General features: G+C 36.9%; 1 protein-coding gene across 1 annotated transcript; it reads left to right on the forward strand.

Moving 5' to 3' along the window:
* The first annotated feature begins 28,942 nt into the window (after nt 1-28,942).
* LOC131857042 (chaperone protein dnaJ 20, chloroplastic-like) lies at nt 28,943-59,416 on the forward strand. Its single transcript, XM_059209041.1, has 3 exons — nt 28,943-29,029; nt 58,831-58,919; nt 59,098-59,416. Exons 1-3 carry the CDS (start codon nt 28,943-28,945, stop codon nt 59,414-59,416), a joined length of 495 nt encoding a protein of 164 aa, XP_059065024.1.
* Nucleotides 59,417-72,089: the final 12,673 nt, after the last annotated feature.

Below are 72,089 nucleotides of genomic sequence, written 5' to 3' on the forward strand. Positions count from 1 at the left end.
ATAAGTGTCATCATGGGCAAATTCCAGGCTCATGGTACAAAGTTCCTGGACATGATCACATGGATCGCTCTTCCCATCATATTTGTTGAATTTGGGAATGTATGAATTTGGGGGAAAAGGTACCATGTTTAACCTTCTGTCAAAAGGATAAGGACAAATTTCATTCAAGGAATACCATGCTGTTGATCCTTGTTGCATGTCTTGCATTTTTTTCTGCAACATTTGCATTTGTTGTGTAAGAGAAACCAAGGGTGCATTTGTTTGCCGAGGAAAGAGTTCTTCCCTCTCATTATTTTTAGTTTGGAATGGCGTGTGTAGTGGTATGTTTTGCTCAGGGATATTTTGCTCGGGTATGTTTTTCTCAGGTATGTTTTTCTCAGGGTCACATGTGTCCTCTTCTCATTGTTGTTCTTGATAAGTATAGAGTTGAGACCTTATTCTGAAAGTGTTTATATCAAAGTCTTCAGGAATTTTAACTCCTTTGTTTGCAAGCATGAGTAGGTATTTTTCTTTGTCAGCCTCTATGAGTCTTTCCATAAGTCTTTGAAATGAGGCACTTTCTTGGCATTCTTGAAGGAGTTCTTTAGTGATCTCCGTGTCTTCTAGATTTGGATAGTCGAAGGGATTTGATAATCTTCACCCCATACTGGACTCTGGTTGTGTTTCGCTTTATTTGTTTCATTGAGAGAGAGTGATAGTGGGCATATAATAGAAAATTTATGTGATGAAGGTAATGAATTCCTCTTTTGTGTTTTGTTTAGGAGTTGGCGGCTCTACTCAAGGTACGTTGTAAGTAATGCAAACATCTGGGAAGAAAGCTAGATTGATTTTTCCTCAACGATTCAATCTTTGGTTGAATGCCACTTTTTGACAGAATGCTCTACTCCTCAATGGTTCCTCGTCAAATTCATTTGTTTTGTCTTGAAGAGACAAGCACATATGATGGAGGAATGTTTGATAAGATTTGAAGAGTTGGCAATTGATGTATAAAAACCTATTCCGTTAAGCAAGTTTTTGAGAACTAGGTTGTTGTTTCCTTAAGTTGGTGTTATGATAAATACTCTTTCTTCTCAGAATATGAGGAGTAGTCATGCATAGGTGATCAATGGTTTCCTTTGATTTGTTTTGGATTCAAGATATCTTGTTTGGAAACTTAAGTCTACTTTTATCAAATGAAGGTTTAGATGCCCTCTCATGACACAGTGCGTCAAATGTTATGGAATAAGAGCTTTCTCGATATGGAAACTCAATTCGACAACTTTGAGTTTGAAACAATTATGTTTTTGGAATAAAATCCATTTGATTGGAGGACCTTTTGATACATGTGATGGTGTTAACTAATTCTGATAGGAAAGATGTGTTAATCCTTTGACTAGTTTTTGGCTTTTGACAACTTTGTTCTAAGGAAATCTTGCTTTTGGAGTAGTTTTGATACTCTGATTTTGAATTTCAGTTTGATGGAGTCCAAGTGAGGAAAAATGGTTTCCTAAACTATTTTTAGAATTTTCAAAAAAAGTTTTTGTTTTGCTCTCTGTTTTCTCAGTTTTGGCTATGCGCTAAGCTAGAAACCCAATGTGCTAGAGAATGATCTTAACGTGCTACGCTGTCCTTTTTACGCGCTAACTCAGATTTTTTGCTTTTGATTTATTTTTGAAAGCTATGCACTAATATGTCCTACCAATGCACTATCTTTTGACCTCAACGCGCTAATGTTTGATCTCAACGCACTAAGCTATTGCTCCAATGTGCTAGGCTATTTTCAGCAAGTGCTAAGGTTTGAACTATTGAATGTTGGGATTGATTATGCGCTAGAATTCAGAACTGATGTGCTATGTTGAAGCTTGTACGTGCTAAAAGATAGTTTCAAAGCACTAAGATGTTTCTCTTACATGCTAAACTGCCCTGGTTGTTTTGTCTTGGTGGTTTTTCTATGATTTTTAATATTTTCTCAATTGTGATGGATGATTTTCTAAAGTATAACATGAAAACACAACATAAAAGAGATAACCATTCTTCTTAGTCTAAAAAAGAGTGTATATTATATGAGGATGTGTTTAAATCCCTAGTGTTTTAACATGTTTTGATACATATAATACAATTTAGTCAGACTCAATTTAGTCAGACTCTTTATTCAAGGGTCATCGACAATACCATATCCCACTAGTCTCGATACTAAGTCAGCTCAAATAGCCTTGTCACCCCCTAGGGGGCGCCTGTTTTTTTGTCTTTTGCCAGAAATTAACTCAAAGTGAATTGCTACACAATTGAGTAGTTATCTTGGGAGATATATGGTGAGTGATCTTGGGGGTGGATTCTTCCCCACCCTTGCACTATGATATTGCAAATGTCTGGATACTGACTCAGCTCAAAGTTTCTAATCCTAAGTTTCATAATCAGGCTTCCTGTTCGGCCATCAGTGATAAAGTCCCTTAGGAGGCTTCCCAACCTTTAGAATAAAGGCTTTATGTATTGTAAAGATACTGGGGGAAGGCTAATCACTGCACGCAACCGTTGAAAAGGACTTTCGTCACCTTCCACTTTTGATTATAGTGGGTTGGAACACCTGCCGTCAAAGTCGTTCCCCACTTAGGTCGTTACCCTCACATTGGCCAAAAAAACGGCTTTAAGAGTTGTTAACTCCTCGGGAGGGCAAGCTGGCCATAAGATTTAAATGATTTTAAAACACTAAAATTGTAAGAGTGGTTTAGCTTTTTGATCACCCAGTTAAGGGGAGAGCATATACCTTCCACTTTCAAAGAAAGGCACACAAGTGTTCTTTTTACCCTTTTATCGCAATGATTTGTTAAATTCTACATGGAGATATTGCTCCACAAAAGCATGGTGTTTATTTTATTGCCCTAAATCAGTGATTGTCTAATCTAGTGAAAAGAAACCTGGTCAACAAAGCAAAGATTTCGACATGGTCAACAAAATAAATCGACAAAGGGGAAGAATTTCCCTCTTTTACTTTGCAAAATTAAAATTGATCCTTTTAAACACCAAAGGACGGTTAGGTTCTTTTTAAAGCTCTTTGCAAAAATAAAATTTTGTTGGTTCTTTATAGATGCCCAAAATGAAGATTTTCTCCTAAGAAAGCAAGAAATATTCTTTGTTGTTGTTCTTTTTAGGTATCCAAAGTAAAAGGTGAGTTCAGTTTTAGTTAAACAAGAAATGAAATAAATTTTAATTTTTAATTAACTTAGCAAAGTTAGTAATAGTAAAAAAAATGAAACTACTTCAATCCTTAAGTAAAAATAAACCCCCCAACTTGCAATCAAATGATTAGTCACCTGCAGAAAACTAGTTAATCAGTTTGCAAAAAAGATGGTTTCGTGGACTTCCACAAGACTAATTTGAGGTTTGTGTTACAAATTATTTTGTGCTTTCTATCTGTGATGCGCTACAAAATGCATTGGATGCACTGCAGAAAACCTGCGATGTGCTATCAAAAAGACCCAACGCGTTGAACTATTTTCCAAGTGTGCTGGGCTTAAATTCATGCGCTGAAAGCTACAAGAAATATTTAAAAATGCTATGCGCTAAAGATGGGTTCCTACGCGCTAAGAGATGAGTCCAATGTGCTAAACAATAGACCAAATGAGCTGAAGTATTAACCAGATGTGCTAAGAGATGTTCCCTATGTGTTGATTCTCGTTTCCCGCGTACCTGCAAAGTTGGTCATATTCAAAAACTGATTTGATTAATGGGGTTATGCCCCATGGTGGGTACTAGAAATGTATGCGGGAAAAGCGGTTCAATGAAACTAAAATTATGAAAATTATTCAAAGACTTGCCCACACACCAATGGGACTCTTGGTGCAAGTTATGGAGCTATGAGGAATAGCTCAACTTCCCAAGGGGTGTTCCATTGTTCTCTATCTCATAAGATCCCTCAAGCCAATGCCTTTGCTCTCAGATCACTGATAAAAGTGACTTAGGGATGACAAATGTAAGAATGAGGGATATTTTAGATCAAATTTAGTATGAATACATCCTATCTATGAATGATTCTAACAAATGAACTAAACTAGATGATAAGATGACAAGATTAGTAAAAAAATACTATCCTAATATGATATACTAGTTATATGATTTAACTAAGATGATAGAAATGCTTCTAAAATGATTATTAGATTTATTTCTATTGCAAAGAGAGGCTAGGTGCTTGCTAAAATTGAGTATAAGTATGATGCTAAAGACTTGGATCATAAAATGGAAGGATGAGGGATCTATTTATAGGAGAAACAGGGCAATGGATGGTCAGGATTGGAGGATCTTATCAAGGGTCAGGATTGAAAGTTATCAATCCATGTTTATAATTATCACTAATGAAATGGTGACAATTGTCAACATAAGACTGCTTGAGAGGAGATGTAAGAAGCATTAAATGCTTTAGAAGACCTCATGGTTACCTTAGGAGGTAAGGGTTAAGGTTAGGTTAGGGTTATCCATTGGATAAAGCTTTTACCCAAGGGGTAAACTCTTGTGGAAGGGTTAAGGAGATAGCCATGGTCAAAGCAATGAATGCTTAATGAGACCCCTGGGTTAGATGAGGGTTGAGTGGCAAAAAGTCTCTAATGATGCTATAAAGGGTTAGTTAACCATTAATGGTTTAAAAGACTTTGGGGACAAATTTGTAAGAGTCCTTCCAAATTTGGGGCTATTCAACAAGTTAGCTTGTTGAAGGCATAAAGGCTTTAATGCCTTTGCAAGACTTTACTCCAAATTTGAGAAGTGACATCTTCAAATTTAGGGAAACAAGATAATTGAAGGATTTAGGCTAATTGATTAGGATTTGATGGGTTCTAAAAGAATTTAGGAAGGGGGTTTAGCAGGCAAGTGGGAGATGTAGGAAAATTCAAGTGGGTGAGGGATAATATTGATAGATTTGATACTTAATGTTAAGTATAGATGCCAAGATAATAAGATGAGAGGGGGGGAGGGGTGAATCATACAACCTTAATCTTCCAAAAAAATAACAGATTCAACCTCGATAACATATACTTCAGTAATATAACCAAAACTGCTAAACATGCAAACTCAAAAACATATAAACATCATAAAACTCATAACACTAGATTTAACGTGGAAACCTAAATAGGGAAAAACCACTGTGATATTTTAGACCCACTAAGAAATATACTCTTCTAGAGTATGCTCGGTTAAAAGAAAATCCTGTTAAAGATTACAAACACATTGCTAGATGTGACCCGGTTAAGGGATTTCCCTCATATCTGTTAGGATCTTCACCTTGTTAGAAGTGACCTTGTTAAAGGATTTCAAACAGTCAATCAGAATGTCACCTTGCTAGAGGGTTTTACAAATAAGACTGTTAGGTCCACTCAGTTAAGAGATTTTTTGTCACTTCACAAAATAACAGTAATAAAAATCTATCTGCAACTTCACATCTAAAATGCTAAAGTAGATTCCTATTTGCTCAATACAATCTATACATAGAACTTTATCTTATCCATCTGCTGGGCTCTATACTCTATTATTCAAATAGGTCTTCAAGCTTCTATGCTCGGTAATCACTATGTAGCATCCCTGTGCATACACTTGCCTGCATACATTGTTTATCAACAGTTCCTTATTTATAAACAATTTGCCAACTGCTTAATCTCCTTGATCACATTTCTCATGATCAATCATAGCCATCAGATCTTCAATCTTGGAACTTGCATACATTCCTTGGAACTTGTGCTAGGTTATTGCGGTTCAATCTAAGCTATAGATCTTCCTGCCGATTTTCCTTTACCATAGATTCTTTAACAAAATTCATCCACGACATACCAATCATTTAATCAGTTCCAGCTCATCAGCTTCCTTCATTAAATAATGCTTTTATTCATTCAATGCATTCTGTTACTACTCGGTTGCAACTCAGTAAATACTAAACTTCACTCGGTAGACATTCTGCCTTCATTAACCAATAGTGATAAACTTAGGGTTTACCGACTAGGTTCCTTAGGGTTTACCAACTAGGTTCTTTGCTCGATAACATAGTATAGTATTAACCTTACAATTAACAACATATGTAGGATATGTTAGGGTTTCAAGCAGATCCGAAGCAAATATGAACTAACAATTATATGCAAATTTAAATACAAAAGATAAAGAAATAAAACAGGACACAGATAACACAGAGATTTAACGTGGTTCACCCAGAATGGGTTACGTCCACCATACATAGCCGTCCAATCTTTCTTATTATCCAACAAAAATAGTACATCAACCTTACAATGCCTTAAGTATCCCAGTGCCCAAACCCTTGCTCGGGGCCCAGCCTGGCCCCGGACCTCAGTGAGGATACGTGCTAAGTGTACAATACTTTGTTGATCAGTCACCACATTTCAACAATCTCCCACTTGGAGACTGATCAGGCTCCACACCGAACAATCTCCTACTTGGAGACTGATACTACATGACACCACTGTACATGCAACATCCGCTGGATAAAACACTAGGACTTGACTGGTATAAATTCCACAATTATTAATCAAGAAGACCAATAGAAACTGATGAAGAAATCAGCTTCTCCTGTGGAACTTCCTTTGTGAACATATTGGCAGGATTCTCACTTGTGTGAATCTTCTCAAGCCGTAACTGACCCTCCTCCAAAACAGTCCGGATGAAGTGGTACCTGAGCTGAATGTGCTTTGTCCTTGAATGAAAAGCAGAATTCTTCGCAAGATGAATGGCACTCTGGCTATCAGTATACAATGGGCTATCCTCTTGTGTCTGACCCAATTCCTTCAGAAAACATTGCAACCAAATCATCTCCTTGCTGGCTTCTATAGCAGCAACATACTCAACTTCAGTGGTTGAAAGTGCAACAACCTTTTGCAGCCTAGAAATCCAATTGATTGCAGTTCCCCCTATAGTAAAAACATACCTTGTAGTACTCCTCCGTGAATCAATATCACCCACTAGATCAGAGTCAACAAATCCACTCAGAGCAGCATTAGATCCTTTGAAACATAATGCCTTCGTAGTAGTTCCTTTCAAACACCGAAGAATCCATTTCATAGCATTCCAATGTTCCATACTTGGATTACTCATAAACCTACTCACAACTCCCACTGCATGTGCAATATCTGGCCTTGTGCATACCATTTCATACATCAGACTGCCAACAGTTGATGAATACAGGATGTTAGACATTTTATTAACCTCTTCCTGTGCCTTTGGGCACATCTCCTTAGTCAATTTGAAATGACTAGCCAAAAGTGTACTAACTGCTTTTACATCTTGCATGTTAAATCTTTTCAACACCTTCTTTATATATTCACTTTGGGACAAATTCAAGGTTCTATTTTTCCTATCTCGTGTAATCCTCATACCGAGAATTTGCTTAGCTGCACCCAAATCCTTCATAGCAAATGACCTGGCTAATTTTTGTTTAAGATCATTTATGCGTTCCATGTTAGAACCAGCAACAAGCATGTCATCAACATAAAGCAACAGGATAATATAACTACCATTATCCAATCTCTTAAAATATACACAATGATTAGAATGACATCTATGATAACCGTGTTTAGCCATGAAACTATCAAATTTTAAATACCATTGTCGGGGTGCTTGCTTTAGGCCATACATACTTTTCTTCAACCTGCACACCAAGTTCTCCTTTCCTTTGACCTCATATCCCTGTGGTTGCAACATGTAAATTTCCTCCTCCAAATCTCCATGGAGAAAAGCTGTTTTGACATCTAATTGTTCAAGATGTAAATCATCTGCAGCCACAAGACTAAGTACAGTTCTAATTGAAGTCATTTTTACAACTAGAGAAAATATTTCATCATAATCTATACCCTTTTTCTATGCAAAACCTTTTACCACAAGTCTGGCCTTATATCTTTTCTGACCTCCTTCCTCCTCCTTCAGCTGATAAACCCATTTGTTAGGCAAGGCCCTTTTTTCTGCAGGTAAAGGGACTAAATCCCAAGTCTTATTTTTCATCAAGGAGTCCATCTCCTCTTTCATGCCTAGCTCCCACTGTTGTTTGGCATCTACCTGCATTTCTTTTTCATATTCTTCTGGTTCACCAGAATCCATTAATAAAATAGAATATAAAGAAAGAGAAAATCTTTCAGGGGGTTTACTTGTCCTTATAGAATGTCTAACACTTGCAGGAGTTTGTGGGACAATCTTTTGTTACTGAGCATCAGGTACCTGTGGCATTTCATTTTCAGGAATCTCATCCAACACCACATATTCTTGTTTGTCCTGTTCATGCTTCTTTTCCCACATCTGTTCTTTATACATAACCTTCTCATTGAATATAACATCTCTACTTCTAATTATTTTTTTATTTTCAAAATCCCATAACCGATAGCCATATTCATCTATCCCATATCCAATGAAGGTACATTTCTAAGATTTAGCATCAAGCTTGGTTCTATTTTCTTTATCAACATGGACAAAAGCTTCGCAACCAAAAGTCTTTAGAAAAGAATAATTTACCTTTCTACCAGTCCATGCCTCCTCTGGAATACCACCATTCAAAGGGGTTGAAGGTCCTCTATTTATCAAATAGACAGCAGTATGTACAACATCTGCCCAAAAATGTAAGGGCAATCCAACATGCAATCTCATGCTTCTCGCGTGTTCCATGATAGTCCTATTCATTCTCTTTGACACACCATTTTCCTGTGGAGTTCCTAGAACTGTCTTCTACTTTTGAATCCCATTTAAGGAGTAGTAATCTTCAAATGCTTTGCTGCAATACTCACTTCCATTATTCGATCTGAAACACTTCAACCTTTTTCCTATCTCATTCTCAACCAAAGCTTTCCATTTCTTAAAAGTTTCAAAAACATTTGATTTTTGCTTTAGAAAATATACCCATGTTTTTCTAGTTGAGTCATCAATAAAAATAACATAATAACAAGAGCCACCAAGAGATGATACCTGAGCCGGTCCCCATACATCTGAATGTACAAGCTCTAACTTCTCACTCTTCTTCTCTTTCCCAACCTTGAGAAATCTAACTCTTTTCTGTTTACCATAAACACAATTTTCACAGAACTCTAAATCAATCTTCTTTAGTCCTGGCAGTAGATTTTTGGAGTGAAGGATTTTCATCCCTTTCTCACTCATGTGCCCAAGCCTATGGTTCCACATTATCGAATTTGTTCTTGCAACATTTATTGTTGTTGTCCTTGCAGTAACTTTATCTGTAGCAGCTAAGGTAGAGTAAGTGTTACCAGTACATAGATATAATGTGCCTACCTTCACACCTTTAGCTACTACTAATGATCCTTTAGTGACCTTCCACATACTGTCTGAGAAGGTAACTATGCAACCTTCACTACCTAGTTGCCCTGTAGAAATTAAATTTCTTCTTAAATTAGGAACATGTCTTACCTCCTGCAGAAACTAGTCATTACCATTCTGCAACTTGATCTTTATCTTTCCTTTTCGACCAATTTGACAGGGCTCATCATCACCCAAATATACCTGTCCAAAATCACCTTGAACATAATCTAGAAAATATTTTCTATGGGGTGTAGCATAAAATGAAGCCCCAGAATCTATTACCCAGGAATCATTAACATTATCCAAATATAAGATTAAAGCATCTTGTAAAGTATTACTTGCAATATTAGCTTCCTTACTGTCATTTTCATTTTTGTCTCCTTCTTTATTTTTTTGAGACCAACAGTCTTTCTTTAGATGACCAGGCTTTCCGTAGTACCAGCAATCTTTCTTTCCTCTAGATTGAGAGCGTCCTTTCTTTGACTTCCCTCGCGACTTCTCATTCCCAGGGCCTTTTCCTCTTTCCTTTGATCTTCCTCTGTTCTCCACGTTCAAAACACTACCCGATGACGTTGGAGTCTCACCTGTGCTTTTCCTTTGCATTTCCTTGCTTAGGATAACACCAACAATATCATCAAATACCAAATTATTTTTACCAGAGACAGAGTTACTTACAGCCATAACCAGGCTATTCCAGCTTTCTGGCAAAGAACATAAAATCAAGAGAGCCCTAACCTCTTCTGCAAAGGTAATTTTTACCAAAGACAATTGACTGGTAATTGTATTAAATTCATTTAAGTGCTCCGCTACAAATCCTCCCTCACTCATTTTCAAATTAAACAAATGCTCCATAAGAAATACCTTAGTCAAAGTCGAGGGTTTCTCATACAACTTAGCCAATGTTGCCATCAAATCTATAGTCATTTCTGCTTCTGTTATATTGAATGCTACAGACTGTGCGAGGCAAAATAGAATGGATCCTAGTGCCTTTCTATCTAAAATGTCCCACTCTTCATCTGACATTGTGGTCGGTTTCTTTGCCTTTCCTTCTAATGGCCACCACAAATCCTTTTGATACAGGTAATCCTCCATCTGCATTTTCCATAACTGATAATTCTGGCCGTTAAACTTTTTGACCTTGAATTTGGAATCCTCCATTGCTCCCACTCAAATCTAAAAGTCCTGCCAATTTACAGAATACCTCGCTCTGATACCAATTGTTAGGGTTTCAAGCAGATCCGAAGCAAATATGAACTAACAATTATATGCAGATTTAAATACAAAAGATAAAGAAATAAAACAGGACACAGATAACACAAAGATTTAATGTGGTTCACCCAGAATGGGTTACATCCACCATACACAGCCGTCCAATCTTTCTTATTATCCAGCAAAAACAATACATTAACCTTACAATGCCTTAAGCATCCCAGCCGCTTATAACATACGTTTTTAGAGCAAAAAACAAAGTTGACCTTTTTAGGGTTTTATTACAATGTTGGTTTTCATCAACGAAAAATGGCAAAATTTTTTTTCTTAGGGGCTGCCACCCTCGAACCCCCACTTTTCTCAGGGGCTGCCGCCCCCAAACCCTTGCTTGGGGCCCAGCCCAGCCTCGGACCCCGGTGAGGATACGTGCTGAGTGTGCAGTACTTTTCTGATCAGTCACCACATTTCAACAAGATATCAAAACAATCTAAAAATCATGATCTCATCATTGTCTAACTCGGTAATAGTTGCCCATTGAATAACTTATTCCTCCCCTTATTCATCACATTCTATCTATGCCTTTTACCAATATCTTTATACTCATCAAATCATACTTCTTAAGATATGGCAACATCATATTGAATTAGAAAATCAATTTCTTGACATCAATGACAAAATAATAATATTAAGGCAGTAAACATCCTTGATCAGTTATATCCATAATCATCAACAACCTTCTCAATATCCTTATTGAAATGCCAACAATCCCCCCCTTTGGCGTTGATGACAAAACCAATTGATTTGACCTAACTGATTCGGATTGCTGTGATATTTTGAAATGCTGAAATGCTCTCCCCCTGTCATCAGTCTTCTTCCCCATACATTAGTCTTCTCCTCTTTTCTTCAGTCTTCTCCCCCTTTGACAACAATGCCAAAAAGTAAAGAACTAAAACATAATTTCTTCCTGTATGAAGTGATTTCCTGTTGTTATGTGTCAACTTAGTCTCGGTCAGAGCATTTTGTCTTCAATTCCTGTTTCCTGTATATGTTTCCTGTACACCTTTAGAAAACATCCTAAAGTGTGTAAATCAACATCAACTCCTAAAAGATATTCTATAGAGTCATCAAATTGATGCGTTCACCGAACGCGATCAGGGAATGGAAGATAGGGGTAGGACCCCTAACTTACTTTTGAGATACTCAAAAGTGTCCCTTGGTAGTGGCTTGGTAAAGATATCTACTATTTGTTCCTTTGTGCTAACATACTCCAACACCACTTTCTTCTCTTGAGCTTCTTCTCTAAGATAATGATATTCGATAGAGATGTGCTTTGTCTTAGAGTGCATAACAGGATTCTTTGAAATATTAATGGCACCAGTATTGTCATAGAATATAGTTACTAGCTCGGAAACTTTTTCATTTATACCTTCCAACAATTGTTTGATCCATGCTATGTTGGTACAATTCAATGCTGTAGCAACATATTTAGCTTCTGTTGTTGACTATGAAACACATCCTTGTTTCTTGCTAAGCCAACTCACTAGTCTTTCTCCTAAAAAGAAAGATCCTCCACTTGTGCTTTTTCTGTCATCAATGTTGCCTGCCCAATCAGCATCAGTATAAACTTTTAAATCAAAGTCATTTCCTTTCTGATATACTAAGCCATAATCCTCAGTGCCTTTCAAGTATTTGAAAATTCTCTTGATTGCTGTCATGTGTATTTCCTTAGGATCTGCAGAGAATCTTGCAACTATACCTACTGCATGTGCTATATCTGGCCTTCTGTGAACAATATATTGTAGCTTTCCAATCATGGATCGATAAAGTGTCTCATCAACAGATGCAGATTCATCATTCTTTGATAATTTACAGTTGGTCATAGGAGTACTTACTAGTTTTGAATCCTCCATTCCAAATTTCTTCAAGATTTCCTTTATGTACTTGGATTGAGTAATGAAAATCTCATATTTCATTTTTAGTATTTGTATACCTATAAAATACTTTATCTCACCGATTAATGACATCTCAAATTCTTTGCTCATTTCATTTCCAAAGTTCTTGCATAGAGAGTCATTTCCACAAAATATAATATCATCAACAAATATGGCTGAGATAAATATTCCATTTTCATCATTCTTCATGTACATATTGCTATTTTCACTTGTTCTTATAAAACCAATCTTGATTAAATAAGAGTGCAATCTTTCATACCATGCTCTAGGTGCTTGTTTCAGACCATATAAATCTTTGTTCAATTTACATACCTGATCTTTATTCTTGTCTTCAACGAATCCTTCAGGTTGTTCAATAAAAACTTCTTCTTCTAATATACCATTCAGAAATGCAGATTTGACATCCATTTGATATAGCTTGAAATTTTTGAAAGCAGCATATGCCAACAATGTTCTTACTCCTTCAAGTCTAGCCACAGGTGCAAAAGTCCCACCATAGTCAATTCCTTCTTCTTGGGCATAACCTTTACAAACTAGTCTTTCTTTATTTCGAATGACCTCACCTTTTTCATTCAACTTGTTTCTGAAAATCCATTTTGTACCGATTACATTTTTGTCCTTCGATCTTGGGACTAGTGTCCATGTGTCATTCTTCTTGATTTGATCAATCTCTTCTGTCATAGAATTTATCCAATCTTCATTGTTGAATGCCTCTTTCACTATTCTCGATTCAAATTTAGATATTAGACATGTGTTTTGTCTCAGTTTGGTCCTTGTCATTACTGGATCATTCTTATCTCCTATAATTTGACTTGATGCATGATGTCTTCTGACATACTTGGCTAATACAAGCTCGGTAGGCTCTATATGATCTTCTTCATCACTCGGTAACTGGATATTCTCTTTATTTTCTTTTGCAGTTCTCTCGGTAAGACTTGTCGGTTGAACATAGACAAATTCATCATAATCTTCTGGTTCTTTGGAGTTTCCTTCATCATTTCTTTCTGCAAATTCATCAATTTTCACATTTGCACTTTCTACTATTTTGTTAGATGATTTGATCAGACATTTAAATGCTTTGCTTCTAGAAGAATAACCTAGAAATGTTCCTTCTTCACTTTTCTGATCAAACTTTCCATTTCTATCATCTTTGTGTACATAGCATCTACTTCCAAAGATTTTGAAGTAACTTACATTAGGTTTCTTGTCATACCAGATTTTATATGGTGTCTTCAAAGTTCCTTTCTTCAATTGTACTTGGTTCAAGGTGTAAACTACTGTGCTTATTACTTCTCTCCAAAATATTAGTGGCACTTTCTTTTCAATCATTAGGGTTTTGGCACAATCCACAATAGCTCTATTTCTCCTCTCAGCTCTCCCATTTTGCTATGGAGTTCTTGGTGTAGAGACTTGTCTTTTTATACCATGATCATTGTAGAATAAGTTGAACTCATCAGATGTGAACTCTCCTCCTCTATCTGATCTAAGACATTTTAGTTGTCTTCCTGTTTCATTTTCAACTCTTGCCTTGTACCATTTAAACATTTGAAAAGCTTCTGATTTTTCTTTTAAAAACATTACCGACATCATCCTTGAGTAATCATCCACAAATAATATGAAATATTTATCACCATAATAACTTTGAACTTTCATAGGACCACAAAGATCAGTGTGCACAAGATCTAAAATTCCCTTAGAAGTGTAGGACTTACTTGTAAAGCTTGATCTTGTCATTTTACCCATCTGGCATCCTCGACACATAGCATTCTCAGGTTTCTCAAGACTCGGTAGACCTCTTACTCGGTGCTTCTTTCTTATTTTGATCAGATTATCAAAATTTACATGACAAAACCTTTTATGCCATAACCAGGTATCATCTATCTTTGCATATAGACACTTGTTTAGAGTTGAGTCAAGGTGAAATGTGTTACCTTTTGTTTGTGTCCCAGTAGCAGCTAACTTTCCAATGTTGTCATGAACTTTGACAATTCCTTTCTGAAATTCTATTTGGTAACTTGTATTATTTAGTTGTGCTACACTCAACAAATTGTATTTCAATCCTTCAACCCAATAAACATCATTGCATCTTGCATTGTCAAGAAGTGTTATAGACCCTTTACCTTTTACCGGGCATGGTGCATCATTACCAAATCTTACATAACCTCCATCATAATCTTCTAACATAACAAACTTGTGTTTATCACTTGTCATATGATGTGAGCATCCACTATCTATGATCCAAGAATCATTAGTATTTATGTGAGATATTAGGGCTTTATCTTCATACCTTTCTTCATCTGATCCATCTTTGATAGCCACATAAACTACTTCCTCTGTATCAGTTTCATCTGATTTATCATCATTGGATTCCTCATCGGCTATTAAGCATGACTTTCTATCTCTTCTTCTGAAGTCTCGGTGTCCTTTGTAATGATTATCTTTTTGTCTATCATCTCGGTAATATCTCTTTTCAGTAGATTCTTTGTCAGGACAGTTAGAAGCCATATGTCCGATCTTATCACAATTGAAACATTTCAAAGGTAGTTTTCCTTTATACTTACCTTTGCCTCTCGATAACCTTTTGGCTAATAGTGCTTCAAACTCTTCTTGCTTTCTGATTTCCTCATACAGTTTGTGTACTTCTTCCATGTTCTTGCGAAATCGTTCACTTGCTCCACTGTGATCCCCTTTAGTGTACTTACTCATTCTATCATTGTAATCATCAAATTCACCAATATGAAAAGAACTAAATGCAGATTCAACTTTATTTACCGATGACCCACTATTATCAAAGTTACTTAACTCAAATGCAAGTAGCTTACTAATAGTAGCATCTAAAGAAACTGGCATATTGGGTACAAACCTCAATTCATTGATTGCAGAGACTTGGATTGCATAAGCTGGTAGAAGGGTTCTTAACAACTTACTTGTTATATCCTTTTCTTCAATAGTTCCACCTGCTCCTTTGATTTGATTGACAATCTCCTTTAGTCTTGTATTGTACTAGGTTATGTTCTCACCTTCATTCATCCTCATATATTCAAGTTGTCCTCTTAGACTATCCACTTTTGCTCTTTGAACATGTTCATCTCCACCATACACAGATATGAGCTTGTCCCACATTGCCTTTGCATCATTGCAGTCTTCGAGATCATTAAACTTTGAGTCGGTCAATGTAGATGTTATTTCAATCATTGCTTGGATATGTTCTTGCTTTGGTTTTAGCTCTTCCATTGTCAATGTATAGGTGCTCGGTGTAATGAAATCATTCTCCAGATAATATACAACATATTCTCCAACTCCTGATAGGTGTAGCTTCATCCTTTTCTACCATGTAGAGAAACTTGACTTGTTCAGCTTCGATGCATCCCTCTTATACATCTTTGAATCTTTGCCTCAAGTACCTTTAAACTTTTTCTTCTAGAGTCCAAAGCTATGATACCAATTGATAGATCTGATACTTAATGTTAAGTACAGATGCCAAGCTAATAAGATGAGAGGGGGGGGGGGGTGAATCATACAACCTTAATCTTCCATAAAAATAATAGATTCAACCTCGGTAACGTATACTTCAGTAATATAACCAAAACTGCTAAACATGCAAACTCAAAAGCATATAAACATCATAAAATTCATAACACCAGATTTAACATGGAAACCCAAATAGGGAAAAACCACTGTGGGATTTCGAACCCACTAAGAAATATACTCTTCTAGAGTATGCTTGGTTAAAAGAAAATCCTGTTAAAGATTACAAACACATTGCTAGATGTGACTCGGTTAAGGGATTTCCCTCAGATCTGTTAGGATCTTCACCTTGTTAGAAGTGACCTTGTTAAAGGATTTCAAACACTCAATCAAAATGTCACCTTGCTAGAGGGTTTTACAAATAAGACTGTTAGGTCCACTCAGTTAAGAGATTTTCTGTCACTTCACAAAATAATAGTAATAAAAATCTATCTGCAACTTCACATCTAAAATGCTAAAGCAGATTCTTATTTGCTCAATACAATCTAGACATAGAACTTTATCTGGTCCATCTGCTGGGCTCTATACTCTGTTATTCAAATAGGTCTTCAAGCTTCTGGGCTCGGTAATCACTATGTAGCATCCCTGTGCATACAGTTGCCCGCATACATTGTTTATCAACAGTTCCTTATTTATAAACAATTTGCCAACCGCTTAATCTCCTTGATCACATTTCCCATGATCAATCATAGCCATCAGATCTTCAATCTTGACCAGGTTCAATGTATCCTTCGATCTGAAAAACATTTTACCCCGCCTTGAAACTTGCATACATTCCTTGGAACTTGTGCTAGGGTATTGCAATTCAATCTAAGCTGTAGATCTTCCTACCGATTTTCCTTTACCATAGATTCTTTAACAAACTTCATTCACGACATACCAATCATTTAATCAGTTCCATCTCATCAGCTTCCTTCATTAAATAATACTTTTATTCATTCAATGCATTCTATTACTACTCAGTTGCAACTCGGTCAATATTAAACTTCACTTGATAGACATTCTGCCTTCATTAACCAATAGCGATAACCTTAGGGTTTACTGACTAGGTTCTTTGCTCGGTAACATAGTATAGTATTAACCTTAAAATTAACAACATATGTAGGATATCAAAACAATCTAAACATCATGATCTCATCATTGTCTAAGTCGGTAATAGTTGCCCATTGAATAACTTATTCCTCCCCTTATTCATCACATTCTGTCTGTGTCTTTTACCAATATCTTTATACTCATCAAATCATACTTCTTAAGATATGACAACATCATACTGAATTAGAAAATCAATTTCTTTACATCAATGACAAAATAATAATATTAAGACAGTAAACATTCTTGATCGGTTATATCCATAATCATCAACAACCTTCTCAATATCCTTACTAAAATGCCAACAATCTCTCCTTGTCTATTATAATGCCAACTGATGCCCTCCTAAATGGCACAATGTTAGTTCTTGATCAAACAACACAAAATCACACAAGATGTTAGAGTTAATCAATCAAAAACTAAAACATGAAGGCATTCCAAAGGAGACACTAAAAACACATGCTAATGAATCTAACTAAAGAAGTAAGACAATGAGATATCTCCAACTATCTCTTAACATGATATTAGCTCCTTTCTCCCTTGTTCCTCTCCTCTCCAAGTTCCAAAATAGTGTAGCTCTCAGCATCTTTTTGCACTATGGATGCTTATGGAGGATTGAGATTATAGTATAGCTCCAAACATGAAATGAAAAAGCTATTTTATGCTAAAATGATATATTTTAACCAAAAAAAGACAAGATTCAGTTATGCTATGCTAAATGCTCTCTAAAATGGCTATAGTCTAAATGCTTACAAGTTTTCAGGATCTGGATTATGAAGGAATGGGCTCTATTTATAGGAAAAATGGAGCAATGGATGGCCAGGATTGAAAGGTTTAATCAAGGGTCAAGCTTGAAAGTTGGGGATCCATGTGCACAATTTGCACCAATAAAATAGTGACAAGTGTCAACACAGGATTGGGTTGAGAGAAGAGGTTGGAGGCATTAAAGGCCTGAGAAGACCTCATGGTTATCTAAAGGCTAAGAGTCAAGCCTAAATTAGGATTACCCACTGGATTAGGAGTTAATCCAAGGATAAACCTTTGTGCAAATGATTAAGAGATAATCATGGTCAAAGCATTAAATGCTTGATGAGACCCTTGGGTTGGATAGAGGTTGAGTCAAAACAAATGTTTTAACCATGTGGGAGGGTTTGGGTTAACCATTAATGGTTATTGGAGACTTTGTGGATTAAGTGGTTGAAAGTTGGAAGCCTTTAATGGTTTTCAAAGACTTTGGGGTTTTTGGTGGTTGAAGGTTGAAAACCTTCAATGGTTATCCAAGACTTTGGGCCATTTGAGAAGTGACTCCATTTTGCTTAGGAATGTGACAATAATTAGGGGATGGATTAAGCTAATTAGGAAGGGGTTAGAAGAATCTAGCAGGGGATTAGATTTTGCAAGTGGATTTGGTGGGTGAGGAAAAATAGGATTTAATAAAAATAAAAATTCATTTATTTCAATAATGTGTGCAAGTTGCATTTGTAGGAAAATGCAAGTGGGGGGGTTTTTAAAATGATTTAAATAAATGTTAATTTATTTAAAAGAGGAAAAGGGGGATTTAATTAAATAAATTGATTTTATTTAATTAATTGATTGGAATTGGATTTTAATGAATGAATTAAAATAAATTGAATAATTTATTTAATTAATAGAAGAATGTTTGGGGATGATTTAATTAAATATTAATTTAATTAATTGGTGGCTAGTGGATTTTTTTAATTAAATAAATACGAAATATTCATTTAATTAAAATGGACAGATTTGTGTGACTACATTTGCCCCTCTTTGAGACGGTGCAGTTTATCGCATCGTTTCAAAGAAAGAAAAATTGGTGTGTAGAAAATGCCCCATAAAATGTAAATTTAATGGGTGGTATGCCCCCTCGAGAGATGGACCGAAAAATTTCGAAAAATCGGGCGATCTCTCGGAAAAGAATGAAAATGGGCAGGGTGATAGAAGAGAAGAAGTTAGGTATACTGGTTAAAAATAGAAGAAATCGGGGGAAACATGGAGAAATGGGGGGCTCGGGAAGTTCACGGGGACCACGGCGATGAGCGGGGCGAAGTTACGATGACGGCGGGGGGTATAAATGGGGTGAAAGGGGGTAAAATAGGATCATTTGTGACCGCGACCAGTTGAAAACTAGAGCTCTGACAGTGACATTTGGAGGAGCAACGAGGAGCGACGATGCCGTTTCCGATCACCGAGCACCGATTTGAGCGAGTCCGCCGGTACCAGCGCCCAGCCGACTATGGACCAGTGGTAGGCAAATTCGAAAACTCACTTTTTATGCATTTTTGGTATGTTTTTAGCTAAGTCCAAGTCAAGTCGGAGCAAGAGCGCTGGAACTAGGTTTTTAGCGCTTTTGCTCCATTAATTAGCCCTATTGTACCGCAATAGCGCTTTTGTAGGCTAGTTGTAGCGCTTTTGAATGGATTTAGCGCTTTGGTAGGCAAGTTTGAGCGCTTTTGATAAATTAGCGCTACTGTAGGGTCAATTTAGCGCTATTGATGTGTAATAGCGCTATTGTAGAGTGGTTTTAGCGCTTTTGTTTAATTAGCGCTATGGGGTAGTTAATTGAGCGCTATTGACCTGAATAGCGCTATTGTGTATCTGTTTTAGCGCTTTTGTTTTGGTAGCGCTATTGTAGGGCTTTTTGAGCGCTATTGATGTTGTTGTAGCGCTATTGTTCAGAATGAGCGCTATTGTAGATTAAATAACGCTTTTGCTTTAGGATACAAAATGCCCTAGTTTCGGACAAAACAAATCTCCTGATGCCTAGCGATGGATGGATGACGAGGTGAAGTGGGAGTTGTTTTGAACCATAGCAGCCCGATGAGACTTAGGTCATTTTTTAGGAGAAATGCCTGTTTGAAGTCTAGGCGGCCATGATTGCTTACCTGTTGAGACCCGAAGATACTTGATCAAAGTATCTGATGATAGTCTAGGTTTAAACTTAAGAAAGTTTGATAACAAAACAACTGATGGTGGTTTGATGAATGTTTATGTGCAGGAGGACTTACGCGTGTTGCAGTTACGCGAGCGCCACCCCGCGACACAGGGGTTGCGAGATCGTTTGACTCAGATTGAGATTGATTGTATTGCGGCTACTGGGCTCTATGAGGTGATGCATATGCTCGTGATTTGGATGAATCACGGCCTGATTACAGCTTTAGCAGAGCGATGGCACAGTGAGACATGTACGTTCCATCTGGCTCAGGGCGAGATGACAGTGACTTTGGAGGACGTGTGGCGTATTCTTCGGATTCCGATTCGAGGGCAGCTGGTGACATATGATCGATCTTGGGGGACGGTGTCCGGTCAGCGGATATTTGATGAGGATGTATACATTGATGATGGGTCGATTGCCTGAGAGGATATAGCGGCACTATATGAGCCCCTTCCAGCAGTATTGTCAGGGATCGTGGGAGGACTTCTGTGTCCAGACAGGCGGTCGCATGGATTGGCGGTTGGATGGGGACAAGTGATAGAGATGATGGTGACAGAGGGGACCCGATATGCCTGGGGGCCGTGCGTGCTAGCGCACATGTATCAGGAGTTGCACGAGGTAGTGTACAGAGGGCGGGGGTCTCTTGCAGTGGGCATGACACTGCTGCATGTGTGGGCATGGGAGCACTTACCAGTGACTCGACCAGTGAGTCTGAGATTCCGAGCCGTGGACCAGCCCTATATGTTTCTGTATAGTGGTATGATGAGCCAGCCCCACTTGGGGAAGGTAGAGTGGTGGCGGCGGGCATTGGATGATTTAGATGCAGTGATCTGGCGGCCATACTTGGAGTGTGAGCCATGGGAGGATGATGCAGAGGCACTGCCGTATTGCTTTATGACCCGATTCCTCATTGGGAGGACCTCTTATCACGTAGAGAGATAGGTGCCAGGACGGGTGATGAGGCAGTTTGGACTGCAGCAGGGACTGCCTACCGGATCAGGGGAGTATGCACGAGTGATCCGAGAGCGGTATGCATGGGGTCCAGTGCTACCATATGATCAGGCACTGGCAGAGTTCCGGACACTGCAGGCGAGGCCATGGGATCTACGACCGAGGGTCGTTGATGCAGGGGTTACAGCAGAGTATACCCAGTATCGGGCGGCGCACCCGATCCTACGGATATCAGACCCAGCTGAGCCGATCCCAGCGTTTGAGGATGAGAGGAGACGGGGACGGAGAGGAGGTGGTGGTGGAGGAGGTGGAGGAGGTGGTGGTGGAGGAGGAGGTGGTGGAGGAGGTGGAGGAGGGATGGGGATGCCGAGACAGCGGAGAGGGAGAGGGGGGTTACCACTGCAGATATCACAGGGTCCTTTGATGCAGGGAGGAGTGCAGCTGAGTGGTAGGGGGATGGAGAGAGAGATCCCTATGGATACAGGTGCAGGAGAGGGTGGTGCAGGGGAGTGTGGTGCAGAGGAGGGACCTAGTGGAGGGGGTGATACAGGTGCGGCAGCCATGGCCATGGGGGAGGGAGCTACTGGGGATCTGCGGGAGCACATGATAGGTTATTTGCAGACCCGGGTAGAGAGATTAGAGGCGGAGATAGCAGCTAGAGATGTGCAGCTATTTGCACGTGAGGCAGAGTTGACAGTGGTGCTGCGGGAGAGAGATACTGCGGTGGAGAGTTTAGCGGAGCTGCAGGAGAGAGTCCGGACTGGTGCGCAGGGGCCGTCAGGGGAGATTATGAGAGAGATACGGCGAGCACAGGCGGAGATAGAGTACTGGCGTGGGTTATATGACCAGGTGGTACCGATTAGCCAACGAGCTCTCAGCTATACCCAGATGCGGCAGGCTAGATCCGAGCGATCACAGAGGATGCAGAGCAGTGGGGGAGTGATGGGTCCTTTAGGGCAGGAGAGATCAGGGGATGCAGGAGGGAGTGGGGGTTCGATGAGGCCTCCACGGAGAGATGGATCAGGTGGTGCAGGTACCAGTGGTGGAGTAGGTAGGGGTGGGGCAGGTACAGCATCTGGCCAGAGCGGCATTTGAGAGAGCATTTTTGCATCTATATATTGTATCGTTGTCTATTTTTGGACTGTATCTTGGATGGCTCTTGGTAGCCGATTTTGTAGACTTCATTGTACTCTGATATATGAGATGATATATATGAGGGGATCCCATATTGTGATGATTATGCATTTGATTATGTATGGACGCTTATGCATGGTGATGATTTATTGCTTAGATGTATATGTGGACATGTATGCATTTGATGAGATGTTTCTTTGATGCATGTTTTTATGATGAGTTATGATGTTGTATACTGACATATGAATGCAGGGTTATATATATGATGTATTTGATTTGTGATGTAATGCTTTATGTATGGAATGCCTATGATGAGGATATATGCTTATGCTTGATGCATGAACAAGATTTTTGGTATTTCCTATTTTGTTAATGATGCAATGATTTATGTGATGATGTCAATGCAATGGTTAGATGAAATGATTTTATGTATGGATATGCATCTAGATGATATATGCTTATGTTTTTGATGGATGTAATATGGATAAACAAAATGTTTAAGTGCAAATGTTTATATGATAAATGCAGATGAATACACAAATGTAAAGTACAAATGTTTATATGATGATATGGAAAATGAATGTAGATGAATAAACAAATGTAAGGTACAAGTGTTTATATGATGATATGTAAATGAATGTAGATGGATTTAAACAAATGTAAAGTACAAGTGTTTATATGATGATATTTAAATGAATGCAGATGGATTTAAACAAATGTAAAGTACAAGTGTTTATATGATGATATGTAAATGAATGCAGATGTAAAATGGATATATGAAATGGTATGAACGAATGTTTTGTAAACAAATGGTGTTTGATGAATCTAAAATGCGTTTAAAATATGTTGGTAAGTGCAAATGATAATGGGACGATACGATAACTAATGGGGATAATAACTGCACCTTAATGCAATGTGAATGAATCCTAAAAATGAACATTTATAAGACACTTAGTAATGAATGAATGCATCTTTTAACTATAAAGAAATGAATGCAAATGATAAATGATGAAAAGTTTAATAAAATGATAATGGATAATTGATATAAGATGAATGCTTTATAAAATGAGTTAATATAATCAAAGATAATTTAATCCCATGAATGGATCTAATTATTGATGATTGATGCCATGATGAAAATGATTTTACTGCAACTAATGTCAATAATGAACTTATATGCAACGTTTATGTGTAAAAATGACATGAATGGACGTAATGCAAGATGCACCTAAATGCAAGGATGATATGATCATGAGGAATGCAAGGTTTTTAAGACTTTGCATGATGCATTGATGATGTATCAGAGTACTCGGTCGTGATTGTATCCAAGACCAGCTTAATTTTCTCATTTTTGCATATAAAACATCTATATGAATAAGTGAACGGATGGGTGATATGCAACGGAATGCAATATATAAACAGATGAGATGAAATGGCGATCCATAGTGCTCTATTTTCATCATTGAGCTTTAAAATGTTGGAAGAGAATACAAGCATCTTGACACAATAATTCAAGATGACCTGAGTATTTCTTTCATGGATTTTAATATAGCAAGTTAATACAAACGACTTGATATAAGGGTCAAGTCAACCAGAGTATTGCTTGCGGAACAGACAAGGATTATCTCCTTTCATGCATGACTTGGATCGTCCTCCTTGATCTTAGGCTTGATCAGATCCTGAGACAAGTTCATACCGTACTAAGAAAATAAAAACCTTTATCCAATTTGGAGGAAGAGGAACCAAAGAATGAGTATTGTACCTGCAACCAAACAGCATATTTACATAAAGAATAAAGAATAAGGATCCTTGGTAATGGCTCATGCTCATATGGTCGAGGTATACGCTGTAGTCAGCAAGCCGTAGTGATCTATGACTGCATTTTGCATAAGATCACGTAGCTTAGTGAACTTCCCACGTAGACACCATTAGTACATGCCCCAGTACTTCATCGGAAATAATGCGCAAACGATACAAAACAATGCTGAAAGATCCTGATACAGATAAACAAATGAATTACTCACGAATCAACCAAGTATTTGATAGCTTAACAGAATTTTCTTGTGAAAGAAAATGTCATTTTTGTCTTTGTTTTGGTAAGGAAGGATGCATCCTTGTTTAAAGACAGGTTTGGATTTGTTGATGTCGATTGTGTTGGTTTGATTGGTAAATGGTCAGTGTGTGAGTAGTTGTCAATGTTTATTGTGTATCTGATCGAATGAATATGTACAAAGTGTTGTCATGTTTTTGTGTGATTTTTGATGGGTTTTGTCGATGTTTTTGGATTTTGTGAAACAATTTTGAATGTTTTTGGTATTTTGCGAGACAATTTGTGAATGTTTTTGATATTTTCTGAGTCATTTTTGAATGTTTTTGGATTTTGTATTGTTCGCCTGAATGAAGAGTGTAATGATATATAAAACAATGTAGAATCCACTTCCATCACTAGGGTAAGGGTATTGCCCCCAGTTTTTAGACCTGACTATGAAAAGGTGGGATGCTAGATGCATGGAGTACTTTCTTAATTGCAGATCAAATAACAAGCCATGGTTGAGATGGATGGATGTGTGTGTGCATGAATGTGATCGCAACGAGCCTGAAAGATATTGGAGCCATTTCCTTTATGAGTGGCACCTGTTTGCCAGGTTTTCACCATCGCACTTACCCAAGGTGCCACCGGAGTGGTTGTTCACCGTTTGGATGCATGATTTTTCTTTACTTTTTTGAATGTTTTTGTATTTTCTTCAGGACATTTTCTGAATGTTTTTGGTATTTTTCTGATATGCAAGGGAGCCTGATGCCTTGTACACCTTAGGTATAAAACCTTTTGAGGTGCATGCTATTGATTGGATCTGCAAGCGGTTCTCCTTCTGATGTAGCCAACTGATATGCCCCGGACCCGAATACAGCAGTGACAACATATGGGCCAAGCCAATTTGATTCAAACTTGCCTTGATGTTCTCTATTTGGTTGGTTGCGAGGATTTTCTCGAAGAACAAGATCACCTACCTCAAATGTACGAGATCTAACTCGGTGATTGTAGCTTCTGCTCATGCGCTGCTGATAGGCTTTGAGGTGATTGTATGCAGCTTGTCGTTTCTCATCAAGTAACTCTAAGTCCTGAAGACGGGATACTCTGTATGCTTCATCATCGATGAGATTATGCAAGGAAACTCGTAATGATGGTATCTCGACCTCAATAGGCAAGATAGCTTCTGCACCATAGACCAATGAATAAGGAGTTGCACCTGTAGGGGTTCGAATGCTAGTGCGATATGCCCATAGCGCTGGATTTAGTTGAGCATGCCAGTCACGGCCGGCATCATTGACTGTCTTCTTTAGGATCCTTAGTATGTTTTTATTGGATGCTTCGGCTTGACCGTTGCCTTGTGGGTAATAGGGAGTGGAAAAGCGGTGTTGGATATGAAATTTCTCACAAAGTTCACGGACATCCTGATTTTTGAAAGGAAGACCGTTATCTGTGACGATGGACATGGGTACACCATACCGGCAGATGATGTAGTTGAGGATGAATGAGGCGATCTGCTTGCCGGTGACTTGGGTAAGTGGAACAGCTTCGATCCACTTTGTGAAATATTCGGTGGCGGTAATAATGAATTTATGGCCATTGGATGAAGATGGATGAATCTTACCCACAAGGTCAAGACCCCATTGACAAAAAGGCCATGGTGTTGTGATTGGTTGCAGTTCTTGAGCTGGTGCATGTATTAGGTCGCCATGAACTTGACATTTCTTGCATTTCCTGACAAAGTAGTAGGAATCCTTTTCCATAGATGGCCAATAGTATCCAGCTCGCATGATCTTCTTGGCTAGTGATGGACCACTTGAGTGAGTCCCGCAAATTCCTTCATGTACCTCTTCCAAAGCCTTTGTTATCTCATCTTGTTCCAGACATCGAAGGAGAGTACCATCAAGACCGCGTCGGTATAGGGTTTCGGCAATAATGGTATATCGAGCAGTTTGGCGAATGAAGGTTTTACGTTGGTTATTTGATTGGTTGGGAGGAAGGGTGTGATCGCGAAGATAGGTGTAGAACTCACCGTACCATGGGGATTCGGAACCAACAAGGCGACATATCATTTCAGATTCGGGGATATCATAAGCGGGGATCCAAAGTTGTTCTACCAAGAACTCATAGCGTGTTGAATTTTGTGGAAGATCTAGTAGAGATGCGATGGTAGCCATGGCATCAGCGGCTCGATTCTGATCTCTTGGTATCTGCTCAAAAGTGATAGTAGTAAATGATGCCTTTAGATTGTCCACCATTTGCTTATATGGCATGAGTTTATCATCTTTGGTCTGATATTCATCTGTTGCTTGTCGAATGACCAGTTGGGAGTCGCCATATACTTGCAGTTCTTGTAATTTCCATTGTATGGCTAATCTGAGTCCTGTGATCAAAGCCTCATACTCTGCTATGTTGTTTGTGCATGGGAATGTGAGCCTGTAAGACTTCGGGATGCTATCACCTTGAGGTGTGATAAACAGAATGCCTGCCCCCGAGCCATGCCTAGTGTATGAACCATCAAAGTATAATTTCCATGACTGTGCTTCTGTAATCATGAATATCTCTTCATCTGGAAAATTGGAAATGAGGGGATGATCGCCTATGAGTGGTGCATCGGCCAACTGATCTGCAATGACTTGCCCTTTGATAGCTTTACGGTCCACATACTCGATGTCAAATTCACTTAGAATCATTACCCATTTGGCCAAGCGACCTGTCAATGCTGCTTTGCTGAGTAAGTACTTGAGTGGATCAATCTTTGCGATGAGTTGTACCTTGTGTGTCAACAGATAGTGCCGCAATTTAGTGGCTGCCAATATTACTGCTAGGCAAGCTCGCTCAATAGGTGTGTAATTGAGTTCATAGCCCACCAGTGTGCGAGAGATATAGTATACAGCACACTCTTTACCTTCTGCATTAGGTTGTGCCAGTAGTACACCCAATGCTGTACTTGTTGCCGAGATATAGAGTAACAATGGTCTACTTGGATCTGGTGGTATCAGCAATGGTGGATTCATGAGATAGTCTTTAAGCGCCTGAAATGCTTGCTGGCATTTGTCATCCCACTGAAAGCGGATGTTCTTATGTAGTAGGTGTGTGAATGGGTGACACTTATCAGCCAATTGTGCAATGAATCTTCGGATGGATTGAAGCCGTCCTTGTAGTGTCCTGAGCTGACTGATATTCTTTGGAGGTGGCATGTCCATGATTGCTTTTACCTTTGCTGGATCGACCTCAATGCCTTTGCTTGAGACAATGTATCCTAGAAGCTTCCCGGAGGTCACTCCAAAGACACATTTCTTTGGGTTGAGTCGAACATGGTATTGTTTCAGTCTATCAAAGATTTGATCTAAGATATGGAGATGTCCTTCTCTTGTGAGTGATTTTGCTAGTAAATCATCCACATAATCTTCCATCATAGTATGCATCATGTCATGGAAGATGGTGGTCATTGCTCTTTGATAGGTCGCTCCTGCATTCTTTAGACTGAAAGGCATTACATTCCAGCAGTATGTGCCCCATGGACATGTGAAGGCTGTCTTATGTTGGTCCTCTGGTGCGATCTTTATTTGATTGTATCCTGAAAAGCCATCCATGAGTGAAAGCATGGCATGTCCTGCTGTTAGATCCACTATGATGTCAATATTTGGTAGGGGAAAGTCATCCTTAGGACATGCCTTATTCAGATCTCTGAAGTCTGTACAAATGCGGATGCCCCCTTTTGGTTTGCCAACTGGCACAATATTGGAGATCCATTCTGCATAATCAATTGGTCTAATGAAACCAACATCTAGGAGTTTCTTGAGTTCTGTTTTGACTAGCACTGCAATCTGGGGATGCATCTTTCGAAGCTTCTGCTTGACAAGTTTGGCTCCTTCCGCTACAGTGAGGTGATGCATGACTAAATCAGGATCAAGCCCAGGCATGTCTGCATATGACCATGCAAAGTTGATCTGACGCTTCTGGAAGAACTCTATGAATTGAGGCTGTTCCTCTGGAGTGAGAAGGGATGCCAGATGTATGATATGAGGATTTTCAGGAGTCCCCACATTGTATTCTTTGGTTTCTTCGATAAGAATCGTTGATCGTTCCTGTTGTGTACTAGCAGGGAGAATGTCAAACCCTTCATCCTCAGGCGCCTCAGAGAGGTTTTCACCATTGGATACGCTCTTTCTTTTTACTTTTGTCGGATCAAACAGTGCCACAGTGTGGTTTTCACTGGAAGATCCATGTTTTATCGTTATATTTTTGCAGCTGAAGGGTTTGGCATCCGCCCCGAAGTATGCTGCGCTATTAAGTTGAATGGCGAATCCAGCTTTGTGATCCCCGCTGGGTAGATTATCCCTTAATTCCAAAAAGTCAATGATAGCCTCATCGTTCTGGAAGAGGTCAAGACATGGGGGATTTGGTTGGTTCCATTCAATGAGTTCAGGGTGGATAATGGGCATTACGTCATCGATTAGGTTAAGGGCGTTAGAGGTATCAGTGAGGGTTAAGACAGTGTGGTGAAGGTCGTTGATGGTACTCTCCCTGTCAGAATCCGGCGTAGGATGAGACGTAGGGTTTGTGGAAGATGTTTCCAGCTCAGGTACCCAAGTGGTCTTTATCTGTGCTTCTCCGTAAACAGGGATGTCTTTGTGTGGCGGAGGTGGTGATGTGTCTTCCTCATCTGAAGTGTTAAGCTGTACAGAATCAAATTCCCACTCATGTGAGTCGGTCTCTGAATCACTTTCCAGCATCCGATTGCTATACCATACTGGGATGTCCTTGGAGTTAAACACGGCAGGCGTGATTGGTTTATGTACCTTTGAGGTGATCGGTGCTGCAGGAACCGTGATGGGGTTTAAAGGATTTGTTACAGGAAGTATCGGCCGTGTTGCCTCAGTGGCTTCTGTAGGAACTGCTGGGGCCATAGATGTTGCTGTAGGTTTCCATACAGTTGTTGCTACAAATGGTGTTGCTGATGGGATTACTGGTTCGTTTGGTGGGATTTTTGGCACTGATGACGGTTGCGGTGAGTTTGTGAGCCTCGATGGGGCAGTGACAATATTGCTTGATGGTGCTTTGATTATGAAAGGTGTCCTCTTTACAGTAGGTGGGCAAAATGGTTTGCTAGGTTTTCCTTTAAATCTGAGTTTAGGAAGGATCTCTTTTTCAAAGCCTAGGCCTGTATTACCTTTGGGCTTGAATTCTGGTAGTAGCGGTTCGTGTCGTCCTTGTTGGCAGGATCCCAAAGCACTCTGACCATCATATCCCATTCTTTGCATAATGAGGAGGCCTTTGCCATACTGTTCTGTAGGAAGTGTAACTTGCGGTTTATCAGTGGTGATGGGATCCTTATAGATCCATTCCGCTAGGTCCTCATCTTGTGTTTCTTCCTCTTGACTCTTTCCAAGGATGAAAGGCGTTAAGGCACATGCTGGCGTGATTAGTGGTTGCTGGAGTAACTGCTGTGGTTTACCATGTGTTCTAGGAGAAGTGGGCATTTGTCCCACACAAAAGAGCTGACTCAAGTTGTATTCTCCAGGACCTTCCTCTGCGACTTTCATCTTAAGCTTTTCTTGCTTGGGTATAGGAGTGTTTGAACTGGCAAGAGAGGCGGGATTTACATATGATGTGGAGGAAATGGCTTCCCTATTATTAGGAACAGTAATCTCTGGTTGATGGCTGATATTATGGCAAAATGCAAAGGGATTGGTATCGCCTAGGATTGTGATCTCTGCACCATTATGTGGGAACTTGATACATTGATGGTAGGTAGATGGAACGGCTTGCATGGCATGTATCCAAGGTCTTCCTAACAATAGATTATATGGCAGAGGAAGGTCCAGAACTTGACAAATGATGTGCTTTACCACGGGGCCCACTCGGATTGGTAGTACCGCAGCTCCTTTGGATGAACGCTCTGCATCATCATAGGCCTTGATGGTGATCTTCTTGCGAGGATCCACTGATTCTATTGCATATCCCAATGCTGTGACCAACTGTAGTGTGCAAATGTTTAAGCCTGCTCCATTATCTATCAAGACTCGCTTGATCCTGTGTTGGTTGACAAAGCCTTCAATGTGGAGTGAGGCGTTATGAGGTTGTTGGAACGAAGAGTTGTCACTTTCGGAAAAAGTGAGACAAGGTGATGACTTTAGACTTCCAACCATGGCTTGAAATTGGTCCGTGTTCAGGTTTGCAGGGACTGACGCCTCTTGGAGTGCTTGATCCAAGATTGTTTTATGAGAGGGTGACAGACGCAAAAACTCCAAGATGGATATAAGCGCAGGGGTTTTGTCTAATTGTTCCACAAGATTGTACTGCTTTGGGATGGAGGTGGTGCCTTATGGAGCTGCCTTGATGGTAACTTTGCCGCGACGCGTAACAACATTGCAATTTGAGGTGGGATTTTTGAAGGTGATAGTTGCAATTTGTTCACTGGCATCATACAGGTGATTGACTGTGTAATTATACGCAGCTTGCGTATAATCAGTGGTATCAGGACCTCGTCTGGACGTGGAAGGACCTCTTTGATCTTGCGATGGAAGTGGATTTTTGAACATCTGATGATCATTATTGGTTGTTTTTGGGTCATGCCCTTCAATTTCAATTTCTCCTCGGTCAATAAGATCCTGAATGAGATCTTTCAATCGGTGACAATTACTTGTCTTGTGTCCTCTTCCTTGATGGAATTCACAATGTTCAGTATCTCTCCACCATGCCGGTTTGACCTGAGGCTCATAATTTGATAACTTAGGTAGAGTGATCAAATTCTGAGAAATGAGTTGTCGCATCACTGTTTCAATGGGTTCCCCTAAGGGAGTGTATGTGCGTTTTTGTTTTTGTTGACGAGGTCTTGGTTCATCATGAGATGTGATGCGACCTTGATTAAGAGGAACATTTGTGTTATTTTGAGGTGGAGGATTTTGTCCTGCAAATCGAACCACAGGTTGTGCATTTTGGACAGTCCGAGCATCCACAACTCCATCGTTGACGATATTCTTGTTCTTGTTCCAGAAGTTCGGTTTATCGCTATTGAAGCGCGGGTGAGGACCATCTTTGGGTTCATTAAAGATTTTGATGAGTCCTTTTTTGATGAGTGCCCTTTCACATTTTATACCTTTGGTGATCATATCGTTAAAAGAATCGGTATCTTTGACATCCAGGTGAAATTCCATTTCTTCGTTTAAGTTGGAAATGAAAATTTCCACTAGTTCTCGTTCAGGTAACTGAAGAGAACGTCTGCTAGACATTTGGCGCCATCGTTGCAGGAATACTGAGAATAATTCACCTGGTTTTTGTTTGGTGTTGCATAGATCAGCCATGGTGATGTCGCGTTCAATATTATAAGAGTAATGAGATAGGAACTTCTGGATGAGTTCCTCAAATGTTCTTATGCCACCTGGTAGTCGGGAAAACCATGATGTGGTTGTTCCTCCCAAGCTTTGGGGAAAAAGGCGCATTAAGTATGTGTCTTCATATGCAACTTCGAGACAAGCGGAATGAAATTCTCGGACATGATCGCGGGGATCTCCCTTTCCTCTATATTTTTCGAATTTTGGTGTTTCGAACCCACGTGGAAAGGGTGGCATATAAAGATTCCTATCAAACGGATAGGGACAGATGTCGTTAAGTGAGAATTGATTGGTTTTAACACCACTATGAAGTTGTTGGGCGAGATTCTCAACTTGTTGCCGCAACATCTCCATTTCATTAGGAGGAGGAGGTGGTGGGTTACCTCGAGGGATGTTATATCTGGTGGGATCTCTACGCCTTTCCTCCTCATGGCGACTTTGTCTTTCTGATGCTTGTCTTAATTGGGCAAGATCAAAGTCTGAGGGGAGTTTGGCTCCTTCTTGAGCGAGTCTTAAAAAGTGAGCATCCGCATTGCTCCTTAGTATTTCATCAAATAATCTGTTAAAATGAGGGTTATGCTGAACCCTTTCGATTGTTGAAGGAGTGGGTGTACCTGGGTTTTCATCATTCCCATTTCCTCCAAGTGCCTCTTGAAATTCATTGAGGTTGTCCTCTTCTTCCTCAATTTCTATTTCTCGCTGCCTTGATCGCGATCGGGTTTGAGCCATTTTGTTTACAAGTTTGTTTTTGAAGTTGATTGAAGATGATGATGAGTGGTGATGAAATGAAAGATTGATTGGTTGGTGATTTGTGTTGTATGGGGATCTCTAGCACTTTAAGGTAGATGTAACCGAAATTCCTTCTTTGAATTGCTTGCTTGTTTTGATAAGTTTTGATGTGATAAGGTGCAGAGAAATCTGAGATGTGTTACAGATTTAACTACCTAGCAATGAGAGGATTCACTCATGAACTAGTTTTAACCTGCGTAGATGTGTCTCTTAGGATGAGCTTTATCCTAGATGTAGAAACAATCTAAAAAGTGATGTGATGTGTTTTGATTTCAAGCAATATCTAAAAGGGAATCTTGGGACAAGAACCTCTTAATGTTTTGAGAGTTTTGGGATGGATTGATGATGGAGTGATGATGTATGAGTGAGATGATGGATGAAAATGTTTTTCAACTTCAATAAAAACTTTGTGTTACAAATGGGACAAACTCTATCTCTTCCCTTTCAGGCGTTGGTGGCACTTCTCGAGCTGTGTTGTAGGTGATACAGATGTTTGGGAAGAAGTTGGGATCTATCTTTCCTCCTTGATTTTTATGATAACTCAGAGCTCTATATTGTATAAAAGCTCTGCGGTTCAATGATTCTGAATCAAACTCGTTTGTTTTACCTTGAAGGTATAGACGCATGCGATGTAGAAAGACTCTATGGGAGACAAAGATTTGTCGATTGAGATAGAAGAATTTCCTCCTTTTTATTAAAGCCTTTGAGCTCAATGGTCTTCTTTTCAAGGTAATATTCTGATGACCCTTCTTCTTTCACAAGATGTGAAGAATGGTCATAAAAGTTGTGACTCTTCGTTGTTGGCACTGTGTTTTTGGTATTTTTGGTTGTGTTGACAGATGTTGGATGAATACTTTGTTTTTGGGATTGATTTTCTGATTTTTCTTTAACAAGAAAAACAAAGCAAGCACACAAACACAAAATTGTAGCCTTCAAGGCGCAAATGAGTATGGGTCTAGATCAACCCAATCCTTGGACTTGTTTTTGACCCTTCCTTTAGATTTATTTTAAGGTGTATTTCCAAAGCCTGAAGTCGGCTCAATTTGCACTAGGTCTGTAAAATGAACACACTTCAAACACTCTTTATCCCTATGGTCAGATGGCCAGTTGTGATAAATTTAGCCCACATCTTGATATTTCTTCGACTTTGGTACTACATACCTTATGAATCCCGCCGTGGCAGGTAAGGATGTGATATACTAAGTCTTGCGCGAGCATAACAAATAGATGATCCCTATGATGGGGGAGTCACCACTTTTATCAAGCCACAAGTGACTTTTCAAAAAGCTATGTTTCTACTCAAGGAAATATGTATGGTGAGTATCTTGGGAGCAAAACCTTCTATGCTCTTGCACTAAATTATATCTCAAATATCCTCAATCAATAGAACAGGTGGGCTACTACTTAAAGGTGTTTAATCATGTTCGATGGCTTTGGACATAAGTTCATTCTGCAGTGACTCACTTAAGAGCCTTGTAACTGGTGGTGGGGCCCATTTGTCCTTTCGGCCAGTTACACAGTAGGAACAGCTATACCCAAGGCTACAACTTTCGCTCTCACCTGATTTCTATAGCGGCTCGAAGGATTTACCGCTCGAGGTCGTTCCCAAGAGTATCGATCCCTTGGCAGGCCTCTCTTAAAAAAATAAAATTTTGAGCGTTACTAACACTTTTCTCTTGCACCTAGGACCACGAGAGCCAAGGGAGAGGATAGTGTGTGTTAGAAGTAGGTCCACTCGACTGACTTTTTGTGCACAAGCGTGCCAAACACGAAATTCACTTGTTCTTTTTAATCCAGCATTTGCAAATGTGATCTAACTATTTGGAGATGTTGCTCCAACAGTCATGGTGTTCTTTTTAACTTCAAAAAGCAATGTGTTTTTGTATTCTAGAATTTGGAAATTCTGGTCAACTTAATGAAAAACACGTTTTTGCTTGAAGGAAAATTTGTTTTTGCCAAAAAAATCAAGACAAGTGGATTGTTCTTTTTACTGCACCAAAAATTGAAGTGTGGCTTGTGATTTTTAGATTTGATGCAAGAAAATGGAATTGTTTGGTTTTAAGCACCAAATAAAGTGTGTTTCCTAACTTGCAAGAAAACAAATGTTTGAATTTTGTTGTTCTTTTTACCTTGCAAATAAAGAAAGATGAATTTTGTTTTAAGCACCAAAAACAAATTTGAGGTTCATTTTATGCACTCCAAAATGAGATGTGAGGTTTATTTTAACTTATGCAATAAGGGAAAAATGAATTCTTTTTAGCCAACTTTTTAAAGAAAGTAAAAAGAAAGATTTTTTTAGAGCATCTACTAACTCCTTTCCCTGCACACAAAAAGATTAGAACCTGCACCTGGTCAATAGTCAAAACGTTAGTGTGGGCTTACACAAGCCTAAATGCTGATTTTGGGTTACAAAGCGAATTGGACAACACTTTGTCGCAATAGCGCTATTCTGCTTTTTTTTTACAAAAGCGCTAATTAATACAATAGCGCTAGTCTGCGGTCGTAGAAGCGCTATTTTACACAGTAGCGCTGAAATAATAGGAAAATCCGAAAGGTCAAAAGCGCTAAAATAGTTTCAATAGCGCTAGAACTGTGACAAAGGCGCCAGAATGGAATCAGTAGCGCTAAAACTTTTTCATTAGCGCTATTATATGGACAATAGCGCTAAAAGAAAATGTTGCAATAGCGCTAGAACGTGTTCAATAGCACCGAAGCGCGACCTGTGTGGCAGTTTCAACAAGCAAAAATGTTAATTTTCAAAAACAACAGATCAGAAGGTTGCGTGTTCGATTCACGTCGGGTTCACCAAATGATGCCCTCCTAAATGGCACAATGTTAGTTCTTGATCAAACAACACAAAATCACACAAGATGTTAGAGTTAATCAATCAAAAACTAAAACATGAAGGCATTCCAAAGGAGACACTAAAAACACATGCTAATGAATCTAACTAAAGAAGTAAGACAATGAGATATCTCCAACTATCTCTTAACATGATATTAGCTCCTTTCTCCCTTGTTCCTCTCCTCTCCAAGTTCCAAAATAGTGTAGCTCTCAGCAGCTTTTTGCACTATGGATGCTTATGGAGGATTGAGATTATAGTATAGCTCCAAACATGAAATGAAAAAGCTATTTTATGCTAAAATGATATATTTTAACCAAAAAAAGACAAGATTCAGTTATGCTATGCTAAATGCTCTCTAAAATGGCTATAGTCTAAATGCTTACAAGTTTTCAGGATCTGGATTATGAAGGAATGGGCTCTATTTATAGGAAAAATGGAGCAATGGATGGCCAGGATTGAAAGGTTTAATCAAGGGTCAAGCTTGAAAGTTGGGGATCCATGTGCACAATTTGCACCAATAAAATAGTGACAAGTGTCAACACAGGATTGGGTTGAGAGAAGAGGTTGGAGGCATTAAAGGCCTGAGAAGACCTCATGGTTATCTAAAGGCTAAGAGTCAAGCCTAAATTAGGATTACCCACTGGATTAGGAGTTATTCCAAGGATAAACCTTTGTGCAAATGATTAAGAGATAATCATGGTCAAAGCATTAAATGCTTGATGAGACCCTTGGGTTGGATAGAGGTTGAGTCAAAACAAATGTTTTAACCATGTGGGAGGGTTTGGGTTAACCATTAATGGTTATTGGAGACTTTGTGGATTAAGTGGTTGAAAGTTGGAAGCCTTTAATGGTTTTCAAAGACTTTGGGGTTTTTGGTGGTTGAAGGTTGAAAACCTTCAATGGTTATTCAAGACTTTGGGCCATTTGAGAAGTGACTCCATTTTGCTTAGGAATGTGACAATAATTAGGGGATGGATTAAGCTAATTAGGAAGGGGTTAGAAGAATCTAGCAGGGGATTAGATTTTGCAAGTGGATTTGGTGGGTGAGGGAAAATAGGATTTAATAAAAATAAAAATTCATTTATTTCAATAATGTGTGCAAGTTGCATTTGTAGGAAAATGCAAGTGGGGGGGTTTTTAAAATGATTTAAATAAATGTTAATTTATTTAAAAGAGGAAAAGGGGGATTTAATTAAATAAATTGATTTTATTTAATTAATTGATTGGAATTGGATTTTAATGAATTAATTAAAATAAATTGAATAATTTATTTAATTAATAGAAGAATGTTTGGGGATGATTTAATTAAATATTAATTTAATTAATTGGTGGCTAGTGGATTTTTTTAATTAAATAAATACGAAATATTCATTTAATTAAAATGGACAGATTTGTGTGACTACATTTTCCCCTCTTTGAGACGGTGCAGTTTATCGCATCGTTTCAAAGAAAGAAAAATTGGTGTGTAGAAAATGCCCCATAAAATGTAAATTTAATGGGTGGTATGCCCCCTCGAGAGATGGGCCGAAAAATTTCGAAAAATCGGGCGATCTCTCGAAAAAGAATGAAAATGGGCAGGGTGATAGAAGAGAAGAAGTTAGGTATACTGGTTAAAAATAGAAGAAATCGGGGGAAACATGGAGAAATGGGGGGCTCGGGAAGTTCACGAGGACCACGGCGATGAGCGGGGCGAAGTTACGATGACGGCGGGGGGTATAAATGGGGTGAAAGGGGGTAAAATAGGATCATTTGTGACCGCGACCAGTTGAAAACTAGAGCTCTGACAGTGACATTTGGAGGAGCAACGAGGAGCAACGATGCCATTTCCGATCACCGAGCACCGATTTGAGCGAGTCCGCCGGTACCAGCGCCCAGCCGACTATGGACCAGTGGTACGCAAATTCGAAAACTCACTTTTTATGCATTTTTGGTATGTTTTTAGCTAAGTCCAAGTCAAGTCGGAGCAAGAGCGCTGGAACTAGGTTTTTAGCGCTTTTGCTCCATTAATTAGCCCTATTGTGCCGCAATAGCGCTTTTGTAGGCTAGTTGTAGCGCTTTTGAATGGATTTAGCGCTTTGGTAGGCAAGTTTGAGCGCTTTTGATAAATTAGCGCTACTGTAGGGTCAATTTAGCGCTATTGATGTGTAATAGCGCTATTGTAGAGTGGTTTTAGCGCTTTTGTTTAATTAGCGCTATGGGGTAGTTAATTGAGCGCTATTGACCTAAATAGCGCTATTGTGTATCTGTTTTAGCGCTTTTGTTTTGGTAGCGCTATTGTAGGGCTTTTTGAGCGCTATTGATGTTGTTGTAGCGCTATTGTTCAGAATGAGTGCTATTGTAGATTAAATAGCGCTTTTGCTTTAGGATACAAAATGCCCCAGTTTCGGACAAAACAAATCTCCTGATGCCTAGCGATGGATGGATGACGAGGTGAAGTGGGAGTTGTTTTGAACCATAGCAGCCCGATGAGACTTAGGTCATTTTTTAGGAGAAATGCCTGTTTGAAGTCTAGGCGGCCATGATTGCTTACCTGTTGAGACCCGAAGATACTTGATCAAAGTATCTGATGATAGTCTAGGTTTAAACTTAATAAAGTTTGATAACAAAACAACTGATGGTGGTTTGATGAATGTTTATGTGCAGGAGGACTTACGCGTGTTGCAGTTACGCGTGTTGCAGTTTATGATTCAATTAAATGATGTAAAAGGTTTAAGTGAATTTAAATAAATAAATTGAATAATTTATTTAATCAAATAGAGGAATGTGGATGATTTAATTAAATTAGATTTAACTAAATAGAGGAATGAGAATAAAATGAACATTAAATATACATTTAAGAATATGGTAATTTTTATACATCTACAGTTAGTTTAATTAAATAATTAAAGAATTACTTAATTAAATAGATGAATAATTAGTGTAAGATCGATGATATATTTTTAGGTGCCTACATTTGGCACTCTTTGACACAATGTCAAAACGGCACGTTATTTCAAAGAAAACAAAAAAATTCTGCCCCAGTATTCCGAGATGACACTTAGGGTATAAATATTCCCCCTCGAAAAAAGTGGTTGAAAAATTGTTGAATGAAGACCATTTTTTCGAAAATGTGCTAGAAAGTTATAATGTGAAGTTTGGTAAAATTTTGATATTGTTTGGTATGTCTACAACTGCGTTGAATTTGGAGGGGTCCATGACCGTTAGGGTGGCAAAAAACCCTAATTTTGAGCTATAAATTGAAAATTGGTATTGATTTGAGCTCATTTGCACTCACTTGCTTTGTAAGAATTTCTTAGAGATTATAGTGCTTTCGACATCCTAGGAGCAAAATGGCGGGTCATAGAGTGAGGCTACATTTGTTCGAGCGGGTGCGGTCATATCAGAGACCTACCGACACTGGTGGCATGGTGAGTTGTCATGATTTTTGCTCATTTTTCATTTGTTTTTTTCCAATTTTTTCATTGATATTTGATAGGTCAACTTTCATGCATTTCATAATTGATTGTTAAATTTTTCACATTTGCTATAAATAATTTGCATTTGATTTTAATGCTTCGAAATTGATTTTTAATTGCGCATTTGAAGTTCCTAATTTGCACTTGTATTGGCATCATTAGATTGATATCTTACAGTATTTCTCATGGAGACCTTATCTTACTTGCCCCAGTTGGGCTGATGATGTCCAACATCTTCCTTTTTGTTGACATCAGAGATATCTTATTGGTCAAGATGTGGGTGGTCATAGGGTTATTGATATGCATCTTCCTAGTTGTGCACTCTGACAATTCGGGGAGATACAAGTTATTCTGGATGTGACAACGTATTTTTCTCACACTACTCGAGAGGTTGGTGATTGGGGTGCTTGCGTGAAACCTCATGTTTCTATTGCTAAGTTTGATGCTCTTGTTCCTTTTCAGTGGGGATGGTGGGTTGGTTTATTGGATTCAGAGACTACAACACAGTATAGTGTATGGTGGATACAACATAGGCCCATACCTTTGACAGATTCGACAATTAAGATTGCTGCTCAATAGATTAGACACAAGAGGGGTCCTAGAGGGAGAGGGAGTGATGGTGGAGGATGGGTTAGGGGAGGGAGAGATAGAAGGTGGAGAGATGAAGGACAAGGAGGACAGGATAGGGGTCAGATAGATCTAAAAGTAGTAGTTGTAGTGAAGGTAGAGGGTGGAGGAGAGGATGTGGATATCGGTGGAGGTACTACATCTATGAGTAGTTTTGGTAGGAGTGATAGTGAGGGCGATGAGTCAGCATCAGGCTCATCGAGCAGCAATAGGGATGAGGTTGGGGATAGTGGACATGATGTTGACATGCCCTAGGCTACAGAGTTAGGAGGTGTAGAGGGAGGAGATGAGGATGGATTAAGAGATCGGGCTAGGAGTGTAGAGAACTTGATCGCTACTTTGCGACAACAGTGGATGGAGGATAAAGATCAGTATCGACGGGCGATGGAGGAGTTGACTACAGAGAGGGATTGGGTAGCCACTGAGAGAGATCGACTATAGAGGGAGAGGGATGAGGTAGTTAGAAGAGCTTAGATCACCATGGATGCATACAATCAATTATTTGGGCCGGTGACAGAGGCACAAAGCCAGGCAGATAGATATTTTGCTGTTGCATAGGAGGCTATTTACTATAGGTAGGCTTATGAGAGAGTCTTTCCTGAGGGCTAGAGGGAGCCTAGTTTAATCACTTTCATGGGGAGGAGATTGAGTCGATCTACGTCTCAACATACTAGAAGTGGAGGAGTGATGGGTCCACCTAGGGCCCTGTCGGGACAGACTGGAGTTAGGCGAGATGCACCTACCGATAGAGGCAACATAGGTTGAGAGTTTTGTTATTGATGTTGTATCATATATATGATGTAATTTGACACATTTTTATTAGATATATGATATGCATTCTTGATGAGCTAGTTGATGATGAACTTCATGGTCAAATATTTTGTTGTTGTTGTTATTTTTATGCTTATGCTTACTTGGTAATGCAGTGATGTTTCTTTATGTTGTGATCTATGAATCTATATGTGAATATTGATGAAATTCTTGTGATAATGAAATGGACTAATGCAACATTATGTGAAATGATTTATATGAAAATGTGATTTGAATTTTTTTGTTATGTCAAAATAGGTGTTGAAAATTGTGAATTTGGAAGAATTGTTAGTTGTTGGATGGAGAATAGATTAGAAGGAATGATATGAAATGATAAATCAATCAAAGCAACCTTTATTTATTCCAGAAGTAGATATGATAGAATTTTGATGAGAAAGTATTCATTGTTTTATTCGTAGTACAATACATTATCATCATTGAGCCTTATTATTTAACAATGGAGCTAATTACACCAGGGTATGAGGAACCAAAATGTATAGATATCTCATTGCAAAGAAACAAACACGTAGCAGACAAGGAATGAACCCTCCATTATGGGAATTACGCTAGGGGTTGAGGTATATGTAGCATCCATAAGCTGAATGCTCCTATCACAGACACCCACTAGAGAAATTACCCCAGAACTTCATTGGTTCACACCAAAAACAACAAACAAAGAAAAAGGATCATGCCCATCATGACTCTTCTAGTCACTTTTGGACGTCCTTGAGTAGCTAAAAGCAATGATCTTTGCCAATTTGATAAAAAGAGTTAACCAAAATAGACAAAAGTCAGCAGTTGGACTGGCTATGTCTTTGTTTTGATATGTTTGATGTGATTTTGATAATGTTTGGTTTCAGAAGTTTTGGACCCTGTTTAAGATTGACCTATCTAGTTTCGAGTGTACCGATTCTATTTAAGACAAGATGTTGATCACGTTGATAGTTTAATAGTTATTTGATAGATTAGACAGTTGATCATCTTGATTGGAGATGTTTTGACAAGATAGTTATATCCTTTGTTTAACTTCATGCGAAGTGTTTGCTGGATCACTGCTAGGGTGTTTGATTTGTACAAGATATTTTATTGCAAGTTTTCAAGTGATTTTTCAATGTTTTTGATTGATTTTTGATATTTTATGTTTTTGATTGATTTTTTTCAAGACTTTTTCCGATATTTAAAATTTTTTCAGGACTTTATCTGATTTTTAGGGTTTTTTCACGACTTTATCTGATTTTAAGAATTTTTTCAGGACTTTATCTGATTTTTAGGGTGTTTTCACGACTTTGTCTGATTTTTAGAATTTTTCAACACTTTTTTCCAATTTTTTAGGGTTTTTTCATGACTTTGTCTGGTTTTTAGATTTTTTTCAACACTTTTTCCAATTTTTAGGGTTTTTTCATGACTTTATCTTATTTTTAGATTTTTTTCACAACTTTATTTGATTTTTAGGGTTTTTTTTTCATTTATGCCCCTAGGTATGCAACCCTATATGATGATATGCAGAATGCATGTGGAGACAATGAATTTTGACATGAGCTATACTAATGTAGTATGCAAGATGAAGATGAAATTCCTATTCAAACAAGGATGATTGTATGTTTCCTTCGTTTCAACATGTACTGATTGAATTGAAGGTGTGAAATGTTTTAGAGATAGGAGTTCAATCCATTCTTAGAAAATTTTAGACAATCCAACCTAACACACTATGTAACCAAGATTTATGAATGGAGGCGTGGAAAACTTCTCCATCAATTCTTGAAACTTTGATCTTCTTTTTCTCATGTGTGTGCATTTGGATCCATTATGACTCTTATAACCATCAAAGACCTTTGGAATCCTGTGGCTAGGTATGTGAGTTATTCTGACTTCAAAAGCATCCTGGATAGAGCCTCACTTCCAACAAGATTTTAGGGCTCCGGTGAGGTTATGCACTGTAATCTCTTAAATATTGCTCCATTTCCAGCAGATGTCCATATCCCTAATGGAGTTACTTGCATGTTCCCATAGTCAAGCTTTTATTGTTGCACTTGTATGCATGATATTTTAGTAATGTATCATTTTTTATTTTGCCTTGAGATGGATATTGGCATATTATTTTTCTTTTCTTTTCTTCATTTTCTTTCCTTGACTTGTAAGTAATGAAACCTACTTGGGTATGCCACTTACAACAATGCTGAAGTAGAATTTATTGATTTTTCACTAGCCACATGACCTACTACGTATCTATAATGACTTAGAGAATTTATTAATGTGTGAGATATAGCAATTGATAGATTATGGGTAAGAAAGGTTGAATACAAAAAACCTCTACACAATCATAGATAAAGCTCAATGACAAGGCTACGTTAAGGATGAATGACTAAAGGCCTCATAAAAACTTCATGAACAAGTATCTAGGAAATGAGACAACCTTTGTTCCTTTCAATGCAGACAGGTGAATAATTCATACGATCATCCTTTATTTATGGATGCAACTATATGAGAAAGAAATAATGGTATGCAACTATATATTGTGTAGTGGTGATATGGAAGTGACTATGCTGCACTCTAAAACAAAGATATGCAATGCAATGCAGTAAAGAAATAAGCAAATATAGTACTAAAATTTGAAATGATCCCACCCTTAGATATAATATCTTTTTAGGTGTATGATGTTAATGGGACTGGGGAGTGGATCTCCCCCATTGTTTGCAAATGATAAGCATTGTTTTTGATTAATTTGGTTATGATAAAAGGACCTAACCAGTTAGGCTTAGATTTTCCTGGTTTTTCGCGTTCAACAAGGTTCCTTTGATTTTATTTAAGAATGATGTCTCCTATTTCGAAGCAACATGGGTTTACTCTTTTGTTGTAGCTTCTTCTCATTCTATTTTGATATCCTTGTAAATGATTCAGAGCGCTTTGCTGTTTCTCGTCTAGGAATTCTAGTTCTTGCAAATGTTCTACTCTGTAGTCTTCTTCTGAGATAATGTTTTTCTGAGAGACCCTTAGCGATGACAATTCTACCTTGATAGGAAAAATAGCTTCTAAACCATAAACCAAAGAGTATGGTGTGGTACCAGTTGCTATTCGGACACTAGTTCGATAGGCCTAGAGAGCCAGATTCAGTTGGAGATGCCAATCTCGTCCACTGTCGTTGACAACTTTCTTTAAAATTTTCAAAATAGTCTTGTTTGTTGTCTCAGCTTGACCATTTCTTTGGGGATAGTAGGGTGTTGCAAAATGTTGTTGGATGTGAAATTGTTCGCAAAGGTCACTCACTTCTTGATTTTTAAAGGGTCATTAGTTATTAGTTACAATGCACATGGGTACTCGATATCTGCAAATAATATAATTCACAATGAATTTAGCTATTTGCTTTCATGTTGTGATGGTCATCGGGTGATTGCTTCAACCCATTTTGTGAAGTATTCTATAGCTGCAAGGATAAACTTATGTCCGTTGGAGGAGCTAGGGTTTATTTTCCCTACAAGATCTGATCCCCACTGTGAAAATGGCCATGGTGATGTTATTGGCTAAAGATCTTAAGTAGGTGCATGGATCAAGTTCCCATTCATTTGGTATTTCTTGCATCTTTGGACATACTTGTAAGCATCGTTTTCCATTGTAGGCCAATAATAACCTATTCACAACAGTGTTTTTTCTAGAGAAGGTCCAAAAGAATATGCCCCATATATGCCACCATGAACTTCTTTCAGGGTGATTTGCGCCTCCTCAACACTAAGGCATTTGAGTAAGGTGTCATTTACACTTTTTCTATAAAAAGTGTCAGTAATAATTGAATGTTTTGATGATTTTTAGATGAGTGCCTTCCTTTGATTTCATGAAAGATCAGGAGGTATATATTGATCATGAAGGTATGCATATATATCTCTGTACCATGGGGATTGGGGTCCTATTATCATACATACATATTCAGTGGATGGTATTTCATAAGCTGAGACAATGAGTTGTTCCACTTGAAATTCAAAGTGAGTTCCATCATTTGGCATATCGAAGAGAGAACCTACCATTGCCATTGCATCTGCTGCCTTGTTTTGCGCCCTTGGTATTTGTTCAAATATTACATTGGTGAAGTGTTGCTTGTATTCTTCCACCAATTATTTGTACGGTGTTATATTATCATCTTTTGTATTGTAATCATCATTGACTTGATTAATAATAAGTTGTGAGTCTCCAAAGACTTGTAGGTCCATGATCTTCCATTGTAGTGCAGTGCATAGTCCTACCACCAAGGATTCATATTCAACAATTTTATTGGTGCATGGGAAGATGATCCTGAATGATTTGGGAATTGAATCTCCTTGAGGAGTTATGAACAAAATTCTTGCGCCTGCTCCATGATTTGTGTGAGACCCATCAAAAAATAGTTTCTAGTTTGTTTGTGCTGATATTGTAAATACTGATTCATCTGGAAAATCCACCACCATTGGATGACTATCTTGTAGGGGTTCCTCTGCAATTTGCTCTACTATGATTTTTCCTTTTATGACTTTTCTATCAACATATTCAATGTCAAATTCACTGAGTATCATAACACACTTTGCAAGTCTTCCGGTTAGTGCTGCGCTATTGATCAGGTACTTGAGTGGATCAAAGTGTGCAATGAGCTGGACTTTATGACACAACATATAATGTCTCAGTTTTTGTGATGTAAAAACTACTGCAAGACATGCTCTTTCTATTGGTGTGTAGCTGAGTTCATATCTAATGAGTGTTCTACTGATGTAGTAGACAAATCTCTCTTTTCCTTGTTCATCATGATGTGCTAGGAGAGCACCTAAGGAGGAGTTTGTTGTAGCTATGTATAGGAGTAATGGTTTCCCATGCACGGGTGGAACCAAGATCAATGTGGAAAAAAGGTATTGTTTCAGTGTCTCAAATGCCTCTTGGAATTGTTGTGTCCATTTGAATGTGCCACCTTTCTTTAAATAATATTGAAATGGTTGGCACTTTTCTGCCAATTGGGCAATGAAATGCCTTATGGATTGTAATATGCCTTACAGACTTCTGAGTTGCTTGAGTGTAGTAGGTGATGTCATGTCTAAAATAGCTTTCACTTTCTTTGGATCTATATCAATGCCGGGATTGGATACAATGAAGCCCAAGAGCTTGCCAGATGTTACTCCTTAGACATATTTTTTTGGATTGAGTCTTACATTGTATTGCTCAAGTCTATCAAAGATCTTAGCCAATATGTCTAGATGATTATCCCTTGTGTTGCATTTTCTATCAAATAATCTACATAGTCCTCCATGATTGTGTGTATCATGTCATGGAATAAGGTGGTCATTGCCCTTTGATAAGTGGTGCCTACATTTTTAAGGCCGAACAACATCACATTCCAGCAATATATTCCCCATGGACAAGTGAATGCTATTTTAGGTTGGTCTTCTAATGCAATTTTGATTTGTTTATAACTTGAAAAACCATCCATGAGTGATAGAATTTCATTTCCCGTTGTCAATTCCACTATCATGTCTATGTTAGGGAGTGGAAAGTCATCTTTTGGGCAAGCCTTGTTGAGATCTCTGAAGTCGGTGTAGATCCTAATACCTCCAATATGCTTGGATACTGGGACTAGATTTGAAATCCATTCACCATAGTCTATGGGCCTAATGAAACCCACATCTAACAATTTTTGTAGCTCAATTTTGATTAACAAGGCTATGTGAGGGTGCATCTTCGTGAACTTCTGCTTATATGGTTTTACTCCTAGAAGCAATGAAAAATGATGTAAGGCCAATTCAGGATCTAATCCAGGCATATCTGCTTAAGACCATGCAAAATTGATTGGTATTTGCTTAAATAATTGGATAAATTTCTCCTTTTCTATTGGATTTAGGGACTTTGCTAGGTGAATGTTACGAACTTTCTCAGCATCACCGATGTTGATTTCCTTAGTTTCTTCTACCAATAATGTTGACTATTCTTTATCAATGGGAAGAGCATCCATTCTATTATGATAAATGTGTTTTGCTTCATTATCATTATCTTGATTAGGAGAGGAGCTTGCTTCTCCAAATTATGCAGTTCTGTCTAGATCTATTGCAAAGCCAGCCTTGTGATCATCATAATGGAGTCCGTCCCTTGTACCCAAGAATTCAGCTATGGCTTCATCATTTTGAAACCAATCTAATTGTGGCTTTTCTTTTTTCCACCAGTCAATCAAATATGAATGTATAAGGGGTAGGTCTTTGTTCCCTTCAGTCATAGAAGATCCTGATAACATGCATACTTGGTTATTTGGATGACCTGATATGTCCTCATCATAAATTGGTGGTGGGTTGTCTTCATTATCAGATGGGAATTCATAGTCATGAGAATCTGTGACACTTTCTATGTATGCTTCACTTTCTGATTCTATATCACTCATCTCCTCTTGTTCTTGTAACTAAGTTTGTTGCAGATTAGTGGATTTTATTTGTCTTGTGGATACCCTTCTTAAGCCTGGTATCCGTCGTTGTAGTCTTTCTTTATCTGACTCAAATGGAGGAGCTGGAGTTGTTTCCATTGGCAAAATTATTGACAACCACCAAGGATTTGGCTCGTTTGCTGGTGTTAAGCATGTATCTACTACCATATTTGCTTGTGCAGATGTTTTAGGTACTGTACTACTAGATGAATCTATGCTAGTTTCTTGTCGAAGTTGCCTCATTTCTTCACCATCTAATTCCATAGTAGGAGATGTTGGTGCTCTCCTTCTTTTCTGATATGAAGATGAAAATACTCTTGTTGATGACTAATTCTGAGGTATGTACTCTGAGGGTAACCTAGGCTTGTTCAATATATCTAATATACATAAACTGGCCTCTGTTATTTGTGGTAGATGTTTATATCCCAAACCTTGATTCTTTGGGTGTATGTGGCAAAAAAGGTTCTAATATTATTTTCCTTTGTAGTCCCAATCCTGTGGTACCATCATACCCGTGTTTTTGTAACATCTTGAAGCCATTGCTATATTGATGTAGAGGTAACCTGGGTATGGTCATGTCATCTTCTTCTCTGTATATCCAGTGATTGACATCTTCACTTAGAGATTCTTCTTGTAAGTCTCCCCATCATATGAAAAATAATGAATCTGATTACAAGTCACTATCTCTTTTCCTTTATCTTGCTTCATTGTTGTGTTCTAAGGCTTCCCAAAAGACCTGGGAGAAATACATGATTGTTTTCCATTTGAGGTACTCAAAATAGAATATTCTCCACAACCAACTTCCTTAATTTGTAAAGAAGATGTGGTCGGTGTATTTTTATCTATTTCTATGATTGGTAATGATCCCATTTGTAAGTGAAGTTGAGCTTCCTGATTGTTTGATACTTGATTATCTGTGCTTGCCCTTAAACAATTACAGTGTTGAAAAGGGTTTGGGTCACCATGGACAGTGATCTCAATGCTATTGTATGGGAACTTCACACATTGGTGAAAAGTTGATGGTACTGCTTGCATGGTATGTATCCATGTGCAGACTAATAGCATATTGTACCCCAATTCTTTGTCTAGGACTTGAAAGGTGATGTCTATTGTAACTGGTCCCACTTGTACTGGCAAAGTCACCACACCCTTAGAAGGGCGTTCCTCATCATCATAAGCTTTGATATTGATTCTCTTGGTAGGATCAATATAATGTTAAGAATATCCTAAAGCTTTGATTAAATGTAGTGTGCATATGTTAAGGCCAGCTCCACCATCTATAAGCACTCTTCGAAACTTCTTTCGGTCTATAGGTACATCCTGTTCAGTGAATGCGACCTTTGAAGCTGCCAAGTTTCCAACCATGGATTGGAATGTGTTATCATCAATATCTCTAACAACAATTGAATCTTATAAGGCTTTGTCCAGGACTACCTTATGTGCCGATGAGATGCGCAGTAACTCAAATAATGAAATTTGAGCTAGGTTTGTTTTCAACAGATCCACCATATTATAATTACTGGTTGGTGGAGGTGAATTTGATGGCACCCCTTGTAATGTGACCTTTGATATTCTAGTGATGAAACACAATCTCTATTTTTAGGATTTACTATGATTGTAGCCACCATTTCATCTCTTGCACTTAGTGTGTTTATGACATAGTCGAATGTGACAATGGTATAGTTGGTAGTATTGTTTTGTGCATTGGAACTAGAAGCTTTCCTTTTGTCATGTTTGATGAAAGGATCCTAGAAAATGGTATGATCTGTGTTTGGTTCCTTATTGGTATCCATAGTATTGTCACCCCGATCAATGAGATCTTGGATGAGGTTTTTCAATTTGTAGTAACTTGCTATCTTCTGACCCTTATTGCGGTGATACTCATAGAAATAATTGTCATTCCACCAAGCGGGCTTGAATAGACCTAGTTCATATGGCCTAGCTTCTGGTAAAGTTATGGCATTGCTTTGTATAAATTTTTTGAATGCTGATTCAATAGGTTCACCAAGGGGTGTAAAGCTTCTTCTGGGTATGCTTTCCCTTGGTGGTCTTGGATTGCTTGACTGCAGTGAATTGGTGTTGTTTATAAGAGTTTGATTCTTATTGGAAAAATCAGCTGGTCCTTGTAGAGATATTGTTGGTCGATCTCTGTTTACAACATGGGCTTCAAAAACTCCATCATTTGTGATATTCTTATTCCTAGGCCAAAATTTTGGCCTTTCATTGTTTGTACATGTGTTTGGCCCATTATCTTTGTGGTGTTTCAGTATCCCTTGTTCTAATAGGCCTCTTTCACAATTGATGCCTTTTTTTCATGATATCTTTAAAATTGTTTAGGAATTGCATATTTAATGGATACTTAATTGGAGGTACAATATTTTCATTGAAAATATCTACTTGCTCAACTTTAGGGATATGACTAAGACATCTCCGATATAAACCTCTCCATCTTTGTAAGAATGTAGCGAAGGTTTCTCCTTCCTTTTGCTTTGTTTCACATAAATCCATCAAGGTAACTGGATTATCTATATTGATTGCAAAGTTTGATATGAATAACTCAGCCAATTCACCCCACGAAGCAATCTTAGGTGGGAGGTGTGAAAACCATTCTAATGCTGCCCCTCCAAGAATTTTGGAAAATAGCCTCATTAAGTATGTATCATCATGAGATACCTTGATACATGTCGTGAAGAATTCTTTGACAAGATCTTGATGATCACCTTTCCCTCTATATTTGTTGAACCTTGAAGTTTCAAAATGCATGGGAAAAGGTGGCATGTATAAATTTTTGTCAAAAGGGTATGGGTGGAGGTCCTCCATTGTATAGATCTTTGTATCATTGACTATTTGCATACTATTCATCTGCTTTTGAAGATTCTCTATTTGTTGAGTCAGAATCTCTGTTTGCGTCAATGGTGTATTGACTTGATGAGTGTTTCCCACAAAAGGGATAGTATTTGAGTACCTTTGAGCTTGTTGAAATGTAGTCTAACCATGTAGTTGTGTACCATAAGTCCCACTAGGTGGTGTAAAGTATGCAAATTGTGTATTGAAATTCGACTGAGATGAGCTAGTTATTCTCTTATTCACATTTTGGCCATTGTAGGTGGTTCCACATGAAATTGAAGGTTTATTTATATTCATCAAAGCAGGGTTTTGAGCTATTGTAGCTTGTGTTGTTACATAGGGAATTGTATGATATATAACATTAGTACTTGTTGATGAAACTATTGACGATGTTGAAGTCGTAGTCGCTTGAGTATTTTGAGATACACCCTGGGTTGATGTAGCAAGTGTTGCTTTAGTTTGTGTAATAGGAGGTACTTGAGGAAAATTTTGGTTCAATGTCACCCCTGGTGGAAATATAGCTGAAATGTCCACCCCTGGTGGTAATTTGGCCCCATTTTGGAGTAATAGTGCAAGATATCCGTCTCTATCATTATTGATTAGAGTGTTGAGAATCATGAGCATTGCAAGATCTTGTTGGGCTACTTCCAATTCTTCTTTTATTAGATTATGTTGTATTTCATCAATGGAAGACATCCTGTTTGTGTTTGTTGATAAGGTTGTGGGTCTTTGACCCGGTGTTTGATGATTTGTGGGCAATTTCATATTCCATGTTGGGTTAATTGAAGGTTCGTTGTTAGGTTCCATCTGATGTTTCACCTTTTGAGAATGTGTTAATGGCATGACTGTTATTCCAATGTGATCTTGACTCTTTAAGACTATCTAAAATGCAAATGTAAGAATCAACTAAATGTAGCTAGGTATGCTTCTAATACTTTCTAAAGACTAAAATGCAGTCAATGCAATCTATGAGTGAAGACTTGCTATCAAGGATTTCAGAATTCAAACACAAGATCTTCAACATATTGCCAAAATGTTTCAAATTTTGCCTCTTCTTTGATTTGATTTTCGAGGTCTATGTCAATTTGTACTAACTTCCGAATTTCCTCATCTATGATAGCTTGTACTATGTCGAATTGGTCTCGATCAACTATCAATTCCTCAGCAAGTATGTTTAACCCATCAATTATTTCGAATTGAACATTGTTTGACCCAAGATTGGGTTGCTCAAATGGGAATTTTCCATTTTCTTTTAGAACCATATGCTAAAGATTACAATGCAGACTATATGGAACCTAGGAATGATTGATACTTTTCTTTAAGGACTCCAACAAGGATTTAGAAACTCTGCTATGGTCTTTTCAACCAATTGTCTGATGGCTTCCTTTTGAGTTGCCTTTTTTTTTTTTAATCTTTTTCCTCAATTTTTCATCAAGACAGATAGATTTTCGGATCTCATTATCTATGACGGTTTCAAGTATATCGTACTGAGCACGATCAAATTTTAGTTTCCAAGAAAGGTTGTCCAAACTATCAATTATTGCTAATTGGTCATTGTTTGGTCCAAGATTGGGTTGCTCAAATGGAAATTCACCTTCTCCTTTCAGACCCATGTATTGAGGTATGTTTCTTAGAATCTAATGCAATACTAAGTTCTATACAAGTAGATGCAACTTGGTTTAAGACTACTCTTTTTTTTATGTGAGGACTTGTGCAAAAACATTGTGCAATATGATGATACTAAAGGACTTATGCATGAACTAGATGTCTAGGACTTAAGATCACTTGAGAATACCATGTTATCTTTGAATTTTGCAAAAGTTTTGATTTGATGTTGATGTTGATGTTGAAACTTGACTTTGTTGAGGGGCTTGATCTTGTTGATGTTTTTGATTAAACCTGGTTGAGATTCCACTTTATTTTTGGTATTTTCTAAAATGTTTGAATTTGGTGAAATGTAGCAAAGGACACAACAGACACATGAAAAAGAATAGTAACACAGAAATAATACTTGTTTAAAGAACTTTTTCAAATTCTCATGAATGTTGGAGTCTTTTTCAAAACCCCATTTTGTGTTTGTTGTATTTGGGCAATTCGATAGCATATCAAGAAGAATCTCCTAAGGTCAAAAGGTCAAAAGTACTACCACAACACACATCTTGATACTCCATCAGCTCAAACAACTCTGTCACACCCTAGGGTGCACCCATATTTTTGCCTTTTTAAAAAAATTAGACCAAAGAATGTTTCTCCTCAATTGGCCCATTTTCCTGGGAGATATATGGTGAGTGTCTTGGGGGTGGATTCTTCCCTACCCTTGCACTATGATAATACAAGTGTTTGGTTACTGACTTAGTTGGGCTTCTAATTTCTAAGGTGTTTAGAAAGGGTTCTATTCGAGTGGTCACAATCAGAAGCATTTTACACTCCATTGAGGGAGGCCTCCCAGTCTGTAGAGGTTATGCTCTACAAATTTTAACGTACCGTATAGGCACTGGGGGAAACATAACGCCGTTGTGACAACATTTAACACTCATCACATATGGTTTTCATCACATACACATTTTTTTATAGTGGATTGGATTACTTGGCTTTAGTCATTGCCACTTAGGTCATTCCCTCTCACTTGGCCTTATGGGATACTTGGGAGGTATGCCTTCTAAAGGTGTTATCCTAATGCAAAAAGTGAAATAAAGCATGAAAAAGGTGAGTCTAGTTTTTTGATCACCCAAAAGAGGGGAGAGCGTATACCTATCACCTTGAAGGCATGAAGAACAATGATTCCTTTTAAACCTTCATTGCAATGTTTTCTAAACTATTGGACATGTTGCTCCAAAAAGATAAGGGGTTCATTTTTAACCTTCATAGAAATTGTGAAAAAGAAAACATGTTGTTTGTGGTTTATTTTATTTGCACAAAACTGAAGTGTTTCTAAGCTACCCATGTAGAGAAAATAGTGTTAGTAGACACATGGTGGGTTGTCCAGCCTAATTTTTTATTTATTTATAGTTATAGAGCTCTGTCTTTTCACAGATAGAGAGCAATTCTGATAAAAACCAGAATTAAATTAAAACAAAATGAAAAAAATCTAATCTAGCAATTGCAACCTAACTATTGAGAAAATGTGAATTGGTATTAGATCAATTGTGAATTGATATACCATCAAATGCAAATTACTATTGTAGTAATTGGAATATGATGACTGATCAATTGCTCATGAGTTAATTTTTTTTTTTTTGAATTTTTAAGAAACAACAGAAAAATACAGAAGATAGAGAAGTTATTTGGCAATTATGTTATCCCACACCACTCAAGTCATCACATCAATGTCATTGTAGAATTTTTACTTGGCTAAGAAGCAGTGGATATTTCTATCATACTGGGCAATCTCCTCTTTTTCCTCAATCTCACGAAGCTCCCTTTCTGCCTTTAGGAGTCTTTGATATGTTCTTTGTTCTCTCCTATGCTGTTTTGCCCTTCTTGCACCTGAAAATCTAAATGTTACCTTTCTTGCCATTGGATTAGATACATTTTATACACATAAAATGAAATCTCCAGAATTCAATGATTTTTCTGGGTTAGGTGCACAAGATTACACATTAAAGAAATGACAAGACTTTTTAATTTTGCAACCCCTTAAGCAATTGCGAGATATTTTAGGAATTGTGGTGCACCCTTTGAGCAATTGTGAAACGATGTGATAGCAATTGCAAAGTATTATGAGCAATTGGAAATTTCTGCACATGCAAGTGCAAAATTAGGATTCCTGTGCACATACGAATCTACAAAATCATTCAAAATAGAAGGTGAAGGCTAGTATGCTTCACGTTGGGTTCACCAAATGTATTTAGGGGTAAATTAAGTGTAAATGACATAATCAGATTATTAGAGTGAATCACTAGCTCTAATCTATTCTAATTACTCCTAAATTATAATGAAATAAAGCTAACATTAATTGAATTATGAAATGAAACTAATTAAAAGCTCCCCCAATTGATGCAACATGGCTTCCATTTCTCTTCTCCAATTTGTGTGGTAGGTGGCTCTCAGCTATTGCACTGGAATTCCTGCATATGATTAACATACATATTTTGAAGACCATGATTCTAGCTTGAATTGAGAAAAGAGGTTGAATTTATAATTTTTTAACACAAAGGAGGTGAGAAATAAAACTCAAGTGTTGATTGATAGATAACTTATTTAGATTGACCAATTAACAGAGTTGATTAATTTGTTAACTCAATAGATTGGGGAGTGAACTAAATAGATTGGCTAGTGAACTCAATTGATTGACTAGTACACTGAATTGACTAGCAGTTGACTGGATTGATTAGGGAGATGACTGATTAGATGGATTAGTCAGCAAAAGGTGATTGAGAGTTAAAAAGGATGATTGATGAGTTACATGAGTTAACTAATTTTCTCAATCAATTATGATTTTAGCATGTGTTGTAGGATTTTGAAATTAAATTTGATTCTCATTTTCAATTTGGATTTAAATTTGGACTTACAAATGCTGAAATGCACATGAAATTAATTGAAATTTAGATTTGGTGAAATGTGAATTTGGAGGAAATGAAATTAATTGAAATTAGAATTTGGGACAAATGAAATGAAATTAGATGGAATTAATTGGAATTATAATTTGGGGAATTGGAGGAATTTAATTGATTAATTTAAACAATTTAAATGAAATTATTTAAACATAGGAAATTGAATTAATTAAATAATAAAGATTATTTAACTAAGGAAAAAGTTGCAATTAATTAAATAAATAATATTTAATTAATAATTGAGATAGGGTTAACTAATTAGAATGATGCAAAAGTTGAAATTGGACAACTAATAATGATTTGAATTGATTAGAAGAATAAGTTAGTTTAATTAAATAATTAAAGAATTACTTAATTAAATAGATGAATAATTAGTGATCGATGAGACATTTTTAGATGTCTACATATAATATGAGTTTATAATGATTTAGGCCCTAGGCTAGGGAGCTCACTGGTTCAGACTTGTAGGCTAAGGTACACAACCTTAGGGAAAGATATAAAAGAGAGACTTGCTCAGTTGAAGATCACTTCTTTAGGGAAAGATATTAAAACATCTGTCCAGACATAATAAGAATAATAGATTGAACTAAAAATGATAATAACATCTATCTATATGCAGATGACAGTTCATAATTTATTACTCATCTAATCCAACTTTCATCCATACTATAACACATCTAGACCTCTGTATCACTTCAAACTTGTATCACATTCAGATCATACTTCATTCCATACATTTCCATGCACATTATTTTTCACAATTTCACACCTCACAACCTAATTTATCCATCCTTTATATATTCATCGAATCATCAGTAATCTATGCTACGTTGACTTAAGGATGTAGTGTGTATATGCATCATCGACTCAAAATATTAAATAATAAAGGAAAAGGATATGTTTGAAGATTCACACCATGTTGACACACCTTCCAATTATCTCCAAAAATGTTCTACATGCAACACACAGACCAAAAACAAATAAGATGGTTCATATCAATTTGTTTTACCCAAACACTTAATCCAGACCCAAAAATAAGATATGCAGACCACTACAAAAGAAGAACAATAATTTAGGAACATAGTAAATAATGATCCATAACAACCATATAGTACTAGCTCAAAATTAGTAATACAATAGATTCCTCCACAACATCTTGAAACTACACAAACTTTGATCAAAGACATATATAGCTCTCACAATGAAATATTTGTCTGTCTGAAAAAATTAAATGTAAGAAAATTGGTTTACCATAACCATTCTATTCCAATCCACAAATCCATCTGATACATATCTAGTACAATCATATACTACTAGACAAAGATGTACCATTCACTAGAATAGTAGGAAAAGATAGTCATACAGTTTTTAGACCAAGCAATAGAACACTAATCCACCGAAAAAATAATATATCATCAATATTAGCCCTCCAAAACACTTATGGTTAGTTTCCATATCATATCCACATATTTTTGAAATCAAATCATCATTATATACATAATCTATATATAACTCTTCATTATATCACTTACAAGCAAGCATTTGGACCAACAACCATATACAATTAATATCAAAGACTCAACCAGAATACTGTCAAACCACATACTTTTGTATCATGTCACTTCCATACCAATAGCTGGGCCATTAATCATACTAGAAATCAACAACTTGACCAATCAATAAGTTTGACATCAAAACCAACAACCAAACTAATAGCACTAACAACCAGACCAATAGTCGAACCATCAATAAGTTTGACATCAATGACAACAAAGGAACATATGTGCAATAGGGAGACCCTAGTCAACCACTAGAGGGTGTGACCCTTCTTCTGTCCTTTTTGAACTCGATGTTAAATGCTATTCCAAGGTTTCTCTTGTGTTATCTCTCATTTTTTATTGCAGGCTGGTTTGAGTTGGCTCCACTAGTCTATCTTTTATGATGATTTTCTCTATTGTTCATTTCATATCCTTTGTTAGATATTTTAAATCTTTAGTTTTGTAAGGGATTCCAAAACCCTTTCCTCGATAATCTAATAAAAAAATTAAAACCTCTAATTTTAGTGAACAATTTTGTATTATTTTTGATTAAAGGTAAAATAGGTTTTAAATGGACCCAAAATCTAGAACAAATAGATTTTAGCTAGGATCCAAAACCCGCATACAAAAAACTACTAAAATATAGAACCCATATAAATAGTGGCCAACTAACAAGAAGACAAGAAGGTTTTGATAGGTACCTAAAACCTTTACAAGTAGGTTTTGAAGAGCTCCTAAAAGCCTTTGCAAAGACAACAGGATCAAACCTATAAACCCTTCCAACTACCACAAGTACTCTTAACCAAGGATAGAGAAGATAGAGAAGTTTAGTTATGCTTAGGAAACTCTCTTCTTATGCTGCACAACCACCCAAGAAATATCATCCTCTGAATGTATAGAGCAGACTGAGGTAGGATGACAATCTATCATTAGATTTGAGGGTAGAGAAATTGGATTAGGATTATCATATGAACAAACTACAATATGGTCTAGAGGCATAGTCGAATTCACACATTGTTCAAAAGGGAACTTCAGGAATCACTGAAGTGGCTGTAACAACCACATTCCTGTCCCCCATTTATCGTCATCACCATCTAAAATCACTAAAGTAGACATTGAAGCCACTTTCTCATCCCTAGAATAATCCTCAATATCAAGAATCTTAGTAAGATGCTCAAGAAGATCATTTTTCCACCAAGTTGCATCATTAAATTAATATTTTTGACAATCTACTACTAGGTGACTAGTAGCAAAACATCTCCTAAAATGAAAGGGGAGACCCTTGTAATCAAGAATCTAGACCATTGTTTATCTAACTATTTACAATTTTGTATTGTTAATTTTCTTGGGTGCTACTATTTATGTACTTATTTTGTTCATGATATTATTATCAATTAGGAAATAGATAAATTATTTACCCATAAAAGTAGAAAGAAAAAAACAACATAAATGATGCTACATATGCTTTTCAAATTTGAATTTCTAATAAGATATGAAACTCTTCATGTTCTACTAATTTTTTTTATTTAACTACTAACTTATATCAACAAGATGAAGAAACAATGAAGAAGAAGATAAAGACTAATAATAAGGAGAATATTTGAACATGTAGGAAAATTCGTTCAAAGTTTCATGAGAATAATTATAATGAAAGGACATGTCTTGCTTATAAAAAGGGAAAACAATTATGATAAAAATGAGCTAACAATTGTAAAAGAGGTGGAATATTGGCAATCTCTTACACATGGTTGTGTAGCATGCAACACTTCTCACCCAACACACTTGTGTATTTTTTAGTTTTATAATTAGCACATGGAAAAAAGAAAGCATGAGCTTCATGTAAAACATTTAGAAACCTAGACATTGAATATAGTTGATACTTAACTAAACTATTTGAGACAAAAATATTTATTTTCATGTTAAAATGATTCTTTTCTTGCCAAGATAGTTGTATTTTTTTTTAATTATAATCTATTTTTTTTGAAATCAAGGATCATACTTAGAAATTTGTAACATGAAGAAAAACTATACATAAAGAAAATCAATTTGTTGAAAGCATACAAATTAATGCAAAAATTTAAATCCCATAGATATATTAGTAACTTGCTTGTTGGTAAGAACTAATTAAAGAGAATAAAAAATTTGTTCTATTATTTTTATTTCTGAAATTGAAATGATTAATGGGTATCTATCCCGATTGGAAAGGTCATGCCATGTTTTGGTGTGATGAATGAGCCTAACTTTCATAGTGATTCATTGTTTCCTAGATGCTTTGGGCTAGGTTTAACTATCACACATATTCACAATGAAATGATAACAATGTAAGAAGTTATCATTTATAGTAAAAATGTGCAACATAGAGTTTATAAATTACAATCTATCACATATAATGTAGTATATTATTATTATTTTGAACAAGTTTATAGTCATATATTTTTAATCCATAAACTTACATGACATTTAAGTTGGATAAATAATTTGTCCTTTTTATTTTATTTTACTTGCTTTTATGTTTATTTTTAAACAAAAGAAAATGTAGATATATAACTTTCTAGTGATGTCCATATACTTGCAACCTATTTTAAAAAAATAAACTTATACATCTTTTTGAAATTAACATAGGGGAGATGATCTAGTAGTTGTGCACCCTAAATTGATGCTTCTCAAAATCCTACGTGAAAATTTCAAAACACTGCCAATTTTTTACAATAGCTTACTTGGCAAGTCCCCTGCTTATAACTAAGGTTTCAGGGCCACATCATCAAAATGCCACATTAGCATGCTTTTTGCCAAGGTGTCCAAAACAACCCCCCAAAAGGTGAGACCAACATACATGCAAAAGGGGCCCCATGATTACTTGTGCAATTGATGTGGCATCACATGTTTGGTTGCTTTTCACAACAAAGGGTATATTTCATTCAATTATTGGTACTCATTATCAACAATAACAACTTTAAAGTCACAACTATTGTTGCAATGTTGTACAAAACTTGAACATTAAATTAGAAAGTATGAGGTATTAAATCAACAACTTCTATCACAAAAATTAAAATGAACTCAACTACTATGACTCCTTTTCCCTAATATACTAAAACACTTTCTATTAAAATAAATAAATCTTTAATGCATAGTGTATAAAAATGTTGATAATTGGAACAGCACATGGAAACCAAGTCAATGAACAACGCATCATTAGATAAGTGACAATAATTGAACTTATTTAAAGTAAACCTGCAAATGTCCGTGAGCCAATTGACTTGGCCAGTAGACTAAAAACCATATCACATTAGGTATATATGATAAAGCAAAACCCACATGTACCATATTATATTTAATAAACAAAAGCATGATGTTGCTGTGGCGTGTTGACAAGTCCACCCAAATAAATTAATCACAAACCACCAAGAATTTGTACTTATCAGTAGATTTTGATCACCTCTATGCCTGATTTTCTTTGATTAAGTATACCTGAAATACACGTTTCCTGACTTTTCTTATCCAGATTCAATTACTGTATTCTCAACCAGATACCATGGCTCTATTCATTAATGCTAATACTGCTAACTTATCATCCCATGCTCATGCTTTCAGGTCTTATGATCACTCATTCAATAGTAATTTCCCATCTGCAAAACAATTGAATCCAGTGAGGAGGACAAAGCTGAATAGCGTGATGAGGATCAGAGCCATCAAAGATGATCATGATTCCTCTTCTTGTTCTTGTTTTTCTCCCACTATGACTTTGTACGATGTGTTGTGTGTTCCACAGAGCCGCTGAATTGAGTGAAGTGAAGAAAGCATACAGAGAGAAGGCCAGAATTTACCACCCTGATGTCTGTTCACCTGGTGAGAAAGAGAAATCCAGCGAAATGTTTCTTTTAGTGCAGGAGGCTTATGAGATTCTGTCTGATCCAATGCTAAGGGCTAATTATGATTTGAAGCTTCTTTTGAATCCTCAGTTATTGTTGTCACAGAAGAGAAATGTGAAGCAGCAGAACTGGGCAGAGCAGATTGAAAGTCTTAAAATGAGGTCCAGTAGTAGTGAGAGGAAGACATGGGGAGGGAGAATGCGGCGCTCCAGAGAATAAATGACAGCACATTGAAATTTTTGGGTTCTTCCAAAATTGTCAGAGGGAGTGTGTATATAGATCATCGCTAATGGGATTCCAGTTCTTCACGTCTCAACTTTAAACCTGCACAAGAAAAGAGAGAAACAAATTTGGGTTTTCATAGCTTTCTCTAAGAACAGTTTTTCTACGGGGAAGGTGACTGTAAAGTTGTAATAACATCTCTCTTTGTTTGAAGCATGGGTTTTCTGAAATTCTCGCTCATTTTTCTTGAAGAATTTTTTAATGGACTTCATCACTGAAATCGTATGGGTTAACTTTATATTTGTTTCTAAAATTTCGACTGAACAAAGGAGCCTTATAAATATGTATATGTATATGAAAGGATACGTGAAGACTCATGTAGGAATCTACCATGTGCAAATATCACAAATGGAAGCATTTAATATAGTAGGAGTGTGGTGTTATGAGAGAGAATGATAGTAGTGGAGCATATTAACTTCACATTAAGTGAAGTTATGGGGGTAGTTGTCATCGATGCAGAGTGGGGAGAGTGTAAGGAAGTCTTGGGATTCATGTAGAAAAATGAGGAGAAAGTTTAGGAATCTCAAGGGAAAATAAAGGAGGGGGAATAACAAAGCAGGGAGGAAGAAAATGAGGAAATAAAGAGGGAGTTCTTCTACATCCATTTTGATATATAGTTTGTACTATTCTCTTTCTTGTTGAATGGTTTTACAAGATTTTGCAAAAGATTATATTTGATATTTTAAGTAAATTTATTGTTATCTTACATTCCAGAAGTTATAGTCAAATGTAATGATTATGTCTCTCAAGTTGTATTGACAGCTCTCCACTCTTTGTGAGATTTATAAGTATATGGTTTATTTTGTAGAAAATTAGTGCTATTGATTGTGCATTTTTTATTGTCACTATGATTCTTTCTTATTTAGGCCCTTTGTTTAAAATCATTGAGTAAATATTAATTTTTGGTTTATCTTTCCCTTTTGTAGGTTAAAAACCCTATCATGTTTAAGATAGGTTAAAAACTAGAGTAGGTATGATATACTTTGTAGAGAATTTACATGATCCTTTGTTTGAATAATGCTATTTTGTCATAATTTTGTAGCAATTCAAACATTGTCAACTTAATAATGTTGTCAAACCCTTAACCATATGGTTAGGTTAACCCTTAAGTTTTTATAATAGTATTTATCTATCTAAGATAAACCATTCAACTTGTTCTCATTGCACAAATAGTATTATTGATGTCATTGCATTCAACCCACTACCAATGTGTAAATAGTGATCTCTATACTAAAACTATTTGATTTATCATCACTATGTTAACAATGTTTTCATTAATTAAACATACAATATGTTGATGTCCTTTCCTATGGAGGTGGCTAGGATTGTGGTGGAAAAATCTAGGGTATGGGTGGCTTTTTGACATCCATCTTCATTCTTTGTGGTTGTCATGATGGAAGTGTCTTCTATTGAGGTGCAGACATCCTTTGTGGGAAGAGATGGGTGTTCCTATCTTGAGGCTTTGTTGCTGGGCAACGACTGCTTTGGTTTTGGGCTACTCTTGGTTTGGATTATCCTTTAGCAAGAACCTTTTTTTCTCCCCCTATTGAGGTGGGGGTTGATTCTCTGGACGTAGAGGTGGCTTTTGCTCGTGAGAGGCCTGGTTTTGTTGTGTGGAGCCTCTGTTCTCTCCTTGCTTGTTCCTTGGTGAGGGTTTCTTTGGCTCTTCTTTCTTGTTCTCATGGATCTCTTTTCGAGGTGGTTTTCTCTCCTATGGAGGTGGAGAGGCTGCATGGGTTTCGGGCTGAGTTTGGGTTGTCTGAGCAGTCAGTTTGTTCTCCTTCTTATCCTATTGAGGTGGATCTCTCTCTTTTTGAGGTGGAGAAATGGTGTGAGGGAATTTTTTAGCTATTGTTGTTCATGTTGCTGGTTGAGGGAGCCTATCAAAACCCTCATGGTGTGCTTTGCAGAAGGTTTTGGGTACCTTGTCAAAACCCTATGTCCCAGAATGTGCCTTCAGGACGAGTTGTTGTTATCGCGGCCTTGATTGGTCGTCAGATCCATGTAAAACTCACTCTTTCAGGATGTGGGAGCCTTGTAAAACCCACTCTCACGGTTGAGGGAGAATGGAAAAACCATTTGTTTTTTGTTCCTCTTAGGGACAGGTTGGATGCTGGCAATTTTCAAGGGCCTAGTTTGGCCAGTGATTGTTTTTGAATCTTGATTAGGTCCAGGATTTGTTGTTTTTTGTGGCTTGGAAATTATGTTACAGGTTATGGGAGCCTAGGAAAACCCTTCTTGTTGGCTGAGGGTGCCTGATAAAACCCTCATTCTCTATTTTTTGGGGTGTTTTATTTGCTGATCTAGACCCTCTGTTTTGGCCAGCGTGGTTTGTAATGTTTTACTCTTGTTTCTTGGTTGGTGTTTGGTTGTTTGTGGATGCTCTATTTTTTTGGTTATGTGTGTTGCAGCCTTTGGGTTTTGGGATTTGGACACCCATAAGTCCTGAAGGTTTCAGGTCCTTTCTAAAACCCGTGGTTTGCTGCCAGCTAGTCTAGTCCATCATTCGACGACAAAGCTCTTATTGTAAGGGTTGTAGGGCCGTTCAAAACCTATTTTATCCTAACAAAAAACATAGAGGTTAAGTTTAAAATATTCGATTGTTCATCTTGGTTTAACCATGATTGGGATGTTTTAAACATTTTGCCTTAATTCCTATGTATAGAATAAAGTTATCAATAAAATATATCTCTATGAAAATAGAGATATCGATATGTTAGACTTGGCCTCATAAGCCTCATGTAAATAGAGTTATCATTGTGTAAAACCTTTTGGCCTTTTTTTTTGTTAAAATAGTATGGAAATTTAATTATACCATTGACCTTTTATCTCTATGTATACAAAGATAATATTTGTGAAAACATAAACCTTCTATCTCTTTGTTTATAGTAAAGATAAAGAACATGATGATCGGTTTTTATTTCAAAGTCCATTACTATGATTTTACCAAAGGTCTAAACTCTTAGACTCACCCACGAGGTTAATGTTAAAATGTTTGCAAGCCTCCAATGGCTAGTATTCAACATTCAAGTTAAAAGAAGAGCTCTTGAACTTATAAATGGTGAAGAGCAGTGGGATAAACAATAACAATAAGCTTTTTTTTATTTTAGTGAATAATGTATCGAATATATAGAGGAGATTAAATCATAGTATTGTTCTATGTTTTGAAATTGGGGGTGAATATAAACTAGAATTTGTTACTTGCATTCTCCAAAATTTTAAATAGATAATCGGGAATATATTAATACAAGCATATAAACATTGTCAAATTATACAAAGGGTTTAGTTTATGTGTTTATATGAATATATAATGCATAGGAAAAAACTAAATTTTGGAGCAATAGAAAAATAATATGTTTATATATATACACATCACATACACATACACATACACATACACATACACATACACATACACATACACATACACATACACATACACATACACATACACATACACATACACATACACATACACACACACATACACATACACATACACATACACATACACATACACATACACAGACACAAACACATACACATACACATACACATACACATACACATACACATACACATACACATACACATACACATACACATACACATACACATACACATACACATACACATACACATACACATACACATACACATACACATACACATACACATACACATACACATACACATACACATACACATACACATATTTACATGCACACATCTACATACATACATACACATGCTAAAATGATTGGGAAATGGATCCTAGCTTAGAGACATAAACTAGGATCCAAATAAATATCATTCATTGGAGGAAATAGCCAATAAGATCTAATTTCTATCCTAAAGGAGAGATGGATGCTATGTGTGATTATTTCCTTTTTTTGATTTGATTTGTTTTGATATGATTTGGATATGAAGATCCAAGAACTAGGTAAAATGATACCAAATTGACAAGATTCAACAAAAATAGATATCTATGTAGAATAGAAAGTAGACATAGAAGGGTAGATTTGGTAATAAAATGCATAAAAGAACCTATTATTGATATTTTGGAACTGAAAGTGTCAGTCAAGCGTGCTAGGTGCCCTAGACCTGGAGATGTCTCTGTTAGCTTATACTTTAGATTTCAGATTAGAATTTTCTGTAGATCGTTCCTTCTAAAATCTAGCCTAATAATGTTGATCAAGAAAATCGACATAGACTTAGGGATTTTACTTGTTCAAAATTTGAAATTGTATGTCTTAGTCTACTCTACACAACTTTGTAACTTTCGATTATTGAATCTATAATCTACACACATAGAAGAGGAAAAATGTTGTTCTATATAGGGAATTGCCTAAGTTAAACCCTATGTTGTTGTATCCACCTCCATTATAGCTATGATTATTGAAAAGAAAGCTTACCCTTGGTAGGGAAGAGGCTAAATTAGAATTGAAATACTAACTTGAACTGATGTTACCTTAGGTATTGATAATGATGGTGATGCAATTGTGTTTGGATAAGTCCTTCAAGGGTTGATGAATAACATGACATGACAAGACATAACAACATCAATCATGAAAACACACTTGCATGTAGGTTGTTGTAACTCACCGCTCCATAATGCTCAAGTTTGAAGACACTTGCACTCAATAATAATTGATGAATATAGGAATGATCTTGATAGTGCTAGGATCAAAATGAATTAGAAATTACCTTTATATAGGATTCACAAGGTATTTCCTAATTTATGTTGATTTTCAACAATCATATTAAAATATCAGGATCACATCACAAATGGTAGGAATCAACACACACACATTTTATTTTGGGTCCCAGACCCAAGATATAGGATTAGGTCACCTCATAATCATATGAATATGATTGATAGCTAAAGAAAATATTTGTCAAGTTCAGGTAAAGGACATGCTCGGTCTCATGCAAATGGCCAATCTATACATCCATATAATTTTTTAGGTATTCAAAAAGATTATTATCTATATACACATGCTTTTGCAAGTGAGTTGAATAAAATTTATCAAAATTAACACAAATTACCTTTCTGAGTGAGATAACAATAGTCGTCAAAAAATTCCAACAAGGTACGAAAACCCTAAAAATTCAAGATGAATAGGTACACAAAGTTTATTTTTATCCAATATGGGAAATTCACACATCCAAGATTCAAGAACCAAGAGAAATGCAAGTACATAGTATGGGCCATGTTTAAGGACAATCTTTGTATATCTATAGCCTTAGAAAACATAAGAGAAATAATCTCTAGTCAGGTTTTGGATTGCATCAAGTTAGACCTCATGTAGGGTCCAATGCTTATTAATCTATTCTCTAAGCATACTTTTTGGGGAGTTCTCCCAACAAAATATCTTATAAAAATAAAAAGCTTTGGTAATTTATAAACATTTTCAAACTCAAGGATGGGTAAAATAACATCCATAGAAATATCTTATTTCTTGTATTACATGAAAGATCTTGGGCACAAAATTACAAGGATGCTTCTTCGAAGGAGCCATTTTTCAGAGCCACCAAACTATCAACATGAGTAGAAACTATTGGGTTGATAAAATTTTAGGCCATATAAAGAGTCATCTTTAAAAACCCACACCAATTGCAAAAGATAAAGAAGTTTCCTATGAAAAAGGTGCAATATGACATAAGGATGACAATAGACTTGACAAAGAGACTTTTGAGCTATCTTCAATAGACTCATGAGATGAAATAATTCTCTTTTTAGACTTAACTACTATCAAATATTATTTACTTTAGATAATGCATATTAAGTAAATTTGATGGACCCATCAAATAGAAAAAATGCCCTCCTTATCATTAACTAATCCAAAAATATTAATTATCATTTCTAATAATACATATTCAAGAACATTTAACATTTAAAATATAATGTTGTTATTCATTTCCTCCTTTGACAATTTTGTTCCATCTAATATTTTGTCTAATATTCTTTTAAAAATAGTGAACCTTACCAACAATATAAATGAGGTGTATGCTGATTTTAAACTTTAAACTAAAAAGTGGTCAGTATTATCAATTATTATAGAGATTAGGTTTCCATAGTCCATGATAATTTATATATTCTACTTTTGGATTCAGTTGTGTAGAACTTTTTTGCATCATAGGCAAGATCTGCAATTTTCTTTGCTAGCTTGATCCTTAACAAATCAAATTATTTTGGTTTCCAATGAAATTCCCTCCCATGAAGAATATCAATTAGAGAGATTAGTTTTCCATATTCAATGATAATTCATATATTTTGCTTCTGGATTTATCTATGTAGAACATTTTTGCATCATAGGTAAGATTTGCAATTTTCTTTACTAGCTTGATCCTTAACAACTCAAATTGTTTTGCTTTCCAAAAAACTTCCCTTCCATGAAGGGTTTACATTAGAGAGATCAATGATCAATGATGCTAAGGTTCTATTCATATTGTGTAACAAGGCACAATAGGCTAGGGATAAGAAATATTGACTTGCTACTCTTCAATTGCATATGGTAGTTTAATATATATTTTGGACTTTTCAGACAATACATCTTAATATATATTGTATTAAATATCTTTATGGGATTATTGGAGAAGTCCTCAGATAGAATATTTCAAAGGTTCTTAGGTGTGAGAAATTGATACTTCCTATCACTTATCTCAACCCTACTTTAAGCACTAATAATCTATGATAATTTTTGGTAATGGAATTATTGAGAGAATTTAGAAGAAATTGGGTGGTTGGAAAGATAAGATTCTAAGCCAATCTAGCAAATTTCAACTTTTAAAATATTTCCTTCAAATATTCTTATTTATTATCTTTAAATACTCAAGATTCCTAAAAATATGGCTAATAGATTTTCTTAAAAATATATCCATAAAGTTCCTTTGGAATAGGATTGAAGATAAAAGAGACCTTGTTTAGTTGGGAAATCATATGCAAAAGTAAAATAAATGAGAGAATGAGTATCAAAAGCATATAATATATTAAGAAGTTTCTCTTGGGTACTTGAATGGTTTAAACTTAATGAATGATGACAAGGATTGAATTTTCACAATTAAGCAAAAATATCCCTACAATATGCATATTATATAAATTTTTTAGAGGAATCTAGTCCTTCAACTAGATTTTTTGTTTTGGAATAGAGTGATGAGAATAAAAAACATTCTTGGAAAAGAAATAATATGCAGAGATGGCAATGGGGAAAGATTAAATTTTTGGGATAACAATTAGATGGGAATTCCTCCTATCTTCTCGCTAGGTGTGTGCACAAATATGGTGGTCAGAAAAGTGGACACCACCCAAAAAAAACATGGAAAAACAAGCAGCACGTATGCGGTTTTAAATATGAAATTCCCGCGTACGTGCTTAGGTTTGTTCTTCCCGAGCCTAGAAAAGGTAGTGCGTACATGCTGCTTTTAGGAAAATGAGAGCGTACACGCTACGCCTAGGAAAATGAGCACATATGCGCTGCTCATAGGAAAATGAGCGCATACGCGCTAATAATCCAAATAAAACCGCGTACGCAGTGCCTGATAAAAAACATTTTAAAAAATAAACTAGGTCTCATTTACCCATGAATAGCACATTTTTAACTTCGTTTTCCCCCATTTCTCTCCTAGATTTGTCCTCCAAGCTATGGATCAAGGTTAGTTTTTGTTTATTTTTGTCTTTCTTTCTGGTTTATGCAATTTGTTTTACATTTTGAATTTAATTTCATTAATTTTGATCAGGTTTTTTCTTTTTTTGTTTCAAAAACTAGATTCTTCTAATCCAGAACAAGATCAGCCAAATGCACCTCCTGAAAACCCATAAGAACAATCAAATGCACCTCCTAAAACACACAAGAACAACCCCCAATTCCTCCTTTTGACCACACACTCGAAACACAGGAAGAATTAATTAATCAGTTAGGACAAAATATGTCTAAAATGAATAGACTGATTGTTAAATTGAAAACTTTTGAACTTGACCATCATCAATCCCTTGCCACTAGCATAGAAACATTAGCTAGTGGTGTCATAGTTGTTTCCACAGAAATTACCAAATGGGGAAGCTTTAGGGATAGGTGTCGTCAATTCTATGCCAATGGGCTATCATACGATGGAGTAAAAAACAAAAATATTACTAAACAACAAATATGTGCCCTTTTTGTTGATCCCAAAGTTGGTCAATCATTACCTCTTAATGCAAAGAGGTTTCCCATACATTGGTGTACCAATGTGCAGATGAAGAATCTTTTTTGGCAGAGGTGATGGATGGTCTTTGATGATCCACCTTGTAATAATTATGAGGTGCCATTATATTTTTTGAGAAAAATATATTGTGAGTTTGTGCTCAATGTGAAACCAAACTATTTTGACATGAGAGAGTTTCATGGTAGAGGTGGTGGCTCTGCCCAAGATAGACCTGGAGCCCATAGGCGATTACCCGCAGAGAGTCGCCACCCCCTAGCACCCAAACTCAAGGTGTATCAGGTTGTCCCATTAGAGCTGAAAGAGTCGATGGAGCTACAAACTCTTCAGACAGCCACAACATTGACTGGTGCCATCATCCATCATGATATGTCATTAGCACACCCTATTGTATTGGATGATGAGCCATTAGAGGGTGACAGAGAGCCCATCCAACATATGTGTGTCAGTTGCTTGGGGATATGCTCGAGGATAGATGATGCAGGTGGTGCAGATGGATCCTCATATCATCTGTGCACGATTTGCGGCTATAGATGTCAGGCTCACACAGTTGAGGATGTCGCACTGACAAATGAGTTGATGGACATGGTGTTTGCCCATGAGCCACAGACACAAGTGTGTTTATTTGAATTCATAACATTTTATTTATCAGTCACTTTAAATTTGTAATTACATAAATGAATTTTCATTTATACATCGATTTAAATTGAGATAAAAAATATACATTTCAGGATGCAGTAGCGGTATCCCATACACCTCCCCCAGTTACTATAGCTGCAACTTCGATGCCTGAGGTATAAATTTTGTAACATGTTAAAATAGAATAGTACACTTTAAATTCAAAAAAATACAAGATATACTAACTATCTTTAATGCTTGGTCCAATTTCTGGTTTGTAGGTGTTGATAGGGGATGAAATGTCCCAGATTGATGACATCACGCTCTCAGTGATCGATTTTGGCCTACAAGGCTATACGGTATCATTTTTTGTACAACTCTTTTTATGTATTGTTTTGATGGAATATTCAAGTCATTTCATTTTAGATTTTAAAAATTATGTTTAATTTATTATCTGTACTAATATCTCATGTTAATTTTGTTTTTTTAGGGTACCCCTCCGTATCTAGGGCTCGTCCTAAGAAAAAGAATTCCTTGAAGACACCAAAACATGGGAAGAAGGTAATTGAACACATTTTTAGTTGTACAATTCTTTGAAAATGTTGAAATCAAGTATTAGTTGGGGTTTGTAGATTGATTAGTGTTTTTTGTCTATTTTACATGTACAACGACCATTGAGCTTTGTGGATTTGTTGAATGCACATGATTCGCCCACGGATCAAGAGAGGGCGGAGGTATGCATCTCTACTTTATTTTCTTGATTTCATGATTATATGAACGCGTACATGTGAACTTGTGATATATCATAATCTTATAATTTTTTCATACAGGAAATATCCATACCTATTTCGTCAATGGCAAACCCTCCTCCTTGCTAGGGAGAAGCATCTCAGGATCTGGTACACTTTTGTTTGTTATGTAAAATTAATTGTTTTTAACCTTCAATACTTATCATTATATTAATTTTATTTAATCTTTGAATATTTTTTGTATAGGTAATAGCAACAGTTTCTACGTCGATGGTGAGCCATCCTCAATCCATTGGAGAAGCATCTCAGGCACAACTACTTCATTGTTCTCTATATTATAGCTTTTAAGTGTTTTTGATATATTTATGTTAGTACATTGTATTAATTGTACATTTAATCTACAATAGACCCTTTCGCAGTACATCCATAACATGGATCCATTTAAGTATGTCTTCAAGAAAACTCCTAAGAGTGACAAGGAGAGGAGAGTGAAGACATTAGCTCCTATATCAACTGATGAGGTAATCTACATTTCAATTGCAAAGGAATTAAAGTTAAATGCATAGTTATGTTGTTAATTGTGAACTATTTTCTACAAAAGAATTCTAACTTGGCTTTTGAATTGTGCTTTTGTAGCCATCTAAAGAGCCATGTACTGCATCGAAGAGACTTGATTTTGATGATCCACCACAAGTTTAGGATCATAGTGTTAGTTTTGGTCATAGAATGACCAGTACATGTAGATATATTCTACATTTTTATTGTATATCGATTTGGACATGGCATATGCCACATTTTTGTAATACTTGTATTGACTTGGTAGACATGCCTTTTTTTATATATATAAATATCGATATTCGATCCAATAAATGTGTAATGAGTTCATTATTTTGTATTCATTGTATTTTGTGGTTGTCCTTTTATAAATTTAAATGAATATTTAAATATGTAATCAACAATAAGAATATAAACAACAAAAATATATGATATAAAACATTTCAATTGTGGAATATGATTTGATAAAATTTCTAAAATGTTGAATTAACCCTACAAAACTCCTTGTATTCAGTTCATTATTGTGTATTCGCTGTATTTGGTGGCTGCCCTTTTATAAATTTAAATGAATATTTGCATATGTAATCAACAATATAAATATAAACAACAAAAATCGACAATATGAATATAAACAACAATGTGTTTGGTGCGAGAGAACCCTCACGCTCGTAATGGTCAAATTTTATTCATCATGTGCACAAATCGACATCGCGAGTGTGTTCAGGTGGGAAGGTTTATGCTAGGCATGCCCCTGTTGTGCATCCCAAAGCGCCAGAACATCGAGAGTCATACCGTACCGGTGCGATCTCTCAATTGCCCTGAGTCCAAAAAAATATCAATATTTGACGGACTGTTTCTTCAAATATATATGGTCGATTTGTTTGATCCTATGGGGTCACGTGAGGCTCCTCTACAATGGCCTATCTTAGTTTTTGATGACTCAGAGCCATTTTCAATTATTAGCATTTTTTCGCCTGCTCTAAAAACTGTCAGTTGCATGCAATGAAAAGTTGCAAGATTGGCTAGAATTGATTCAGTTCGTCATGTGCACAAACCGACATCGCGAGAACATCTAGGTGGGAAGGTTTACTCTAGGCATGCCCTTATCATGCATCCCAAAGTGCCAGAACGTCAAGAGTCATTCTGTGCTGGTGTGATCTCTCAAGTGCCTTGAGTCCAAAAAATTGTCAAAATTTGACGGTCTGTTTCTTCAAATCCAGGATATATATGGTCGATTCGTTTGATCCCGTGGGGTTGCGTGAGACTCCTCTACAATGGGCTATCTCAGTTTTTGATGAATCAGAGCCATTTTCAATTAGTAGCATTTTTTTGCCTGCTCCAAAAACCATTAGTTGCATGCAATGAAAAGTTGCAAGATTGGCTAGAATTGATTCAGTTCGTCATGTGCACAAATTGGCATCACGAGCGCATTTGGGTGGGTAGGTTTATGCTACGCATGCCCCTATCATGCATCCCAAAGCGCTAGAATGTCGAGAGTCATTCCATACCAGTTCGATCTCTCAAGTGCCTTGAGTCCAAAAAATTGTCAAAATTTGACAGACTGTTTCTTCAAATCCAGGATACATATGGCCAATTTGTTTTATCCTGTTGGGTTGTGTGAGGCTACTCTATAATGGCCTATCTCTATTTTTGATGACTCGAAACCATTTTCAATTAGTAGCATTTTTTCGCTTGCTCCAAAAACCGTCAGTTGCATGCAATGAGAAGTTGCAAGATTGGCTAGAATTGATTTGGTTCATCGTGTGCGCAAATCGACATAGAAAGTGCATTAAGGTGGGTAGGTTTATGCTAGGAATTCCCCTTTCATGCATCCCAAAGCACCAGAACGTCGAGAGTCATACTTTACTGGTGCGATCTCTCAAGTGCCCTAAGTCCAAAAAATTGTTAAAACTTGACATACTGTTTCTTCCAATCCAGGACACATATGGTCGATTTGTTTGATCCCATGGGGTTGCATGAGGCTCCTCTACAATGGCCTATCTCAGTTTTCAACGAATCGAAGCCATTTTCAATTAGTAGCATTTTTTTGCCTGCTCCAAAAACCGCCAGTTGCATGCAATGAAAAGTTGCAAGATTGGCTAGAATTGATTTGGTTCGTCATGTGCATAAACCAACATCACGAGTGCATCCAGGTGGGTAGGTTTATTCTAGGAATGCCCCTATTGTGCATCCCAAAGCACCAGAACATTGAGAGTCATACCGTACCGGTGTGATCTCTCAAGTGCCTTGAGTCCAAAAAATTGTCAAAACTTGACGGACTGTTTCTTCCAATCCACGACACATATGGTTGATCCGTTTGATCCTGTCGGGTCGTGTGAGGCTCCTCTATAATGTTCTATCATGGTTTTTGATGACTCAGAGCCATTTTCAATTAGTAGCATTTTTTCGCCTGCTCCAAAAACCGTCAGTTACATGCAATGAAAAGTTGCAAGATTGGCTAGAATTGATTCGGTTCGTCGTGTGCA

The sequence above is a fragment of the Cryptomeria japonica genome, chromosome 1 (assembly GCF_030272615.1).
Source record: "Cryptomeria japonica chromosome 1, Sugi_1.0, whole genome shotgun sequence".
Taxonomy (NCBI): Eukaryota; Viridiplantae; Streptophyta; class Pinopsida; order Cupressales; family Cupressaceae; genus Cryptomeria; species Cryptomeria japonica.

What these genes read in the sequence shown, in the direction of transcription:
- LOC131857042 (XM_059209041.1), top strand. Translation starts at nt 28,943, where the DNA reads ATGGGGTTTAAAGGATTTGTTACAGGAAGTATCGGCCGTGTTGCCTCA. An exon ending in CTGGGGCCATAGATGTTGCT is followed by an intron (nt 29,030 to 58,830) that starts GTAGGTTTCCAT and finishes TTTCTTATCCAG; the next exon opens with ATTCAATTACTGTATTCTCA. An exon ending in TCCCATGCTCATGCTTTCAG is followed by an intron (nt 58,920 to 59,097) that starts GTCTTATGATCA and finishes TGTGTTCCACAG; the next exon opens with AGCCGCTGAATTGAGTGAAG.